General features: G+C 39.6%; 1 long non-coding RNA gene across 2 annotated transcripts; it reads left to right on the forward strand.

Moving 5' to 3' along the window:
* The first annotated feature begins 2,608 nt into the window (after positions 1–2,608).
* LOC138918240 (uncharacterized) lies at positions 2,609–57,825 on the forward strand. 2 transcript variants are annotated; one of them, XR_011427323.1, is made up of 4 exons: positions 2,622–2,785; positions 44,855–45,382; positions 49,190–49,287; positions 55,673–55,806. It is a non-coding gene; the product is annotated as an uncharacterized lncRNA (long non-coding RNA). The 2 variants fall into 2 exon arrangements; XR_011427324.1 differs by lacking the exon at positions 44,855–45,382 and having other exon boundaries at positions 2,609–2,785; positions 55,673–57,825.
* The last annotated feature ends 14,264 nt before the right edge of the window (positions 57,826–72,089 follow it).

Raw genomic sequence — 72,089 nt, forward strand, 5'->3', positions numbered from 1 at the left:
ATTTGCCCTTCAAGAAGTTCTCTGCTTTCTTTTTTCTGTTCCCGGCAGCTCCAACATACCCAAAGCATCCCAAATAGGTTGACCCAAAACGAAAGAGAGAAAGTAGAAACCAAAGTTGATCTCATGTTAACTGGATTGCTCTAAAATAGGACATGAGATATAAATCATTCACCCAATTGACAAGCACTTATTGAGCACCTACTATGTGCAGAGAATGATAAGTAGCTTTATGGGGAATTCAAAAGCAGTAGTAAGGCCCAGTCTATGACTTGGAGAGAGCAGATGCAAGATGGCACAGTTGAAAGACGAAGGACACTGGAACCAGACAGACTTGAGCTTAGGTCCTGCTTCTCCTACTAAGCTGTCTATAGGACCTTTGGCAAATAACTTCACCTCCCTGAGCCTCAGTTACCTGGTTTGTGAGATGAGAATAATCTATCGCACAGACTTGTGGAAAGAATTCAGAATAAAATAGTGTGTATAAAGTGCCTGGCATCTACTAGGGACTCTCTTTGCCTCAAGGAATTTAAAATTCTAATTAGAAAAACAAAATGTGGACATGAGAAGCAATTGAAATACATATAAGACAGACAATTAGCAAATAAGGTATGGCTTTAGTTATGGTATGCTAGATTACCGTCTTTCGTTTATCTAAAATTCCATCTCTTGTAAAAGGAGCTTCAATTTCAAAAATATAAAATGTGGAGAAAATATGGATATTAGAAAAAATTAAATTATGTAAGTGGTAACTTGTAAGAAACAACATTCTTGCAAATAAGTTCAAGAAAATGGAAGCTATTTGCAAGTTGTAGACTCATAAAGCTCTGTTTTTATTTTTCCTTCTCTTGCTTTTTTCACCTACTTCTCTTTTTTTATCTTGGTACAATCCGTGTATGTTTGTTGAGTCATTAAAACTATCTTGGAACAAGGTGGGAAATAGATTTCTAGATAGAAAGAGAGTCGAACTTATTGAACTCACTTCAGCCTTGCTCTTGGCAAAAGCAAACCGTCAGACTGGCTTCCTAAGCCCAAAATGGGCTATGATTTGTGGTTTTCCAAATTCTCAGGCAAAAGAAAACATGTAAATTTACTGCCAAAATCAGTTTCCACCTAGTAAACTTGTTGCTAGAGGGAAGCATAAAGCTTACAGAATTCTTTTAGATCCATCTTTTCTTCCTTTAGCTCGTATGTGTTGTTAGCATAGTCACACTACCAGACCTTTAATTTCACCTTGAGGCGACCATACTCGTTGCCCGCACGAAGTAGCGTGTCTATTATGTATTAAGGTAATGCCTCCATGCGCTCCATTGGATAATGTTCTACCATCTCATCACCCAAATCTTACTGAATGAACCAGAAATAATTCTTTCTCAGCCCAGAGACTATAAATGTGTTTGGGCATTTTGGACAAATGTCTTTACTAGGAATAAGGGGGCAGGGCCTGTAGTTTTGAGCGGGAGACTAGACTTGAAGCTCTAGGAGGAAAAGGACCAGGGTCTAGTCCAGCGCCTGATCCACGAAAGGTGCATAACAAGTATTTGTTGAATGAGTGAATGAGACAGAGGGTAGCTGGAGAAAAAGAAAAAGAATGTAAGCAGTGATTTAGGAGAGCTTTGGATTTCAAGTAATCCTAACAGAAAAACATAATCAAAATTTATCCCAAGCACTAAGAGCAGAATAGGACAAGGTTAACTGTAGAGAAATTTGTAAACTGTGTTTTCATAAATTTTTGCCTTCTGATAAATACTCTGAAACCCTTTGTCAGGAATATTATCTATCTTACAGGCCTTATCAAGATACGCCTTCAGGGGAAAATCTGCTAACCTTGCTTACACTGAGGATTTAGTGACTGAGAAGGCTTTAAGCCTGCTCTCAGGTATTTGCAACTTCAGATGATCTCACTACACTTTGGTCTTCTCAAATGATGGAGTTTCGAATGTGGATTCCCCCAGAGATGGCTGAGGCGAGTAGTAACACTGATGGGGTAATGGATGGGTAGATGGGTGGATGGATGAATGGATGGATGGATGAAAGGAAGGAAGTCAAGTCTCTGTTTAGGGTTTTAGAGCCATACACTGTGCTACTCCAGAGGTTACCACTCACATGATCTAGGGTGTGATCCCACTGCCCAGACCTGTGCACTATACAACCTGCATGACAGTACTTGGTGGCCGTGGCATGGAAAATAACTACAAAATTTTATATCATTCAAGTTACCAGACACAAGCCTAGCAGTGGAGCTGGGGACCAGGCGGGGCATATTTCTGGATAGCCCAGGAAGGGAAGACCAGCCTGCACCAAGAATAAAAGCAGATTGGAATTTTAGAAGATAATAGACATCTCCAGAAGAAAGAAGGGACCTGGGCCAGAAATAATTGAGGTAGGCGAATGGCAGTAAAGCACACACTAAGCCCTCAGCAGAGCTGCGGTTCCAGCCTTCGGGGTATTTGTAAATCGGATGAAGAGGTGTGATGCTTAATTGTATGTGTCAACTTGGTTAAGCTACAATACAGTTATTTAATCACATGCTAACCTAGGTGTTGATGTGAAGGTATTTTGTAGATGTGGTTAACATCTACAATCACTTGATTTTAGTGTAAAAGAGACTAACCCTCAATAATGTAGTGGGCTTCATCCAACGGGTTGAAGGCCTTACAAGCAAAATCTGAGGTTTCCCAGAGAAGAAGAAATTCTGCCTCAACACTACAGCATCAGCTCCCGCCTGAGAGTGTCAAGCCTGATGGCCTGCCTTACAAATTTCAAACTTGCCAGATACCGCAATCAGGTGAGTCAATTCCTTAAAAATCAATTTCTCTCGATAGGTAGATGATTGATTGATTGATAGATAGACAGATGGATAGCGAGATATAGATGGATAGATGATAGACAGATGATAGATAGATGTCTTTGTTTTCCTTCTTAAATTTAGAATCTTGTTAGCAATATATTAACATCATTAATAGAAAAAAAACCCCACCATTTATACAGTAACTGAAAAACCAGCCACCTAAGAAGATAATGTAGTAATCAGCCATTACCAGAGAAAATAGGTCCTCTCATTCAATTCTACTGGCAAGCCCAGGTGATACCATATATATATATATATATCCCAAATATATATATCCTAGATCAATATCCCTCCCTTCAGGAGGGCCCTGAAGATTTCCACATGCTGAGTGAGGCATCTTTGGCCCAGCCCTGGACCCTGGAAAAGCACAAGGGGCAGCTGCTGAGCACCAAGCCCATGCGAGCCAAGCTGGACTTACATTGCAAGGTCTTCCGGCCTTCACCCCTGGCCTCCTAATTCCGCCTGCCCCTGGAATTCTTCAGCCTCATGGTGGAGGAGGTCAAGCTGGAGCAGAGGCTCAGGTCTGGGGTGGTGGAGTGGCTGAGTGGGCTATGGATCAAGGCCGTGTGAGAAAAGGAGGAGCAGAGAGAGATGCACAGCAGCACATCCACTTCCCCAAAGGCTACCTCCTGCAGGGGACCTTCTACGTCCGGAGTGGATATTAGCTCATTCAGGAGGTCTTGCAGAGTGACTAGCTGCCTTTTGAGCTGCTGGCTATGGGAAAGCAGAAGTTGTCAGAGGACAAGAACCTGGCCTTCAACAAGTATGGCCTCTTATATATCTATGCCTGACTGATAGGGAAGACTACATAGAATTATACAGGCAGAATATATTAGCCCTCATTCAACAGTCAACATATCTTTCTTGAGTGCGTACTATGTGCCCTCTGAATGCAGCTGAGTATAAGTGATGCAGAGCAGAGAAGGAAGTCAATATGAGATGGCATTATAGGCTATGAGGAGGTGGAGTCAGTCCTGCTCTTGAAGGAATAGTGAGATCAAGATAGGCAGAAGATGGAGAGCTGCCTTTGCCTCAGCCCAGGAAGCAGCCATGCCAAGTTACCAAACTTGACTTGTAGGTGGAAAGAAGCTATACCAAGGAGTCTGCTGAATCATAGTCAAGACTAACCATGGTACCTTCTGCAAACTCCTTTCCTTTTCATCTATTCACCCATTATGCTAAACATCTGTGTGAAGAAAACAATTTCTTTCATGGTTGCTGAAATCTGGAGTTCGATTGGGTTTATTTCAGCAAGTTACTAACCACTTTCTTTTCTGAACCAAATTACTGAAGAAGCTGAGAATTGCTGGTTTCCTTTGATGCTTGCAAGAGAGAAGACTTACTGTCATGCATTCAAGAATCAGAGTCAAAGACTGGGTTTGGAGGATCCTATAAGAAACTCTGAAGCCTGTAGGAGCAAATGTCCTATTTCTTTCCTCTCTTTGTATTCACCTTCAGACATGGAGAAAGTGCCAAAATGACAATGGTTAGGGTTTATGTCATCCAGAATCTCACATGATTTGAGCTCTAAACCACCATCACCAATCCCAAACATTTCCCGCAGTGAGGAGAAGGCCATGGGAGAAATGTTGATGAGAAAGAGCACAAGGAAATTATCTTGTATTTGCATCCTGGTAGAGAATTTTGCTTTTGGAGTCATTTGGATCTTTTAAGCTTTTAATGAAAAGCAGATCTGGTTATTGAGATTGGAAATAAACATAGCAAAGTACCAAACTTTTCCCTTTTTTCTCCAGCTTTTTTGAGATATGATTGACATGTAGTATTGTGTACATTTAAGGTGTACAATGTTTTGATTTGATACACTTATATATTGCAAAATGATTACCACCATAGTGCTGGCTAACACCTCCATCAAAAGGGCTATAATTCTTGTTCAGAAGCTTAGTGATATTCAGTGGGTCTCTAGAGGAATGAGCACTTTCACAGTGGAGGACCTGTGATTGTAAAAGAGGAGGACCATCTCTACATGTTGATCTGGGGAGATCTCCAGGGTATATCGTTAACTGAAAAGACAAAGTGAAGATTAGTATACATAGCGTGCTAGAGTTGATGAAAAAAAAAGCTATATGAATAGATATTTGTATTTGCTTGTATTTCATAAATGTGTAACAGAAAAATCAGCAATAAATTCCTAAAGGGTTTACCTCTGAGTCAGGGTGGAGGAGGGGATTGGGTGGAGGGTGTATACACATGGATCAAGACACTTGTCTCACTGTGTCTTTTCATATTTGACTCTTTTTTAATAGTAAAATACACATAAAATTTACTCTTGTAACCATTTTAAAGTATGTAATTCGATGACGTTAAGTACAATATTGTACAGCCATTGTAACAATCTAGTTCCAGAACTTTTTCGTCACCCCAATAAGAAGCCCCATACCTACTATTAAGTAATCATTCTCCATTCTCCCTTCTCCCCAGCCCCTAGAAACCACAGTCTGTTTTCTGTCTCTATGCTTTACTTATTCTAGACATTTCGTATAAGTGGAATCATACAATATGTGGCCTTTTGTGTCTGGCTTCCATAACATGAGGTTCAACCACATTGTAGCATGCATCTGTACTTCATTTCCTTTTATGGCTAAATAATATTCAACTATATGGATACAACATGTTTTTTAATCCATTCATCTATTGATGGACATTTGCATTGTTTCCATCTTTTGCCTATTGTGAATAGTGCTGCTATGAACATTTGTATACAAGCTTTTGTTTGCATACCAATTTTCAATTCTTTGGGGTATATACCAAGGAGTAGAATTTCTGAGTCATGCCCTAATTCTATGTTTAACTTGTGAGGAACCATCAAACTTTTTTCCATAGAAGCTGTACCATATTGCGTTCCCACTGACAATATATGAGGGTTCCAATTCCTCCACATCTTTGCCAACACTTGTTAATTTCCTTTTTTGTCTGTTTGGTTTTTGGTAAGGAAGATTCACCCTAAGCTAACATCTGTTGCCAATCTTCCTCTTTTTTTTCTCTTGAGGAAGATTAGCCCTGAGCTAACTTTTGTGCCAGTCTTCCTCTAGTTTGTACTTTGTACATGGGATGCCTCCACAGCATGGCCGAGGTGTAGAGCAGATCCACACCTGGAATCTGAACCCACGAGCCTGGGCCACTGAAGTGAAGCATGTGCAACTTTAACTACTAGGCCACGGGGCCAGCCCCTCCTTTTTAAAGAAATTACAGCCATCATATAGAGTATGAAGTGATATCATTGTGGTTTTGATTTGAATTTCCCTAATGACTAATAATGTTGACTATCTCTTCATGTGCTTGCTGGCCATTTGTATATCTGCTTTGGAGAAATGTTATTCAAGTTCTTTGTGCATTTTTAATTTGATTGTCTTTTTATTGCTGAATTGTAGGTGTTCTTTATATATTCTGGATATTAGATTCTTATCGGATATGTGATTTGTGAATATTTTCTCCCATTTTGTGGGTTGTTTCTCCACTCTCTTGGTAGTATCCTTTGATGCACAAAATTTTTAATTTTGATGAATTCCAATATATCTATTTTTTCTTGTGTTGCTTGTGCTTTTGATGTCATATCTAAGAATGCATTGCCATATACAAGGTAATGAAGATTTACTCTTATGTTTTCTTCTAAGAGCTTTATAGTTTTGGCTCTTACATTTCGTTCTTTGATTTTGAGTTAGTTTTTGTATATAGTGTGAGGTAAATGTCCAATTTCATTTACTTGCATGTGGATATCCAGTTCTCAGCATTGTTTGTTGAAGAGGCTGTTCTTTCCTCCATTGAATGGTCCTAATCCCCTTGTCAAATATCAGTTAAGCATAGATGGATGGGTTTATTTATGGACTTTCAATTCTATTCCATTGATCTCTCTATATATCTTTATGCCAGTACCACACAGACTATAATAGCTTTATAGCAAGTTTTGAGATGAGGAAATGTTAGTCCCCCAACTTCGTTCTTTTTTCCAAGATTGTTTTGGCTATTTGGAGCCCCTTGCAATTCCATATATTTTAGAACCAGCTTTTCCATTTCTTCAAAAAAAGCCATTAGGATATTGACAGGGATCACATTGAATCTGTTCATCACTTTGGTGAATATCACCATCTTAACAATATTATGTCTTCCAATCCATGCACATGAAATGTCTTTCCACTTATTTAGGTCTTCTTAAATTTCTTTCAGCGATGTTTTATAGTTTTCAGTGTACAAGTCTTTTGCCTGCTTGGTTAAATTTACTCTTAAGTATTTTACTGTTGCCGATGCTTTATAAATAGAATTGTTTTAATTTCATTTTTGGATTGTTTATTGCTAGCATATAGAAATACAACTGATTTTTGTGTGCGGATCATGTATCCTGCAATTTTGCTGAATTTGTTTATTACCTTTAATAGTTTTTTGTGCATTCTTCAGGATTTTCTATACATAAGATCATATCATCTGTAAATAAAGATAGTCTCACTTTTTCCATTCTTATTTAGATGTCTTTTATATTTTTTTCTTAACTGATTGCTCTGACTAGAACTTCCATTACAATGTTGGATAGAAATGGTGAGAGTGAGCATCCTTGTCTTATTTCTGATCCAATGGGAAAATTTTTCCATCTTTTACCATTGAATATGATGTTAGCTGTGATCTTTACATATATGACTTTTATCATATTGAGGAAATTCTCTTCTATTTCTAGGTTGTCAAGTGTTTTTATTATGAGAGGGTTTTAATTTTGTCAAAGGCTTTTTCTGCATTAATTGAAGTGATCATAATGTCTATTTTTTTCCTTCATTGTATTACATTGATTGATTTTCATATGTGAAACCACCCTTGCATCACTAGGGTAAATCCCATTTGGTCATGGTACATAACCCTTTTAGTATACTACTGGATTCAGTTTGCAAGTATTTTGTTGAGGATTTTTTGCACCTATATTCAAAAGAAATATTGGTCTTTTCCCTTTTCTTGTGACGTCTTTATCTGGTTTTGGTATCAGGGTAATGCTGGCCTGTTAGAATGAATTAGGTAGTATTTCCACTTCTTCTATTTTTTACAAGGGTTTGAGAAGGATTGGTGTTTTGATAGAATTCACTAGTGAAGCCATCTGGTCCAGGGATTTTCTTTGTTGGAAGGTTTTTGACTATGGATTCAATCTCTTTACTTGTATAGGTCTATTAGATTTTCTATTTCTTCTTGAGTCAGTTTCAGTAGTTTGTGTGTTTTAAGGAATATGACCATTTCATCTATGTTATCTAATTTGTTGGTGTACACTGTCTATATTATTCTCTTTTAATTATTTTTATTTCTGTAAGATTGGTAGTATTGTTCCCACTTTCATTTCTGATTTTAGTAATTTGAGTCTTCTCTCTCTTTTACTTTTTCCTAAAGGTGTGTCAATTTCATTAATCTTTTCAAAGGATCAACTTCTGGTTCCATTGATCTTCTTCATTGTTTTTTATACTCTATTTCACTTATCTCCAATCTTATATTTAATATTTCCTTCTTTCTGCTAGCGTTGGGTGGTTTGCTCTTTTGTTCTAGTTCCTTAAGTTATAAAGTTAGGTTTTTGATTTGTGATCTTTCTTCTTTTTTAATGTAGTCATTTACAGTTATAAATTTCCCTCTGAGTACTGCTTTAGCTGCATCTCATAAGTTTTGGTATGTTGTGTGTTTATTTTCATCCATCTCAAAATATTTTCTCATTTCCCTTGTGATTTTTTCCTTGAGCCATTGGTTGCTCATGTATGTGTTATTTAATTTCCACATATTTGTGAATTTTTCAGTTTTCCTTCTGTTATTGATTTCCAGCATCATTCCATTGTGGTCAGAGAAAGTACTTTGATGATTTCAATCTTTTTAAATTTATTGAGACTTGTTTTGTGGCTATCCTGCATGTGTTCTATTCTGGAAGATGTTCCATGTGTACTTGAGAAGAATGTATATTCTGTTGTTGTTGGATAGATAGTTCAGTATATGTCTGTTGGATCTAATTGGTTTGTAGTGTTGCTCAAGTTTTCTATTTTTATATTGACCTTTTGTCTGGTTGTTCTATCCTTTATTGAAAGTAGAGTATTGAAGTCTAAAACTATTATTATACAACTATTTATTTCTCCCTTTATTTCCGTTAACTTTTGCTTCATATATTTTGGGGCTCTCTGTTGGGTGTATATATGTTTATAATTGTTCTATTTTCTTGATGGATTGACCCTTTTATCAAAATATAATGTCCCTTTTTCTCTTTTGTAAGAACTTTTGCTTTAAAGTCTATTTTATCTGATATTTGTAAAGCTAGCCATCCTACCTCTCTTTCGGTTGCTATTTGCACGTAATATCTTTTCCCATCCTTTTACTTTCAACCACATTGTGTCTTTGGCTCTGAAGTGAATCTCTGTAGACAGGAAATAGATGCATCATGTTAATTATTTTTAATCCATTCTGCCGATCTCTGCTATTAAATCAGAGATTTTAATCTATTTACATTTAAAGTAATTTATGATAAAGAAGGGTTTGTGCCATTTTGCTATTTGTCTTCAATGGGTAATATATTTTTCCTTCCTCAATTCCTCTATTACTGATTTCTTTTATGTTTAATTAATATTTTTGTGTAGTGTATCATTTTGATTTCTTTCTCATTACCTTTTCCATAGATTTTTAAATTATATTCTTAGTGGTTATCTTACGGATTACAATTAACATCTTATACTTATAACAATGCAGTTTGAATTAATAACAACTTTACTTCAATAGTATACAACCTTCTACTCCTATCCGTCTCCATCCTTCCTTTTTATGTTGTTATTGCTATATATGTGTGCCCATTACATATGTTTATAATTATTGTTTTATATCTTTGAATTTTAAGTCATATAACTAAAAAAGAGGATTACAAATGAAAATACAGTAATAATGGCTTTGTATTTACCTATGCAACTACCTTTACCATTATTCTTTATTTCTTCATATGGCTTTCAAGTACTGTCTAATGATCTTTCATTTCAGTCTGAAGGACAACCTTGAGCATTTCTTGTAGGGCAGGTCTACTAGTAATGAATTCCCTCATCTTGTGTTTATTTGGGAATGTCTTAATTTCTCCTTCATTTTTGAAGGATAGTTTTGAAAGATATAAAATTCTTGGTTGACAGTTTTTTCCTTTCAGCACTTTAAACATCCCACTGCCTTCATGGTTTCTGATGAGAAACTGGCTGTTAATCTTTAATTAAAGATCTGTTGTATATAATGAATCACATCTCTCTTGCTGCTTTCAAAGTTGTGTCTTTGTCTTTCAGCAGTTTGATTATTAGGTGTCTCCGTGTGGATCTCTTTGTGTTTATCCTGTGTATTTTGGAATTTATTGAGCTTCTTGGATGGGTTGACTCACATCTTTTATCAAATTTTGGAAGCTTTTGAGCATATTTTTTTTACAAATATTTTTTCTGCCCTTTTCTCTCTCTCCTCTCTCTGGGACCTTCTTTTTGCATATGTTGGTACACTTGATGGTGTCCCACAGGTCCCTTAGGCTCTATCTGGTTTCTTATCATTCTTCTCCTTATTTCTTTCTGCTCCACAGACTGGATGACGTCATTTCACCAATCTTCAAATTTGCTGATTTTTTTTTCTATCTGCTAAAAAACCTGTTTTTAAACCCCTCTAATGAATTTTTTATTTCAATTATTGTACTTTTCAGCTCCAAAATTTCTATTTAGATCTTCTTTATAATTTCCATCTCTTTGTTGATATTCTCTATTTGGTGAGACTTCATTGTGCTAGTTTCTTTTCATTATTTGTCTTTGGTTTTCTTTAACTCTTTAAGCATATTTAAGGCAGTTGATTTAAAATCTTTGTTTAGTAAGTCCAATGTCTGTGTTTCCTCTTGGGCAGTTTCTGTTAATTTATTGTTTTCCTATGAGTGGGCTGTGCTTTCTTTCATTTTTATTTTATTTTTTCTGCCTTATCTCCCCAAGTCCCCCCGGTACATAGTTGTATTTCTTAGCTGTAGGTCCTTCAAGTTGTGGCATGTGGGATGCTGCCTCAATGTGGCCTGATGAGTGGTGCCAAGTCTGCACCCAGGATTTGAACTGGCGGAACCCTGGGCCGCCACAGTGGAGCACATGAACTTAACCACTCAGCCATGGGGCCAGCCCCTGGGCTGTGCTTTCTTGTTTCTGTGTGTGCCTTGTGATTTTTTTATTGAAAACTGGTCAATTTGGGTATTGTGATGTGCTAACTCTGGAAATAAATTCTCTCCCTTCCCTAAATTTTCTTGTTATTGCTTGCTGTGGATTTCAGTTGGTTGTTTTTTCAGTGACTTTTTAAAACTATTTTTGTAAAGACTGTATTCCTTGTCATGAGAAGCCTCTGAAGTTTTCTATTCCTTTAACTTAGTGCTCAGCTAGTGGTTTCACAGAGATTTCCTAAATTCCTGAAGACAATAAAAAGAAAAACGGCTGGAAAAGTAAAGAAAAAATTCTCCAGGTCTTTGCAGACTGGCTGTGTGTTGGGTTACTCCTTCCTTAGGCCATTTCTAAACTCTGCTTTAGCCTTTACTTCCTGCTAGCACTGAATGTAGAGATCAGCCAGAGATAAAAGCATGTGGTTTTCTCAGATCTTGTCTAAGTGTGTGTCCTGCCTTGGACATACAAATGTCTGTCTAGATTCTCTAGTATACATAGAAACTTTTCAAAGACACTATTCCTCTCAAAAATCTCACTCCTCATCTTTTCCTCCCATGCTTTTGGTGTGTCTATTGTTTGTTCAAATTGTTACTGTTTGCCACAGACAGCAGTGGCTTGTTCTTTGTCTTTCAGTGTTTTGGAAGAATGTCCCCCATGTAGCCACTCAACCCTGATAGAGTCCCAAGTGAGGTGAAAAAAGAGGGAAGCCCCTTGCACCAGTTATTCCGAGAAACCCCAGTCAGGTTAAAACAGACAAACACAGTTCCTTGGGAACAAGATCTTTTCTGCTCCCTCTGAAGCCTGGTACCCACATTGGGAACATGGGCTTCTGTCTTTAAGACTGCTGATACATCAGGGAGAATGGTGGGGCTAGGATAAGTGAAAATGCCACAAAAATTTCCTACCATATTTCAGTGGCTTTTTCTTGGCTAAGCATTCACTTGGTTACTATAAAACTTTGATTATCTCCCAGAGCTCAGTAAGGTTAATTCTAACAGTTTTTGCCAGGTTTTTGTGCTTCTGATGAGGGACAGGTCCCAAGGGTTCCCTATTCCACCATTTTCAGTGATTTCCCATATTTGCCTTTTGAATCATGTGACTGTACTACTTATACAGAAGAGTAATTTATTTAAAAAAATTTTTAATGAGTTTTTTGGTAGTTAGGATCTTAACCTTCTAATATCCTGGCAGGCTGAAACTTTGCTTCCATCAAATAAATTTTGCCACCAAATTCTCGTTTACTTTCATTTTAGACAAATACAAGTACTCAAGTGAGAGGCAGGATGAATTTGTTAGTTGAGAGATTGCACTAGTCAAAACTTTGAAAGACAAAGCCAGCCTCCTCATAGACATCCTCTTTCCTATCCCTCTCCATCTTTGTTCTTTTTTATTCTCAGACATAAGCCTGATATTTCACCTTCTCTCCCACCACCCCCCACGATGAAACAATACTTACTGGTTAAAAATCTAACTGTTTAAGGGGATGAGCAAGTTTTCATTTCATAATTTGTCTTAAAATTCTGATATTCCAAGATGAAGTAGTGTACAAGCACCAATTCATTCACAAATATAAATGAAGTTATTTTTTTCATTCTAGAAAGCTGGTTCTGAGGATTAGAGAAGGTAAGGGGGATTAAAAGAGAAGTCGAGATGCCTTGGAGGAAGAAAAGGGTGGAAAATATGTTGCTGTTGGTTAAGCATCATTTGTCTAAGTCACTGCTACATAAAATGTAGTCTCCAGATACACTGACTCGAGATCTCGGCCCCGGAATCTACATGTAACCAGCTCTACAGAGGATTCTGATATGTGCTAAAGTTTGAGAACCACTGGTCAAAGTTATACTTACTGGGTTTTCCTTGCTTGTATAATAAAAATTATAATATTCCCTTGCATTTTATAGCACTTTGCTATTTCCAAAGTTTTTTTGCAGACAATAATCTTATCTGTTATCACAGAAGCCCGGGATCATTTCCTCTTTTAATAAATTATAAAACTGAGTTTCAGAGAGCTCATCTGACTTTTCCACAGTGGACATTCAAACACAAGTCTCTTGACTTCAAATCCATGGATTTTCTAATTTTGCCTATATGCAAAAAAATTAAAAATAAATATAGCAAAAAAGATGTACCTTTCCTGATGTAGTTACTCAGCTTTGTCATTCTTTTATTCATTGATTCATCCACCATTCAATCCCTTTACATATTCAGCAAATATTTATTGCAAACTCTAATAGGCCACGCTGTAAGGTATGTATAGTTTACAAATTGTGTTCATTGTAAAGTCTCAGTGAAAATTTAATAACATCTTCAAATTATTGTAGCTTAGATTAGTAGAACCAGTCAGACAGGGCTACCACTCTGATTTGGAATTAATCTGCCAAGTAATCTAAATGCTCACTGAAGTGCGAGTTCCAACTTACAAGGTAACTTCTTTCCCTTCTATGATTCTACGGCCCTCCATCTATTCATTTCTTATGACACTTCACTTTCTAAAATCTATAATATTTTATGTGTGCCTCTGAATGGCTGCTTAGGGGAGTGACTTCAGGGCCAGGAAAACATAGGTGTGAAAACCGGCTTTCTCAATTACTGGCAGTGGGACACTGAGCTTGTTACTGCATGTCTCTGAGCCTCAGTTTTCCTGTCTATAAAACAAGGGCAGTAATGCTTTGCAAGGTTGCTGTGAGTATCAGAGACAAAATATGCAAAGTACCCAAGGCCTGGCACATTGGCTCTCAACAAATGGAGTTATAGTGATGATGCTTCCTCTGTCCCACGGGTCTTAAGCTCTTTTATCCTTTTTCAAAGCATCTTCACCTTCGTTATCTCATGTAATCTTCCCCACAAAGGAGATAGACTAGAAGTTATCTCTGGGTCACAGAAGAGCAAGCTGAAGTGCCAGACAGTTAATGGGATGGATTCAAGAGACAATTATGCATTCTCTTCATAAAACATGCTTATAAAGGGAAAAATCCTAAGCAGAAATCTAATTGGGGAAAACAAAGAAACTACACACAAACACACACACACACACACACACACATACAGAGGGCTAAATGCAGTCATCCACTTTGGTAGATCTGAAAATGAATACCACTCTGAGCAAGGTCAAGGGGCGGAGTGGGGAGGGGCGTGATATATGCATTTAGCCTTTAAAACTTGCATTACCAAATGAAGGATGCTATTGTGTTTGAGCGGCAGGATGGTGAGTGATGGATCTTTCTTTTCTCTCTATATTTTAAATGTAATCTGCATTTCATAGGTCTGGGCTGAAGCCTAGAAATTAGTGGTGTTAACAATGATAATAGTTACCATTTATTGAATGTTTTCTAAATGCTAGGTACTGTTCTGGTAATTTCACAACCTAAATCCATTGAATCTTCACAGTGATCCTAGACAGTAAGGACTAGTCTCATCCCCAATTTACAGATGAGAAAACTGATAATGAAGTTAAGTAATTGACCAAGGTCAAGTTAGGAAATTACAGACGTGGCATTCGACTGTGAAGAAATTCAGCACAGTTAGATTTTGAGAGTCTTTCCTCAAAGATTTTCTGATTAGAAAAAGGAAAGAAAAGAAAAGGGGGGAAAAAAAGCAAGCAGTCACAAGGATAGTGGACAGTGGAGTCAGGATTCATAGCCTGAGAGGCTAGCTTCAGATCCCACGCTTTGATCCAGCTGGTTCTGTTGCAGGTGGCTCCCAGATCACACCTTAAGTTCCCATTTATAGATCTGTGGAGCCAGCAGACTACCTGCCTAGAACTTTCTGGGGAGCTTTTTAAAGTGCAGTCTCCTAAATCCCCGTCTCTCATATTTTGACTCCTTAGGTCCAGCATGAGGCTCAGGAATCTACATTTTAACAGGTATACTCCACCTCCAGCTGATTCTGATGCATAGCCAAGTTTGAGAACCAGTGAAAGAATAGGACTTTGAGGCTGGCAGCCTAGATTTGTATCCTAGCTCTGCCACTTAACATTTCTGTGTCCTCATTTGCTCATTGAACAATTAACGAATATTCAGGCACCTACTCTGTGCTGGTACTGGGTCCTGGAGATTCAATAGCAAACAGAACAGACAAAAGTCCCTTCCTTTGTGGAGTTTACATTCCAGTTTATCAGAACATGATAAATGCAATGGGGAAAAATCAATCAGCAGAGGGGGTCAAGAGGGTTGCAACTTTTAAATAGAGTGGCCAGAGAAGACCTCATTGGAAAGATGACATTTGAGGAAAGACTTAAAGAGGAACAGGGTTAAGCAGAGACTTGTGAGAACGGTGTTGGTGGCAGAAGGAACAGCTAGTGCAAAGGCTCTAAAATGGGAGTGTGCCTCACAAAGAACAGCAAGAAGGGCAGTATGGAGGGAACAGAGTGAGCGAGGGGGAGGGAAGGAAGGAAATGAAATCACAGAAGTAAGAGAGGACATGTCATCCAGAACTTTGTAGGCCACTGAAAGGACTTTGGCTTTTACTCTGAGTGAGATGGGGAGCCAATGGATGTTTTTTGAGTGGAGTCACATGAGCTGTCTTAAAGGATCCCCTGGTAGCTGGATTGATAACAGGCCATAGTAGGATGAGGGCAGAAGCATGAAGACAAGTTAGGAGACTATTGAAATTACCCACGTGAGAGATCATGCTGGCCTGGATCAGGCTGGTAGTAGTAAAGGCAGTGAGAAATGAATATAATCTGGATATCTTTGGAAAGCAGAGAAAGCAGGATTTGCTGAAAGTTTGGGTTTGGGTTATGAAAGAGAGAAGTTGAAGGTCTTCTTCAATAAAAATTATTGAATCACTAATTCATTTTAAAGAATATTTACTGGGCACTACTCTGTGCACAATTATATACTGACCACTGTGCAGATTCTTGGGGTTATATTGGTAAACTAAATATATGATACCTGCCCTCATGGAACTTAAATTCTAGTGACATGAGGACAACATATACCTAACTCTCTGGGTTGTTGTGCCAATCTAAGGTGCATAATACAAAATGTGGAACATAGTAGTGTTAAATACATGGTGGGTATTACTATTATACAGGTTACTTAGCAAAACAGTAATATCTTTAGATATAGACCAGGGTTGGTGCAAATGAGATACAGATGAAGGGAGTATTCAAGATGGAGTGGGATGAAAAATTAAGTTAGTTCATATCCCTGTGATTTCTCCAATAACCCAACATTTATAGTCTTTGATTTTCATTTTAATATGGTGAATGGTCCAGAAGACTAGTACCAAGAAGATCAGAAGGCCATAATCATGGGACTTGGGCCCAACTCTGGAAAAGCTTTTGGGTGCCTTTTGGGATTAGAATAACATAGCTTTTGGGTGACTTGCTTCCTGGGACTAGATTTCAACTAGAGACATTTGGCAATGTCTGCAGACATTTTCAATTGTCATGAATGGGGAAATGGGGGAGGAGCGTATTACTGGCGTCTAGTGGATAGAAGCCAAGGATTCTGCTAAACGTCCTTTAATACATAGGACAGCCTCCCCTACAACTAGTCACCAAAGACGTATCCAGTCCAAAACGTCAATAGTGTCCAAGATTGAGAAACCATGAGATGAAGGGAAAAAAGTGTAAAGTTGTCATCCAAAACCATAACCTTATGCTTATGCCACATGGTCATAAGCAAAATCAGCGTTTTGAGAGGAAAAGTGTCCACACCCTAATAAATGCGATGGACCCTGGAAGGACATCATCATGTCACTTACAAAAAAGGGTACTCAGAAGAACAAGTGTGTGCTGTTTTAGCTTTATTTCCATAAATGGCCTTCCTTGGAGGCAATTATCCATTCCTCCTGCTAGCTTCACCAAAGGGTATGAGAGTATCTTTTCTTACCTTTTAAAGGTCCTGTTTGCCTGGACTGGGATGTGGGGCATTCTAGGAGCAGGGAAAGTCTGTTTGAAGATGTTTTATTCTGGGAAAATTAATGGGGCAGACAATGCAAAAGAAAAGAGACAAATTGTTCTTTTGGTTCCAAATAAATGCTTGTTTTCTGACACTGCCTGAATTTAAATGGTCCTCACTTTGACTGTGAAATTAACACTTCTTTGAGGTTAATTGTGGGGGTGGAGTGCCATTCACACCACTGCCGGAGCTATTGTCTGTCTGGAATGCAGAGGGAGCAGCACCGGCAGGCACGTGGTGTACTTGCTTAACCAATGCTTGTTTCTGCGTCTCTTCAGCCTTCGTCCAAATGTCCCAACCCAAAGAATCAGGCACGGTTCACACTGCTGACCCATTTGCCACACTTGCCTCTCTCATCCATGAAGCAAGTAAGGAAAATCCATTGACCTTGAACCAGATCACTGCATCTCTCTGCGCCTCTTTTTCTTCCTCTTTGAAATGGGGAAATTGAACAAGCCCATGAAGATGCTCTCGGCCTGACTCGGCCTTGACCAACAACTTGCTTCCGGCCCTGGAGTCTTTCCTTGGGAGCTGCCTCGTTACTGAGTGCATGGGTACTGTGTAAAAGATGAAGAACGTAGTTACAGAGCCATCAACCGCAAACCCAGCTTCTCAGATATTACCTGAGGGACCTTTGGAAAATCTTTTCAACTCTTTAAGGCTGTCTGGTGACATTTTAAAATTTCCCTCCATCTCTAAAATTCTGTGATTTTATGAATCCTAGAATCAGTGACTCAAAATTAGAAGGAATCTTAAACTATTTCCTGATACAGTTGCTCTGAAATTGCATTGTGAAAGGATAGTCAACAAGTGGTCTTTTGCATGTTTTTGTACATATCACTTTTCTTTCTTTGGAAAGTGAAAACTTTTCGATCATTTTTACATATTATTAGGTTTCTTTGGTAATAAATAAATACGTTTTTCCATAGTCCATAAACCAAATAGCATTAGATTTTATCATTTTTAATAATTTTGGTTAGTTTGCTATAGTAGTAACTTTAGATTATTTAACTTGGGTATCTTCAGCCATAAAGGTGCTCACCTACATGCAACCATATTCACTTTATGTGCACTGTAATTTGGACATTTTGGAGCTGATAAGAAGCTCAGAGTAAATAGAGCTTCTTGCCTTTATCAAGTGACTTGTTTCCCCACACTGAAGATTCAGGGAAAGACTATTGAAGCTACAAACAGAATGTTATTCTAGAGGAGATTTTGGTCTCCTCTAAATTAAATAAATAAATAAAAACTAAAGGAAGCATGAGATATCTTTCTTAAATTTATTATTGAGGAAAGCTGTCAAATCTACTTCTCTCCAGTTCTTTACTGGGAGCATAATTTCTCTACCTACAGTGAAGGAGTAAGTGTAGAAGTCTTTTAAAAACAAAAGGAAAACTGGATTATTCACTGCAAGACACCAGTCATCTCTGGATATTTGTACTTAGAGTCCTTTAAAGAGTTTGGAAAACAAAGGTAAAGAAAATGCACAGGAAGAATTCAAAATTGTTCCCAGACAATGTGTTTTATTAAACTTATCCCCGCATCTCATCTTGCCCCTAAATTCTCTCACCAACCTACCCATCTCCCCATGTTCATTCTCAACATAAAACCATGACCCAAGCAAACAAGATTCTGGCACTTTTTTTTATTATTTTCGTTGCAAAAATAATATATGTTCGTTGTATAAAAGAAAGATAGATGATGAAAAGAAAATAGAATCCATCCATAATTCCATATCCCAGAGACAGCCATTGTTAATGCCTTCGTTATATCCTTCCAGATATTTTTCCATGAATGTGTTTTTTAAAAGAAGTCATACTGTTCAAGTTACCTTTTATCCCATTTTCTTCATTTAACAATATGCTATGTACACTTTTTGGGACAATTATTTTTTTCATGGAAACCCACCCTAATTTATTTACAAATCAGGAGATTACTTCTATTGTAGAATCCTAACAATATTTCTTACTTTCTACTGTTATAAATTTGCCTGCAGTTAATACCTTGTCATTTCATTTTTGTGCACATTTTAATTGCTTCCTTACAGTAAATTGTGGAAGTGACACTATTGGACCAAAGGAGGATACCCACTCCTAGGCCCTTGACACAAATTGCTATAACTTTAAATTCACAGTTATTTCATCTCTCCAATTCCAGATGATTGACATATGAGCCTGAGAGTGCCTTGTATGGTCTTTCAAGCACAGAAAGTCTTTGGAAATACAGTGATGATTTAGGAAGTGTAGGTGGTTCGGTTGACCGATGGCCCACAAACCATCACAGAAGTTTCAAAGGTGACATTTATGGAGAGTAACTTTATCACTGTACTATTATGATTTCTGGTAAGGAAGTGGGTGAAAGGCAAAACAGAAAGGGCTTTCCTTTGAGGAAAAAAAACCAGACCTCACACAATAATAAATCCAGATTTCACCCATAAGGCTAAAAACGCTTCTAAATGTGGGCTTAATTAAATCAAAGATTCATTGAAAATTCAAAATGTATATACCTTGCAACTTGGAAATTCCATTCCTAAATGTGAATTATTAAATTAAATTCTAAATATTCTAGAATTCTTGCTTATAATAATGTAAAACTGGAAAAATGAATTGGAAGCAACCTAAATGTCCATCAATAGGGAAATAGATAAATTAATTATGGTATATTCATACAGTGGAATATTATAGAGGGGATAGAATAAATACCTCTACATAAATCACAGATAGATTTAAAAACATAATTGTAAGTGAAAAAAAAAGAAAAGATAGGTGCAAATTATATATGTAGAACAATAACACAGAGAACAATATTATATATTAAGAATATATATACATGTATAATCACAACCTGAAAGACACACAGCAATTTGTGGTAGTCTTTGCCTCCAGGGAGTGAAGAAAAATGAGAGCAGTGGGAGTGAGAAGGAGGAGTAGAGGAGAAGAAAGATCTCCCAATTTTATCTATAAAGTTATTTTAAAAGTAAAAATCATACTGTTTTATTAAATCTAAGATATCATCGAATATAAAACCCAATATTATGTATCACTCAGGAAGAAAGTTGCCATAATATGCCATTAATTTTAAAATGCACCCAATTTTAGAGATGCTAAGATAAGGGAAAAAAGTGTGAAATTCTCTCTATATAAGGCAAAAATGCCAAAGGTTAAGATCTGCTAATTCGCAAAGTGGTTGGGGTACACGGTTATTGGTCATATAAATCTGTGAACTTTTAAACACTTTTCCAAAGGAAGAAAAGCACATCAAATATTACAGGGAATGGAATTCCTCCATAATCGATAATATTTTAAATGCACACCGCTCCTGTAACAAACACACTGCTCTAAAGCCTGGCTGCCTTTTCGTGTGTGCTCCCCAAATGAATTAGACCGTGGTGAAGGTGGGAGACTTATCTCTGAAGCTTTGTAACTCGAGAAACATCTGGCTTATGACTTACATACTTAACATTTACTCAACAAATATTTGATTGCAGAATTGAAGTTCTCCCAGCTTAAAAGAACGATCTCAATATCCGAATCCTCTGTCTTGAACGTAACCCATGTGCTAGGAATTTGACGCTTAGGTATCCAGCTTCACAGCTCATCACAGCTGTGCAGAAAGCTATCAATATTCATTATAAGGTTATTCCCTGGGAGAAGAAGCAAACTGAAAACAACTCTATTCACCCAACCATTAGTCAGCAAACTGAAACCATCCTAGCTCTTTGGTTCAATATGAATTCATCGCCGTAGGTCATAGCATGAGAACTAACTTGCCTGTAATCGTGTATTCCTCCTCTTGCCTTAAAGAAAGGCTTTCTCTAGAAGGTGTTCAGAAGAGGAGAGGAGAAAAGGTCTCGAGTTAGCTTTGTCGGGTAAAATACAGATTCCTGGTTAAACGTGAATTTCAGATAAGCAATAATTTTTAGTACAAGTCTGTCCCAGTGAATTTCAGATAAACAACAAATAACGTTTGTGCTGTAAACATGTGCAGGTATTACACGGGACATATTTATACTAAAAATGTTTTCATTGGTTATCTGAGATTCAAACTTAATTGTGTTTTATTTTCTAAATATGGCTAACGTATTAGAACTAATCTGATGAGAAGAAGGGAAAAAAAGGACTGGAGGCTAAATGGGAAACAAACAAGAGAGAATGGGTTAGAAGTGGCTGCTAGAAAAAAAAGAAACCCGGAAACTACCCTGAAGGGGCATATATTTGATTTGAAAGCCATGTACATATTTTCTATTTGCATGGAGGGTTCTATTCTAAATGTGTACATATTTGGACCACTGAGCAATGAATCTGGTCTCAGCATCCTCAGTCCTCAGTTTGTCACTGTCTAATCAACGTGTCCCCATGGATCTGCCAGCAGCAGGGGTCTCTCCCAGGAGACACGACTTGGTTTGGCAGACTGGCTCAGGGGCCGCCTTCTCAAACTGAGCTCTGCAGCTACCTTGCCTTTCACTGATAAGTCAAAGAATCTTGGAGTCGTTTTTTTTAACTTTGGGTTTGAATACCATATGCAGTGTGAACTGGAGCTGCCTGTGCCTGCCTGAGAGGAGATGGCAGACATTCCCCGAGCTGGTTAGTCAGCTCCTCCTCTGACAAGTTGGAGAACCTGAAGCCCTCGCCCCAGGTCAGAATGGTTTTCTGTGGCAAGCTCACAACCTCATCAACTTCTAGAACACAGGCAGACTCTGAATGCTGAAAAACATTTAAAAAAATATACCCCTTCCTGTTCCTCTTGAAGTTATAAAAATAGAAGGAAGTGGGGTGGGGGGAGGGAAAGAGAGGTGTCAAGCAGACATTCCCTGGGTCTGAAAGCAGCAGCAGACTCCACCATGTCTCACACCTTCCCTGGGCTTGTGTAGAGTTGTTGCTGCTTGCTTACCCTGTTGCCTGCACGCAGGTCTAGAGAGGTTAATATCTTCTCTTTCCTCTTTGGTTTTACTTGCGATGATTGTTGAGGTGAGAATTTAGTTACTGGGTTTTTTTCACCTTGTGTTTTGATCTCAAGGGGTTTAAAGTTACTTTCACTTTTGTGAACACTCTAGGCCTGCTGGGACAAAGTGCAAACTCTCACGGTGGGCCCCCTGGTAAAGGAGGCCTTGGCAGGAGGTGTCTTCAGTGTGCTTACTGTTTTCAGAGCTGTCAGAGGCAGAGCCGGCGTGAAGTGGCAGGCTCTGACCATTGACCTTCCTATTGACCTCATTTAACTTCCTGCTCACAGTGGTGCTGTGGGAGAGGCAGTATTATCCCCCTTTTACAGACGAGGAGACTGAGGCAGACAAAAGAGACTGGGTTATCTGGCCATCTACGTTTAAAAGACACTAAGATCGCTGGAAATGTAATGAGATGGAGAAACTGCTCTCAGGGGAAGACTTGCAAGTGCTTGAGAGGGTTGCTTTGATAAACTGCTTAGGGAAGGAAGGAAAAGGGGAAAGAGTGATACCCCCGGGGGCTTGCGATAGATGGGGCCTATGCTGTCTTCTAAGGAGAGCTGGGAAGTTTGAGCACAGGGCTTTTCTTGTGCGGAGTGGGATTTGTAAGTTTGGTATCAGAACAGAATTTTTCTGGACCATTGAGCAAGAATAGTCCTCCTTTCCTGTTCCCCTACCATACAGCTGCTTGGCCTCTGCTCTAAATTGCATATACCAGCAAGGAGAGGAGTGAAAAATCATCCCTCTTCTCATTGACACAATTCTCTTTTTGAAGACTCTGCCCTTTTTTGATAGGGATAAAATTTTGGAAGCTACCAAGCAGAAAGACGAGTATTGACTGACTTAATAAACCCAAGAAAGCTGAATTCTTAAAATTGAGCACCATATTTAGTGACTCAAGGATCATGAGACATCTAAGGAACGCCACAACAGGAAAGTCAGAAGTCAAAACAGGGAGATGACAACTTAAAAAAACCAAAAATTGTCATTAATATTCTCTGGGAGAAAAGATAATGCATACATGAAATGCAAATAGGATACTATTTTTTAAAACATGCAGATAACAGACTGAGTTTGGGAAAATAAAATCTAAAAGCAGAAATGTACGTCCCAATAAAAGTGCTAGAAGATAATTTTGAGAAGATTTCTTAAGATGTAGAGCAAAAAGACCGAGAGAGAAAATAAGGGAGAAAAGATTTGCAAATTCGAGATTAGAGTGTCCAGAAAGGTAAATATCCAAACAAAAGGATTTATGGAAAGATAGAACACAGAAAATAGTCAATGAAATAGCAAATGAAAATTTTCCAGAATTAAAAACGTCTTATCAAGGTTCACCACAATAAATTAAAATAGATCTTCACCAAAGCTACAGAAATACAGTCAAAGAGAAAAATCCCCAAAGCTTCCAGAAACAAAAAAAATAAAGTTTACTTACCAAGGACCAAGATTCAAAATGGCTTCAGATTTCTCAATAAAACAGTAGAAACTAAAACACAATGGAGAAATTCTGAGGGAAAATGGTTTCCAGTTTAGAATGCTATGCCCAAGACAAAGGATTAAATTTTGGTGTAGATTAGAGACATTGTTAGATATACAACTTCTTAAAATTTTATCTCCTATGTACTTTTTTCTCAGGAAGTAATTCTAAGAGGTGCCATCAAAAATAAGGATCAAACCAAGAGAAGGACAGATAAGGGGACCCAAATCACAGGAGATGTAAACACATGCCTGAGCTGTGCAACTAAGCCAGGCCAAAATCCAAGACCACTGGCTCAGATTTGGGGCTCCTTTCATTTTATTGTTATTTTTATCAAATTATTGTGTACATAATTTAATAACAATTCAACAAGATGTATTGTGAAAATTATTGGCCCCCTGGCCCATCTTCTTTTTCCCACTGCTACCTACTTCTCAGAGGCAGCCACCTTCAACTCTTTCCCCTGTTTCTTTTGGCATTTGCCTTCAAATCATTGAATAAAATACTTATAGTCCTATTTCTTGAGTTTCCCCCCTTTCATCATTTCCTATATATTCTCTACTCTGGAAGTGAATGATGTATTTCTCTTTCATCATCACCACCCCCAACATTCACATTCCCCTCACTTTTTAGATGGGTCTGCTTATTCTTCGAAAGTTTTTTCTCACCTTCGTTTCCACACTGTGCTAAAGCTTTGGCTTTTGTTTCCTATCACTCAGCATAGTGCTTTGTATGGTGCGTGCGTGAGTGTGTGTAATTTGATGATTGATTCAATGGGTTTGAAGTAAAGCAAAGACAAGGAATCAGTAAAAATAAAAATTTCTATCATCAAGACAAGCAAACAAACGTGTGAATAAGATTTTCAACAGAAATATAACAGAGAACATGCAGGATATAGGGCAAAATAGAGAAAGTGATAATAAGTAGATTTATCGGGGCAGCACATGTGAGAAATAAAAGTAAGTTCAAGATCAAAGAAAACACTCAGCCTTCTTACTGTAGATACAAATTGGCAATTAGCCTAGATCACCTTGTTTGGTGACCACAGAAGGGCTACAGGATCCTAACAGGAAGCATCAGCCTTGGAAATCTTAAAAGCCCCTAACTCGAACTTCTACTCTCTGACTGCCAGGGGCAATCTCTCGTGGGGACAGACCCTCTTGTTTTGGAGAACTGCTCCTCTCTCCAGGTTAACAGTATGGTTCTTGCAGAAACTTCTTGATCTAAACATCTTATCCTCCGGCCATGTTGATTGATCCAGAGGTGGACATGTGATCCAAGCCAAGCAAATTCAAATTCTTCCCTGGGATGTTTAAAGAGCCTTACAGAGGGAAGACATTCTTTCTTCACAGTGCCACATGGCACCTGAAAATCAGGACCTCTAAAACATGTAAGAAAAGGGAAAATGGAGATTGGGGAATGACTAGTAGCTTCTGCACAATTACCGACTAAGATAATGTAGCAAGGTATTGTAACAGGAGCTTCTCCTGCCTCCCCCCCCTTTTTTGTGTGTGTGAGGAAGATTAGCCCTGAGCTAACATACATGCCAAGCTTCCTCCACTTTGCATGTGGGATGCCTCCACAGCATGGCTGATGAGTGGAGCAGGTCCGCACCCGGGACCAGAACTCATGAACCCAGGCCGCCAAAGTGGAGCACGTGGAACTCTAATCACTTGGCCACGAGGCCGGCCCTCCTGCCCTATTTTTGACTGAGGCACTGTCAAGGAATAATTCAGAGACTTTTCGTGATTATGTTGTTTGTTGCTATTTGTTATTATACCTGCAAATTGTTAATTCCAATGTGAGGGAATTGGATAAAGGTTGAGTCAAAGAATAGCCAAAAACAGAATTTTAGAGAGAAGTGAGAGCGGGGAGGAAAACCTGCAGAGTGCAGAAACGGGGAATCTTGTTTGCACATGTTGGGTAAACAGATTAGCTGACAGCTAGCTAAGAGATTAGAATGAACATTTTGTACTAGAATAAGCCCACTAGAGGTATGGAAGGAAACAATTTTAATTCTTTATGGATTCTCTAGAAAAACTTGAGACTTTAGCTGTAGCGTGTGTGAAACAGAGGTCTCTGGGTAAGGTCTGCCTGTCCTTCCCACATGCCTCAGCCTTAGTTAGGGCAGGTCTGCATCATTTTTAACTTTAGGCTGTCTCAGCACCGATGCGACAGATTTCAGATTATGCAGATTTACAAAGGAAATGGATTTGAAAACTCATTCCATGACATTTGAATCCCTGAGGTGGCTCAGGAAGTGACAAGAGGATTAGAGAGAGGAGAAGGAGGGAGGATTTGGGGAGGTGGCTGCCACTGGAGAAAGCTCTGCTGTGAGTTCTGTGGGCCCTCCCCACCTGGGTCATGCATCACGGGGCCCGGGCTGTAACTGCCTCTTCACCTCAAGTCCAGTGGGGAGGCTTCCATGGAACGTTAGGGACAGAACACTGGTTAAGAGATTTGTTAGGATAGAGCTGTTGTCATTCTGAGGGTCCCGCTCCACCGTCCTGCCTCTGGGTAGAGCTGCAGGAGGGTTGATCCTGTTTAACCAAAGGATCAAGATGGAGTCTTCAAAAGCACCCCTTGGAGAGCCTTGAGTTGGGAGGTGGAGGGAACTGGTGCTTGACTTACACTAGACAAAGTTAAAGCAGCCTGTGGACTGGGGTCTGACTCCCTTTTAGAAAATCTAGAGTGAGAAGGGTTGAACTAAGGCTTTGGTGGTGACACCTAGGAGCAACTGCTGGGTTGGGATGGAGTAGCCTTCTGTCCGAGCAGGGAATGTGGGATGGGGACTGTGGGGGAGGACAATCTGCATGATGTCGACCTGGGCTTTCCGAAAGGCCTCCTTAAGAGGCAAAGAGAACTCAGCAGAAAAAAGGCTAGCGATGTGTGTCTGCTGACATAGAAGGCAAGTCACATCCCTCCTATGTTTAAAACCCTGCAAGCCTGAATCATTACAATGTCCTTGGAAGGTCCTCTTTTTCCTGCTTTTCCTGAAAACAACCAGGTGAAACCCACCTCAGGCCCTCTGCCTGGAATATTCTTCACTCAGGTATCTGCAAAGCATGCTCCTTTACCTCCTTAGTGTTGTCTTAGGTTGGGTTCCTTAAGCAGAGGCTGCAACAATGAGTTTTGTGCAGGAACTTATGGAGGGAGTACTCTCAGGAGAAATCTATAAGAAACAAGGGAAGGAGAATAAGGCAGGGGAAGTGACTAAGCAAAGATGTGATTTCAGTGGAAGTCTACTTCCTCCACCTAATCCCAAGGGAACTCTGGAGTGTGAATGGCACTACAGAATTGTCCCACCTTGATGCAAGGGGCCGGGTTATACACTGCCCTAGCAGCCGGTCACTGGTTGCAGGCTTCCATCGGTGGAGTGTATAACCTCCCAGTCATCTCCTGGCAAAATGGCTCCTGTCAGCTGAGGACAAGTCTCAGCAAAAGGATGCAGCTGTGAGCCGTTAGCAGCCAGCGTTCACAGCAGGTGGGACATGGGTGCACACTCCCAATAAAGGGGAGCTGGGAGGGGCACCAACAGTGTCTACTACAGGTGTCTGAGACCTACCTATCCTACTTCCTTGCGTTGTTTTTCTCCACTGCAGTTATCATTTTCTCACATTAATATCTTTTACTTTTTTGATGATTTCTCACAACCGGAATGTAAGTACCATAAGGGAAGGGATTGTCTCTGTTTAGTTCACTTTTATAACTATATGTACTACCTAGATTATTACTCAGTTCAATAAGTATTTACTTGTAGGTACTAACTAGATACTTGTTGAATGAAAGACTATATGAATGAATGAACAATACCCTCGAATGGGTAAAGAAACTTCCACGCAGTTCAAGAGAACTGCAGAAAGAGGTGCCCAGCACTGAGAACTTTCTAGAAGCCCAGGGAAAATCCCAACAGAGAGTAAAGTTTCATTACTTGCCATGTGCTGAGGGTATAAAGATAGCTGACTATGACACTGATTCAAGTGAGAGCCCCGCAGTCCCTTTTCTGTCCTCCCATCCTCTCATCTGCAGTGATCCCACAAGGATGAAAGACAACTGGTTAGGGAGGAGGGGAGCAGAGAGAGAATAGAAACCAAAAGGGTCCCAATCATTTCTCAACTGCAGATTTTCAGTTTAAAACAGGTCCAACCTGGAGAAGGGCGGATTGTTGATATTAAATCAGGCTCTGAGGGACTGAGATTATTAGTTGAGACTTCTGTTCAGGTTTTGATATTCACAAAGTCATGATGAGCCTGTTGGAATTTTCATTCAGGGGCAGAAGAGATAGACCCCATTGAAGGGGAAAAAAGCTTAAAGGGATATAGAAGACAAAAATGCTGCTCTTTGGACATTATCCATGCTTTGTGCTCATTTGACATACTAATTATTTAAGTTACTAGTAATAACTCGGAAGAAAGTTTGCACCTGGAAAGCAATGATCTTGAATGCAGAGGGAAATGTGAGGTGCTTATCTCATTCTTAGGCATTACACAGTGTATTAATTTAGTATAGGGAGCACTCTATGAGAACCCAGTGACCTGGTATACCAGAAGGCCTGAGGAGAAGTCTGGGAAGCCCAGAACTAGCCATGTAGGTATCCATTAATACATTCTACTCTTGCTACATCTATCCCAGTGGGCCTAGTTGTGTTAGCTTCGGCACTACTCTACCAGCCAGAAGCAAGCTAATGGTTGCTGGGCCCTGGAGGAAATGGCTCTGCTCAATAGCAGTGTTCTACATTGATGGTGTCAAAAGAGGCTAATCAAATCTCCCCTTTGAAAAATGAATATAGAATCCTTAACCCTGGGAACTTTAAAAAATGCTCAGACCCAATCCAAGACCACGGAATATCTTTCCATTTCTTTGTGTCTTCTTCGATTTCTTTCAACAATGTTTTATAGATTTCGGTGTACAGATCTTTCACCTCTTTGGTTAAGTTTATTCCTAGGTATTTTATTCTTTTTGTTGCAATTGTAAATGGGATTGTATTCTTAATTTCTCTTTCTGCTACATCGTTGTTAGTTTACAGAAATGCAACCGATTTTTGTACATTGATTTTGTATCCCACAACTTGACTGTATTCCTTTATTATTTCTAAAAGTTTTTTAGTGGACTCTTTAGGGTTTTCTAGATATAAAATCATGTCGTCTGCAAAGAGTGACAGTTTCACTTCTTATTTTTCAATGTGGATCCCTTTTATTTATTTTTCTTGCCTGATTGCTCTGGCTAGGACTTCCAATACTATGTTAAATAAGAGTGGTGACAGTGGGCATCCCTGTCTGGTTCCTGTTCTTAGAGGGATAGCTTTCAGTTTTTCTCCATTGAGAATGATATTTGCTGTGAGTTTGTCATATATGGCCTTTATTATGTTGAGGTATTTTCCTTCTATACCCATTTTATTTAGAGTTTTTATCATAAATGGATGCTGTATCTTGTCAAATGCTTTCTCTGCATCTATTGAGATGATCATGTGATTTTTATTCTTCATTTTGTTAATGTGGTGTATCACATTGATAGATTTGCAGATGTTGAACCATCCCTGCATCCCTGGAATGAAACCCACTTGATCATGATGTATGATCTTTTAATGTATTGTTGTATTTGATTTGCTAGAATTTTGTTGAGGATTTTTGCATCGATGTTCATCAGTGATATTGGCCTGTAATTTTCTTTTATTGTGTTGTCCTTGTCTGGTTTTCGTATCAGGATAATGTTTGCTTCATAGAAGGAGTTAGGAAGTCTCCCCTCCTCTTCAATTTTTTGAGCCATAATAACCAAAACAGCATGGTACTGGCACAAAAACAGACACACAGATCAATGGAACAAAATTGAGAGCCCAGAAGTAAACCCACACATTTATGGACAGCTAATATTCAACAAGGGAGCCAAGAGCATATGATGGAGAAAGGAAAGTCTCTTCAATAAATGGTGTTGGGAAAACTGGACAGCCACATGCAAAAGAATGAAAGTAGACCATTCCCTTATACCACGCACAAAAATCAACTCAAAATGGATTAAAGACTTGAATGTAAGACCCAAAACCATGAGACTTCTAGAAGAAAACATAGGCAGTACGCTCTATGACATTGGTCTGAGCAGCATATTTTCAAGTCCCATGTCTGACCGGGCAAGGGAAACAAAAGAAAAAATGAACAAATGGGACTACATCAAACTGAAAAGTTTCTGCACAGCAAAGGAAACCATCAACAAAACGAAATGACAACCTAACAAGTGGGAGAAGATATTTGCAAACCACGTATCAGATAAGGGATTGATATCCAAAATACACAAAGAACTCATACAGCTCAACAAAAAAAACCCAACAATCCGATTAGAAAATTTGCAAAAGATCTGAACAGAGATTTCTCCACAGAAGATATACAGATGGCCAACAGGCATATGAAAAGATGCTCAACATCATTAGCTATCAGGGAAATGCAAATCAAAACTACAATGAGGTATCACCTCACTCCGGTCAGAATGGCTATAATTAACAAGACAGGAAACAACAAATGTTGGAGAGGGTGTGGAGAGAAGGGAACCCTTGTTCACTGCTGGTGGCAGTGCAAACTGGTGCAGCCACTATGGAAAGCAGTATGGAGTATCCTCAGAAAATTAAGGATAGATCTACCATATGATCCAGCTATTTCACTGCTGGGTATTTATCCAAAGAACTTCAAAACACAAAGGCATAAAGATACTCTCACCCCTATGTTCATTGCGGCATTATACACAATAGCCAAGATGTGGAAGCAACCTAAGTGCCCATCAAGGGATGAATGGATAAAGAAGATGTGGTATTTATACACAATGGACTACTACTCAGCCATAAGAAATGACGAAATCCGGCCATTTGTGACAAAATGGATGGACCTTGAGGGTATTATGCTGAGTGAAATAAGTCGAGGGAGAAAGTCAAATACCATATGATCTCACTCATAAGTAGAAGATAAAAACGACAAAAAAAAACCACATCGCATTGGAGATTGGACTGGCGGTTACCATTGGGGAAGGGGGGAGGGCAAAAGGGGTGATTAGGGTCACATGTGAGGGGATGCACTATAATTAGTGTTTGGATGGTGAACATGATGTAATGTATACAGAATTCAAAATATGATGTACATCCAAAAAAAATAAAAATTAAAAAAAAAATGCTCAGGCCCAAACCTAGACCAATTAAGCACGAATCTGTGCAACTGGGGCCCAGGCATTGATATATTAAAAAGGCCCTCAAGTGATTCTAGGTTCGTTCTAGGTGGTAAAGCCACTAGCAACAAAGCAGTAGGAAAGACATCGCTCAACTCATTTGATCGACAGTGAACATTGTTTACTGGATGCTTATGGAATCTGCATGGTAGGGAGGCTGCTTTTGCAGTCTTTTCAAGAAACATTGGCCCCCAAGAAAATTTTAAGCAGCTCTTCATTGAGATTCAGGTTATGTTTCAAAACCATACACGGTCAGAGGGGCTGCAGTCTCATTATGGGTAGCATTTCACCTTCCTGGTCCGTTGGATAGAATAGGAGACTTAATGACAGTCCCTGGGCCCACAGAGGTGCCCTATGGACCTCCTCCATTCCCTAATATTCACTTTTCTCTTTTCACTTTCTGCTGTCTTTAATGTTTATGCAACCCACGTATCTGCCCAACCACTCCCTGACACTCACATCCTTCTATCTTTGTGTCCTTATACCTAAGTCCTAAACCACTCAGACTTGGTGTCCACTTGAAGCTGATGGCTTTTCTCCTCCACCCAGTTTCTGTTGACCTGCAGCAGGTAGGGACCATCTGTGATCATAGGGCCTGCAGATGCTAGAGAGTTGGGGTGGGGAAACAGGTTAGGGAGAAAGAAGGAAGGAGGGTCTTTCCTTGTGGCTTACGAAGAAACGATATGCCTGAAAGTAAATCTCACTGTGAGAATCATTCTTCCGATAACACTTGTAAGTGTACATTTGCTTTTGGTTGCCTAGGATCTATGTACCCTTCTTAATAGCAACCCTACTTCCTTTATTGTAACTACTTCTTCCCATTTGAATATTCGCTAGAGGTACTGTGTTCAGGGATCACATCCTCTTCTAGCCAAAAGGGAGGCACATGGCTTGAGCCAGGCCAATCAGACGTTCCCTCTTGAAATATACATCTTGAGCAAGGAGACAGAGACTGACCCTGTTGCAATTATAGTTAGCCCAGCAGAAAAGTCCTGTCCAGATTGTATCTAGTGAGAGAACATTGTGGTAGTTCCTGCTTCCCGGCCTACATAGCCAGCTTATCCCTGTGCCCCCCCACACCCAGTTCTCCAACCTCCTTCTTGTTGCTTCTCTGAATGGCCAATAGCCTAATAATTTTCTCTTTTGTTGTTGTTTGTTTTGTCAGTGGTTTGGTTGGTTGAAGGTTTTTCATTTGTTTGTTGTTGGTTGCTGTGTTTTTGTTTTATTCTATTTTATTTTGTTTTTGCCCAAATTAACCAAAGTATGTTTCTCCAGTTCTTAATCGATCCTCCATTTAATGTACTTAAGAAATCCAAATTCCTTCTTCGCTCTCTGTTTCTTATGAACCAACACTCAGGTCTTATCAGGCTAAAACTAAATCTATCCCTGCACATCACCCACCTACTTCCCATCCTACATACATTTCAAAGTTCTCCTACATCAGTTGATCATGAAGGATAGTCATGACCAAACTCTTCAGCCTAACATATAGGGACGGGTTAGGGGTAAGCAAAGGCACTTAAGTTAGTCGTGTACTCATAGAAAGCCTACCATGTGCCAGAAATGGGGTTCAGGGTGATATCTCTTTCCACTTCCCATGTCATCTAACAATACATTTCCATGGCTATAAGGAATCTGTGCACATTGATCTTGGTCCCTTGAGTAACCCCAGCAGTCCGGTCTTGTGTACCTGGGTTCTAGTCCTGGTGAGGTCCCTATCATGTGACCTTGAGCAAGTCACTTCACCTTTCAGACCTCAGTTTCCTTATCTATAAAACGAAAGACCTAGAGAACATGATGCCCAAGTGTAATATCTAGTGATCACAGCAAACATATATCATATAATTTGGTATCATAATCACCCAAAAGCCTGGGATTCCAGCTGGGTCCAAGGCCTGAAGACTGGCTCATCCTCTTCAGTATCTCTTCAGTCTATCTGTTTCTCTCCTTCTCTGCTACCACCCTAATAATATTGTCAGGACTACTGTAATAGCTTCCTCAAGTGTCAACTCCGCTCTCAACCAAACTCTTCTCTGCAGAGCAATTAGAGGTCTTTGTAGAAGACAAATCTGAATATGTCAGTCACATTCCTTTTAGGAAAAAGAACAAAACCATTAATCTGATCTGACCCCTTCCCATTTCTTCAGTCTCACCTCCTACCACTTTTGTTCTTGCCCTGAGTTCCAGCCTCGCTAGCCAGCTTTCAGTTCCTCCAAATACCAAAGTTTCTCCTTGCTCCAGAATTTTTGCACAAGATCTTTGCCTCTAACACTAAGTGCTCCTTGCCTAGCTACTTTACAATCCTTCAGATCTTGGTTCAAACTTTCCATCCTCAGAGAATCGTTTCCCAAATTCTTGGACAAGCCAGATAGCCCTGTGAAATGTCCCTGTATTCCCTGCAGGGTCTTTATCACAATGATTCATTATAAATTTAATTATATGTTTATTTGAAAGACATTATTTCCCCCGCTGTGTTGCTCATCACTACAACCCCAACACCTAGCACGGTACTCAGCCCACAGTCGATCCACAATAAATGCATTGAATAAATGGGTAAAGAAGTGAAATTAGAATGTGTCCAACTGTCTTATATCCTTCTCCTGCTCTGTGCACTCTGGGTAGGATTCATATCACCACCCAAACCAATGTCCACTTACCTTGAACAACTTTCTCATCCTTACAAAACACACTCTTGGGAAAAGCTATGGTAACTTAAAATGAAACTCACCATCAGTAATGCCTGGGCTATTACAAATCTACTAGCATTTTATTAATAATGAATAATGCATAAGTTTAGCTTGAGTCCAAGGAGTATAACTATCTTAGCAAAATTTCAGAAGTTCAAAAGTCAGCCCCTCTTTGTGACATACTGTGTTTTTCTGACCCCTTAGGCCCCCAAGTATTCCCCAATAGAGGGTCTCCTTATCTGCTGGGCCCATCACAAGAAAGTTGTACAAGATATCCCCCCATCCTATCCTGTCCTACTACACTAATATGGAATTCCTTCCAGAAACACTGAAGCCACTTTTCTGTACAGCTTGAGCGCTTCCTTCCCAATAGTTCCTGCCAGCTCAGTATAAATAATGACACGGCTTTCCTCCTTTTTCTGGATGGCTTTAATTAGAATCACAGAATCACACAATATTTGAGCCAGAGACTTCTGTGAGCTCATCCCATGTGGCAACAGACAATCTCCTTGAATGCCCTGCCTGATCAGCCACAGGCAGAGGCATCAGAAGATAAACCAGCTCTGGGTTAAATGGGAAATGAGACAACAAATGTGATGATTACTTCGTGAAGCTCAATGGAACCCAAGGTTTTCTCCTAGCTGTGGGATGTAGACACACTAGTGATCGAAGAACCCAGGCTTGGGAGCCAGACAGACATGGGGTTAATTCCTGGCTCGGTCCTCGTAAATTTCGGCAAGCGATCCCCCTCTATGCCTCAGACTCATAACCATAAAATAAAAACAGTCGTGCCTACCTCACGTAGTAAGACGCAAAGCAGAGTCCCGGAAGCAAGAGGGGAGGTCAAAATGTAGTAGCTTAAAAATCGTAGGGTTCCCAAGTTTTCTGGCTCTGAGGACATGAAACCTCAATATCAAGAAGGAAACTTTTGCCCTCAGTCTGCCAAGGCCCTGTAACAATATATCCACCTGCTAAAAGAGAGAAGCAAGTTTAGCTTAGTCTCTACGGTTAATTTACTGGGTATCTCTACACAGCTTGCTTTACTAGTCTGTGCTTTGATTGGCTCCTCTCTCTGACTTTTTCTTTCCTAAAATGTATATAATACTGATAAATAAGGTGTTTTTAAAAAGTAAAATCCCCCCTATTATTTCATCTAATTGCTACTGGGATAGTTTTTCTAGCTAAGTTCATCTGTCATCCCTTTACGTTTCTTTTCTGTCTGAATTTAAAAGTCTATAACGATCTCACTCTCATTTATTTGTTTAGAGCATTGGTTCTCAATCTGGGTGATTTTGTGCACAAGGGACATTTGGCAATATCTGTAGACATTTTTCTTATCACAACTGGGGAAGGGGTACTACTCGCATCTGATGAATGGAGACTAGAATGCTGCTACATATCCTATAACACACAGGATAGCCCCCACCCCCCAAAGAATTTTCTGGCCCCACATGTCAATAGTACCAAAGTTGAGAAACCCTGATTTAGAGTGAGGCTGTTCAGCTTGTCAGAATCAAGAGAAACTTCGCTTGAATTTGGTAGCTCAGCAGCTTTAATTCTTGAGACAAGCACCTCCCTTTAAACTTCTTTGATTCCCTCCCTCCTCTTCAGCTCTGACAAACAGCTACTTCAAAATAGTAACATGCAAAGTCTATCTTAAACACATGGAGTCAAGAAATTCAGAGTTAAGGTTTAAAAATTCGAGGCTGGCACTCTGCTGTTAAAAAAAGACAAAGCCTGAAGGTGCCAGGGTGTGAGTTGGAGACAAAGTGTCAAGCCAAGTTTTCGACTCCAACCCTGCTACTTTTGGCTTTTGTGAGCTTAGGTCAGACTCTCTCTGCTATCCTGGGGTGGTGGTTCTGTGGTTTCCTTCTGAATTCTATAGAACCTAAAGAAACAAACATTGGCAATATTCACAGCAGGTCCCAAGAGAGGGAGGCATGAGCTATTTGAGGTTTGTAATCTGAATTTGTAAATAATCTTTCTTTGATAAAATCACGAAGATATGGCACTTTATGTTCTAGATTCTTCACACTTAAAACACACTATTGTTCATGTTACTTGCCTGTTCAATTAATCAATTACTTATTAATTTTGTGAGGTGTGAACGATAAGATGGTATAGCCAAAAAGCATGGTACTGAGAGACAGAATAAAACTGGATTTCAGCCCCACCTCTACTGTTTATATTTTGAACAGGGTATATAACTTCTCCAAGTGTCATCTTCCCCTTCTATAACATGGAGAAAATGCTCGCTACCTCATAGATGGACACTACCTATAAAATACCAATCAGAGTTCTAAACATAGAGCCTCTTAGTAAAAATTAACCCCTTAGCAAAAGGCAAGGTCCATCTCTCTGGTTATGGAATCAAACTATACATATATGAAAAGGTAAACTAAAAAATTCAAGACCATGAATGACATGGCAGCCTACCTTGAGATTCGAGAGGATTACAAACAGGTCATCCATGATTATTTAGCCCAGTGCCAATGAAGACAGAAAGAAGGACCAGGATACCAAAGATAGAAAAGCCAAGGGCATTTCAAAGACCATCGTTATCATAATTAGCTGGACTGTAGCACATTCACAAGACTAGTCAGATGTAAAGCTGGAAAAGTACTTGGTTTGTGCTAGTCAGATATCACCACAATAATGATGTAGTGTAAACCACCCCAAAATTCAGTGGTACACATCAACAAGCATCTATTCTCACGCTCATGATTCTGCGAGTCAGCTGAAGTTTGGCTGATCTAAACTGGGCCTAGCAGGACCGGCCTGGTGGTGCAGCGGTTAAATTCACACGTTCTGCTTCTCGGCGGCCAGGGGTTTGCCCGTTCAGATCCTGGGTGCGGACATGGCACCGCTTGGCAAGCCATGCTGTGGTAGGCGTCCCATGTATAAAGTAGAGGAAGATGGGCATGGATGTTAGGTCAGGGCCAGGCTTCCTCAGCAAAAAAAAGAGGAGGACTGGCAGGAGTTAGCTCAGGGCTAATCTTCCTAAATAAATAAATAAATAAATAAATAAATAAACTGGGCCTAGCTAGGTCACTCTGATTACTATGCATCAGGTGGCTTGGATCCAGGCTATGTGTCGAGCTCAGGTCTTCATGTGTGTTCATTCTGGGGCCAAGGTTACAGGGGCAGCAGGAGGCCAGGACATGTCTTCTCATATCAGATCCAGAACATAAGAGCCAAACTATGAAAAATATATGTAAGACCTTTGCTCCAAGTCGCATGGGATAGGGAAGTATACTCCACCTGCAGTGGAAGGGCATAGCGAAGGCATAAGGCTAATGTATGGATGTATGACCCTATTACAGGGAAGTGAAGAATTGGGACCAACAACCAAATCTATCACAAGGTCATACAAGAGCAGATCTTAAACACGGAAATAATGAGGAGATTAAAAAATTGATCACAAATCTTTTGAAGGAATGATGTGTTCAGAGGTGTAGCTGGCAGTAATGTATGGAGTAGGTGAGACAAAGGAGAAAGGATACCAGAAGCAATTAGAAAATACTTCTGTAGCCTAGGAGGAGGGACATGATGAGCGGCATTTCAGAGGAGACATTCAAAAAGGAGATGAAGTGTGATGGGGAGGATTGGGAACATGGCATTTAAACTATTTAACTATGATTGGCTGTTGAGTGGGGACTGTAGCAAAAGAAAAGAAGTGATAAAAGATAAGTTTGGAATTTGGAGATTTGGGCCTTATAGTCTAGGAGAATGGTAGAGCTACTCATAATAATAGCATATATATTTTATTGAGCACATATTGTTTACCAGACACTGTGCTAAGAATTTTATAGACATTCTTTTATTTAATCTTCACAATAACCCAATGAGATAGGTATAGTTCTTATCTCCACTTGTAAGATGTGGTAACTGGAGGAAACTGCCCAAGATCACATAGCTGGAAAGTGGTGGAATCAGGATTGAGAGTCCAGTGGTCACCTCTAATAGCTATACTATGTTACCGTTCATTCATTTCCTTGTTTCTTATCCTGCTATCTTACTAAAATGTTCATATTTTATGTCATATTTAATTATACACCAAACTATTTCTCAGTAACCAATAAGAGTCTGAGTGGCAGGTGGGATTCTTTGAAGTGCTACGGATTTTTAGGATTGAAAAATGTTGGGGAATGGGGATGGCAGTAATAACTGGTGTTCTGGTCAATCAAAATGGTCATGACTGACCTAAGAGTCATATCTGCAATTATTTTGTGGAAAAATCTTTTATTTGATCATTTCAGTTAAGTGGTCCTATTTATTACTCCCCTGTAGCCTAACTACTTCCCAAGTACAAATAAAAAGAAGAGATGCCATTAGAAATAAATACCACCTAACTTTAAAATGTCCCTCTGTGTATTCTCAACACTCGAAAGCCACTCCTTGAAGGGGCAGGTGCTACATACCTTGAGGCTCTTCTTGAAACTGAAAGGAGGATAGTGGCTCGATGAGTGTGCAAAGAGCTTTCACATCTTAATTATCATCTCCAGGTTACTTCTATCCTCTCCATATTCCCATTTCACTATTTGGAGGATTAAGCCTCCACACGTTTAAAGGCTCTCTGAGCCTATGGCCAAGTCATCAGCACAATAATGGTTTTAACTTCTCCCATTTCTTCGCAGAGTTTTAGCTAATCTTTGAATCACATTGAGTTTCTGCGTGGAGAGGTAAACATAGAAAAGTGGAAAAAATGTTTAAAATATCCCCTTTAATTACTTTACAAAATACTTCTCTTCAATCAAGAGTTTGTTAGTTAATTATTCCCTTTTGGAAAAGCCTCTTTCGGTGATTGAGATCCAAGAAGAGCACTCTGATTTTTGATACTAAAGGGGAAAGGACACAGGGTTCTAGGAGGATGCACCACAGACACAGTGTTGGAGGCAGTTTCTCCCAGTTGACTTCAAAACAATTTAAATGGCAGCTCTTCCTGCCTACTATAGGAAGGAAGAAAAGAAGGCCATTTTTCTCTTTATTCCCAGGATCAGTAAACGTCTCATTGTGTCTCTTTGATGAAGGTACAAGCCCAGTGGCTGTCTTGAGGAGGCCAGCAGATACCAAGAGTCAATCTCAGGCAGATCGTTAACACCTGTGCCTGTAGCACAGCAGGCAACAACTCTGACATCCACACACCTCAATTATTTTCAAAGTATTTCTTCTTTTTGTTTTTCTAATACACTGCCAATTTAAAAGGTGGCAATTTTGACAACCTTCTTGCTCTTTTTAAAAGAAGGCTGAGATTGGGAGGGAGGTAAAGAGGGGAATCTACCTGTGGTTTGTAGAGATGATCTCATTTTGGTTCTATGAAAGTCAATGAACTATTCAATTACAGACGAAGCAACTTTGGTTCAGGGTTGACCACAAATACCTTAGAAAGAGAACACAGGACAGTATGTGAACATGTGAAGGGAGAAAAATGATGAGTTAAAAATGTAACAATAAATGTATAAGTGTGGCCACAACTATGTTTATAATGATGACATGTAATGGTGGGAAGAGTTTTAAGAAGCACTCTGCTCTAGTGATGAACTTACAGGGAACCAGAAGATTTTAGGCCTATCATTTGACTTCCTTGTCCTTCAGTTTCCTTTTATGTCCGGTACAGGTAGTAATAACTTCCCTGTTAATTTCTTAAGGTTATTTAAAATTTGAAAGTGCTTTGCAAATTGGGTAGTGCATTACTACAAAGTGTCATCATTCAGACTACAGATTACAGAAGATTACAGAAATTAGTTTAGCCTAGTGTTACATTTCATCTACTTTTATAAAAATTAATGCAAGCTGTTTTGTTATGAAAAACTGTTATAATGAGCATGATTGGGTAGAAAGAGCAGTGATATCAGAGTTAGAAGACTTGGGTTTAAGTGTTAGTCCCTTTAGTTTTCAGTTGTACCACTCTTGGAAATACTTCCATGTCCTCTGAGGCTCCATTTGCTCATGTCAAAAAGGAAATAATGCATGCTCTGTCAACCTTGTTGGAATGTTGTGAGTGAGAAGCATATATGGGGAAGACTTTGAAAAAGTAAGCGTTCCACAGGAGTGTAAAATTCTTTCATTGTTATCTTTATGTTGAGAATATGAATTATCCATAAGTTGGGTGACAAAATTTTTACTATAAAGATAACCACCAATATCTCTACACACTATTCCATCAACTTTCCCCTTACATCACTACATTTTCACTAACAGTAGAGATAGGTATATTAAATGTGTTATCTTATAAAATGATATTCTCAGAAGATATGGTAACAAATGTTTGCTGGTTCTTTCTCCCCGTTTCCCTTCCTAAGAGCTCTGCTAATACATATTGCAGGTCCCTATGAAATCCCTTCCCTGTGTTAATGTAAACCTAAGAGAATTCTCACATGAGCTCAGTTACTATATGACATCTACAGTCTGCCTTTTTCCCAACTCCTCTCCTGCTTAGCACCATCATGCCCACAAGGGACCGCTGCCTCTTCTGTTGGGTTCCATGGCCCCCATTGGCCACAGTTCTGGGCAGCACTGCCCAACCTGGGCTACCATCTGTCTGCCGAATATGAATTTTCTGCTGCCGTTCATATTCTGGCCCCCGAGCACTCAACGTTTCAGGATGCTCTGTGTGAACTGGGAGTAGGAGTGGTAGGATTCTGTCTCCCATTTTAGATGTTACACAGTGTACAACTTGGAGAAAACTCAGTCCTAGAGAGTTTTGATGACATGAATCTTCATGAAGTTCACACTAAGACGTAGATAAATTAAAGGTACCACACTGGACTTTGGATGATCTGTCCCCAGAGAGTCAAGATAAGGTAGATCCTTCTCACGGACACAGCATTGGTTCCTGCAGAGATCCCTACCCTAACAAAAAAATACTGACTCATCAAAGAGGTCTAGACAGTCTAAGAGAAACCAGTTTCAAATTTCAAGTTCTTCTCTATGTCTAAGACTTCATTCCAACTCCCTCGTTTCTCTCAAGCAAAGCCTTGTATTTTACCCTCTCCATTTTACATGCTTTGGAAAGACAGAACTAAATCTCCATCTATTCTAATAAACAGAACATGACAGATGACCAAAAGTGTGAAAGCCAAAACCATGTGAAAAACTGCCTCAAAAGATGAGAAGCCCATTTGGAGGGAAAATACGTGGGTTGCTAGTAGGAGTTTCTCACAATTTAGTTTTTTACATAGGCATTTGCAAAGTGGAAAAGGTTAAGAGGAGGTGAAGTGTGGAGATCTAGCTAAGATTTCTTTAAAACTTTTTAAAAGTCAGATTGCTATTAATCTATGGAAATATCACTTGCAAATATTAAAAATCCCCTCAAAAATAACCTCCAATTCAATCTTGTTGGAAAACCTGATATGCAAAAGAAAATTAGTCACATGTAATGAAAGATGGTAGACCCCTTTGGCCTGGAGGGTGACAAGGAATAAAACGATGAAGATGGTGCCCAGGAGGAAAACGCGGGAATGTTGTTTGGGATCTTGATTCTCATCACTACAGCAATAATAACAACTGCATTGGAAACTTCTAAGTACGTAACTAAAGCTTTGAAATCTTCATCCCTGGTGACAGTCTTAACAGATCATTTCTCATACAAAATGCTGAAAGTTCATTGTCGTCATAAATACAATCTTAATTATCTTTGATGATTGCTATTGAAAAACAGAAATGGAATTAGTTTTAAGGTTTTCGATGGTGAACAAGTTCTTACATGGTATTTTTAATTGGTTTTATTTGCCGATTTTTGTCAGATTTATCAATGAGTGCCATTTGTTCACCACAGGTAGTAATAAACCCGAACAATGCAGAATTGGATACAAAACCATCTGAATTTATTTAACTCACCATTGTAAGTTTTAAACAATGATTTACAACATTTAAAACTGCTCTTAGTTCATTCTTCAGGAACTCTGGAATAGAACCCCAGTTTTTGCTTTGTTGGTATTCCAAAATGGATCTATAATTGAGACTGATGGCCCATGTACGATGCTGCTAAAGGTGACATTTTTAGACAAGGACAAGACATCCCAGAGGAAAATCTTTGCTAATAATGTTTCTTTAATCAAGAACAAAAGTTAACAACTTCTAAGATATAATGGTAGAGGAAAGCCAGATCATACACCAAAAATCTAATCTAATAAACTGAACAAAGGCAAAAGAAAAGACAAGGTATGTGTATATACATGATGGTATATATGTACCATGTATACCTTTTACTTGTTTTTCCTTCTCCATTGGCACTTGGACAAGGTACAACTTCATATCATGCTTTGAAAACATGATTTACACTTCTCAGTGATTTACACATCTCCTAAACTCTAAGAAAACCCATTGAGAACCAAAACAACATCGTTGGAAGCATCAATGAAAGAAACTGATTTAGTCAAAAACCAAGTGCCAGTCATGGAGGAGAGCATTTAAATCATCAAGGATAAGGCAGAAAAAATGACGGAGGTTAAAAACTATTAAGAAGATTGGAGACAATAGGTGTGGAAGATAGAACACAATGATTAAACATACATATAATTTGCTATATAAAAACAAGAACATAAGTTGAAATAATGGAATTGAAAAGAATATTTATAGAAGTTATTCCCAAAATAATGGAAGACGTAAATCTGTACATCAATCAGAGGCAAGAAGTTTAACATGAAAAGAAAAAAAATGAATCAGTAGGTGGGGGAGAGAGAGAAACACAGACTACTTGTCATTTATACATATTTTTAATGGTCATGAATGCATGCATTAACTCAAGTGATGGGATATAAAAGAAAAATTGAGCTGCCTTCAGAATTCTCCGTAACAATGTTGTCATTCAAAATTAAAGCAAGATACAGAACTTTTCAAATGTGCAAAATCTATTTGATGACAAAATTCAGCTAAAAAAGAGATGAATCAAATTAACAAAGTTAGGAAGGGAAAAATTTGCTTTAAAGAATTTGTCATAATTTTGAACCTAGTGAAACAAGGGTAAACCTCACTATGGGAATAAATATTATAGAACAGATTGAACATAATTATGGTGCACCCATATGCGACCATCAAACCAAATGAGGAAAAATTTTCATGAACTGAAATGGAAAAATGTGCATAATATATTAAGTTGAAAAAGACAAGTAAAAATAATTTTACAGTAGGACTAATTTAGAGAGAGACAGGGGTTCAGTAAAGAGTGCTTGATGTATAATAAGCAATAAATAATTAATGAATGATTAAATCTTAAATAAGTCTAAAAATTTCAGAAAGAATACACAAAGACATTCTTCATTTTCTACTCTTCTGTTTAATTTATTACCAAGTGCATATGTTGCTCTTTTTTTTAAGTTGAAAGTTTAAAGACGATCAAATACCATCTTAGTTATCATAAATGATGCCAACTGACTATCAGAAACATTATTTCCAGGATCTGCTGGATAATTCCGGAAAAATTAAAAGCTTTATGTTCTTTAGGAATTGTAAAGCCATCATTCATTGTATTGACAGAAAGACATCACCAAGAGCTTAGACTATACTTAATTTAACTCAGTGTCTGAAAGCCCTTCTGACTGGAAGTGGTAACGGATGCCATATTGATAGCTTTCTCAATTCTGTGGGTGGCTGGTGGGGATGGTTCCTCTCAGTTGGTGGAATGATCTGCCTGGATGATGAAAGAGGCCCTGCCTTAGATTGAGTTTCCCAAAAGCAGACCCTGAGATGAGAATTTTGTTTTGGATGAAGGGCTTCCAGGGAAAACCTGAAAGGGAGTGAGGGAGCAGTACAGGGAAGGGGAGGAGGCCTGGCAGAGTGTAAAGTCCTGAGGAAAGGACCTTCCAGCTGATCAGATTGGGGGTCTGTGGTGTGTAAGTTAAGCCTCACAGTCATCTCTATGCCTTCTGCAAGGCAAGAGAAGTGGGTTTTCATATACACACAGTTGTCAGTCATTGGTTAACTGCAAGGGAAGGAGCAGCCCTGGATTTCCCTTGGTGAAGACAAAGGGAGCTGAAGGCAACTCTCCCAAAAAGAGCTGAAGGTGCAGGATGAAGAAAGCTGAAACTCACAAACCCCTCTCTCCAAAATTCTCTGGAACAAACAGTAAAAATGGATCCAAGGGGATCTGGGAGGAGCACTGACATTATCTGCTACAAACTCCACCGTAAAAAAATCAGTATTTAAAATGCTGCATTGATGCAAGAATAGATAACCAGGGGAATGGAACAGAGGAGAGAACTCTTTAATAGACTCATGCTTTTATGAGAATTTAGCATAAAATAAAAGTGACATTTAAATCAGCGGGGAATCCAATAGCCAAGAAATAGTGGGTCAATTTGGGGGGAAAAATAGTTACATTCCATGACTCACACCATTTGCCAAAATAAATTTCAGGTGCATTAAAGATTTCGATGTTTAAAGTAAATCAGAAAACTAATAGAAAAATTCCACAGGAGAATATTTATATAATCTTTGAGTGGGATAGATCTTTCTTTAACATGATCCTATGAACAAAAATTTTAAAAGAGAATGAAAATGACTGTGCAGCTAAAGGATCATAAGAAAAGTTAATTGACAAATAATTTCATTGCTCACTTACCACAGGTACTACAATTAGAATCATTCAGAAAGAGACGACACAAAACTTTTCAAAACCTCCCTCTTGCAAGGAGCAAAAGGCGTAACTACATAATCTCCCATAGTCTCTTACACCTAATTAGTGTCTTAACCAGACATTCAGAACCACAGAATAGCCGACTGAGATGAGGCCTCAAAAATCGTCTCATCTAAGCGCCTCATTTCACAGAGGAAGATGCTGAAGCTCAGGGAAGCCGTGATGCTCCCAGCCCACACCTCTCCTTAGTTGATGAATGTGAGGTGAACATCACTGGTTTTAGTTTCTGTTTATGCCCATGAACTTTTGTAGGGGTCAAGGCAGTGTGGGAACCACTTTTTTCCCCTTGCCACCAGTTCAGATGGGACACCAAACAGGAGACAGAAGCTTTCGGTTAAATTTCATAAGGAAATTAGTCATGCCAAGAATCAACGGATAACTGATAACCCTTTGTAACTTTTTTAACACATGGGTGTCTGCACTTTCACCAACAGTATCTCACTGAGAAAATAAGAGACTACTTTATGAGCTCCAGTCACCCCTAAGATACACTTGGAATCCCAGGGACCAAGGTGAATGGGAGGCTGTCTCTTCCTAGGAATCGGAATGACTCCAAACTCTCAGTCGGGCTTTCCAGCTGCCCCTAGCTGCTTGTCCTCCATCTGTCAGTGCTTTATGATTTGATCAATTTGATCATTGGCCTCCTTTCCATACTGGCAAGAATATCAGCATTTTCCTTTCCCATCCTACCTCATATCCTCCCTACAAATGTACAATCACATCTTTCATAAAAAGCAGATGAGAAAACAGCCTGCACTGGGTCAGGGTAAGCTGTAAATCATAATAGTGGTTTAGCAAGAAACCACATCAGTGAGGACCTCTGGTCTGTTTTTGTCCCAGCCAGTAGGGTGGAGGAGAAAGTGGCCGTGCTGGTGCCCCTGGCCCCCACACAGCCAACCCAGGCAGCATCATTTATGGAGGATTCACTAATTTGTTCTTTCCTCTCCCTTCCTACCTTCACGTCACTGGTTTTGTTTTTCTTTTCCCTCTTTCCAGATATGTTCATTGACCAGTCTGTGCCAGACACAACAAGAGGCACTGGGACTCCGAAAGTGAACAGGCCACTGTTTGTGCCTTGAAGGAGCTTCCAGTCTTGACCCTGCTACAGGATCAGATACTGTTGGGCACAAGCCCTACTCCTGAAAAATCACAAGCACCATTTACCTTTGTTGATATCATGGTGCAATCCCGATGGTCTGCCACTGCTTACAGTAAATGCCAAAATCCCCCGTGGGATCTGACCTCTTTCAGAGACAGTTAACACAAGTGCCACTCACATAGCGTTTAACAGACTGTGTCAAACAAAGCAAAGATTTAAATGCTGCTCCTGCGGGTGCAGAACTCTCCCAAGTTTAATTTTTCTTGCTTCTCTGATCTCCAGGATTCTAGCTCCGCCTACTCCTTTTGCTTTTCACTTCTCTGCCCACACTCTCCAGAGACTGGACCACTTGGCTTCTCCCGAACTTTGACCTACAGAATCTGCCTGTCTTCAAAGGGAGCCAAATTTCAAGCCTTTCCCTTCAGGTTTGTCCCAATAGGACCTTTGCCATCAGATTATAAATATCCTTATTCTGGCTGCCTATGAGGCCTACATCAATTCTCTTGAAAATGTGGGAAGCTGTATTCATTAGCCCCAAGATGAAGTCTTGCTTCCTATACAGTTGGTACCACACAGGTTAACACCTCGGATGTTTCCTATGCAATTGGTACCACACAGGTTAACACCATTTTCACTGGCTTTATCGTTGATCTTTGCCCCTGTTCTTCCTCATATATCACCACCGTTATTGTTGTTGTCGTGGCTGCCCTTTGGTCTCTGCCTCGATTCCTCCTCAAAATTCCACCTCAAAGATTAACAATGTACAAGAATTTTATGAGTACCCTCAACACTGACAACAACAATAATGGCTAACAGAGCTGAACCTTTAGAGCAGGCCAGGCACTGTGCTAGATGCCTTACTTGCATTGTCTCATGCGGTCTTCTCAGGAATCCCATATGCATGGTTTTTCTAAGCACTGTAGGTAATTGTCTTAGTCAGAGTTCCCCCAAAAGCAGCCCCTGAAATAACGATGTCGATGTAGGTAGTTTATTTAGGATTTAGGAGGTGGTCCCAGGAAATAGAGGTAGAAATTGATGACCTGGGAGAGGGAAGGTAGGAAAGCTGTAAAGGATAAAGGGGTGGATAAGCACTGTGAGCAACTGGGCTCAATCCCCTGGAGGCTTCTGAGAAACTGTAGCATGCACCTCAGAATAATTTCAGCAAGAAACAAGGAATCTGGACTTATCTACTGGTTCCCATCCATCATTGCTAGAGGATCACCCAGGCTGATTTAACTCTTTGGAGACCTTCCAGACCCCGGGGACGGAGCACTCTCCTATGGCAGAGAGCCGCCAGAAGCACTGCTGTGGACAGGAACTGTCTGTCGCAGACCTCCGAGTGGGCCAAGGTCATACGGGCAAGCCGCTGACGGTGTCTGCTCCAGAAATATGGAAGAGAAAAAGGGAAAGGACAAAAATGAGAGGAAATAAGATCTGATCTTATCCTCACTAAGATTAGGAGAATGTATAAAAGAATTTAAAATTCATCTACTTAATAACTGTTAATTGAGTGCCTACTGTGTTCCACACACAATTTCCCACACTGCGAGTGTAGGAGTGAGCCAAACGGTCATTGGCCTCATGAAGATTACATTCAAAACAATTAAGTGCTAAATAAATAGTGCTATTCAGAGGTCCACAAAGGACAGAGAGGGAAATGAGCTTGAGCTGAGATGGTCAGGAGGGTTTCCTGGAAAAGGTGGGCCTTATTCAAGATGCCTGGACAGTGAAGGGAGATTCTACTGAATGTTCTCCCTAAATGAGAGCCTGGGACAATGACCACCATGTCACCCGTGGGAAATCTAGCCCCTCATGAATCCCTGTATCTTTGGTATCTCTGTGAAGTTCTTCTGGGATGCTCTTCAAGTGGGGTCACTGGGTTAGGCCCTGAAGGCAGTTGGTGCTGCCCCTGTGGTCCTCTTTCCTCCTAGCCCTTCCTGCCTGATAGCTCATTGATCTGGTTTGTGAGAAGATGGCTGCACTTGGGACTTTGAACCCACTTTGCTTAGTGTTTGTATCCAAAAGTGGCATTTCAGATATGAGAAAAGCTTCCAACTAGTTTGTAACTGGCAAGTGAAACATACAGCAGCCTGTCAAGCTGCTTCTTGCTGTCATTTATAGATTTCCAGGTACCTCATGTGGAGATTAAATATGGAGTGATTTGGTACACATGACGCATTTGTGTCTGCCACTCCTGTTTTAGGCATTTTACTGAGGTTTCTGGTGCCTCTACTTTGCTTTTTCTCTAGAGTTACCAGCATGTTCTTCTCGACCCCATAAGTGCTAGACCAAAGGTTGTCAAATTGACATCTGAGGGTGACACCCACTGATCCTGCCTTGTCACTCTTAGATATTTTGATTGCCTGTCACAGATTCTTTAGCACCCAAGAAACCTCATAACACACTCCCCCCACCTCTACCCCCGATCTGGCCTCAGAAGTGGAGGGATTGGCTGCTACTGGAGAAGGGCAAAGGCCTCATGTTGGCAGAGCAGAACATGGGCTATCTGGGGGGAATGGCTCATATCTACATATGCTCTGCTGGACCATTGCAAGAGTTTCCTACTGATCTCTCTGCCTCCTCTCTCAGCTCCTTCTGAATGAATCTGAAGTCCTTCCTGGCCAGGGCCTACAAACCTCTACATGACCCTGCCCCTCCACCTCTCTGATCTTACTTTGTACCACAGGCCCCATCTGTCATTCTGCTCCAGCCAGTCCTCCATCAAGACACACACACTCCTGCCTCAGACACTTTGCACTTTCTGGTCCCTCTATCTGGAACACTTTTCCACAGACATCTGCGTGGCTCACTCACTCCTTGCTTCATCTAGGTCTCTACTCAAATATTATCACATCAAGGTGGTCTTCCCTGATCCCCCTATAATATAAAGCACCTCCCCTTCCCCTCCATCATTCTGTAACCCCCATACTCTGTTCTGGGTTCTGCCTGACATTCTCACACATTGTTCTCTTTCTCCCCACTAGAAGGTATGCACCAGAGACCTTGCCAATTTTGCCCTTGTATCACCAGCCCCAGAACAGGGCTGAGCATACAGTAGACCATCAATAAATATTTGTTAATGACCAAAGAAGAGGGATTTAGTGAGTATCCATGTGCTAAAGGAACTGATCCTAGAGATATTGTGGTTTGAATATTAAATATTTACATATGAACACTTCTTACACCCATGCAGATGCCACTTCCACTGCTTTACTGCTACAGAATTTTAAAATGATCCTGGCAAAGGCAATTGTCCCGTGAATCTTTTACGGGGAAAATGATCAACCCTATTGGTAATTAGAGAACTGTCAATTAAAGTAGTAACGCGATTCCACTACTGACCAAGATTTTCTAACTATTATCATCACCAATGTTGGGAAAGCCAGCACTGGAGTGGGGAGGACACTGGGCACTGGTACACTTCTGGCCAGAGAGGGGATGCATTCTACTGACTAACTAATATGCATGAGAAACCTCAGGATAAGCAGTTTTTGAAATGTTATGTCTGAAGAACATTTATTCATATGGAATTTTTAAATTTTTTTTACAAGCAGAAGAACAGGATAAATAAGATATGTAGAGTACAATCCCACTTTTAGTTAAGGAATTCTATATACTGGAAGTTTGCATCCCAAAATGTTACCAGTGCTTACCTCTGGGTAGCAGTATTACAAGTCATTTTAGTCTTCTCCCTTTCATTTGCCTGTATTTTCTAAATGTTTTAAAAGTAACTTGTTTTAATTTTTCACTTTTCTATTATGCAAACATTACATGGAAAATTGAAAAATATAAGCAAAAATAAAGGGTAAATAAAAATCACCTGTAACAGAGATAAATACTGGTAATAATACAATAATAATAAGTAATAGTTTATATTAATAAAAATAAATATTTTGATAACAAAAGATAATATATATTTTTGATGCTGGAACACCCCCAGCTTCCACTGTCTTATTAATATGAGGCCACACAGTATGGACAGACTACTGAATGTGCCGTGGATCTCCATGATCTTGATAATTTGTGGGGGGTGGGGGGAAGCTTCTGTCCTGAATTCCAACTAGTGTCATTCTAGAAGAAGCAAATCTTGTTCTGATCCTCTTAGCTGAGGGTTGTCTCAAGTTAGTGGCTTTGTAAGGAAATGCCTCCCTCAGACCATGCTGGGGCTGGTCCACAGAAAATCTTTCCATCAGGTTTGACCCCCTTGGCACAGACTCTGGTATACATTACAGGTCTGGAACCTTGACTATTTAAACTGAGCCCTATGGACGGATACTTCACAGCAGAGGAAGGAGACTCCGAAGGGATTACCTTATTCCATTTATCTTGGGTAAGTAAATGTCCCATCCTGCTCCCACCAGGTTGAAAATGGCCGCCCACATGGGAGGCTGAATGAACTAGACCAGGTCCTGGGAGGTGTTCTCCTAACCAATTTGTTGATAATTAATAAATAATATTATCAAACATATATGGGGCTTTATAATTTAGAGAGTGCCTTTTCGTGTATTATCCTATTTGGTTTTTGCAATCCTATGACATAGGTATTAGAGCTCAATTTGGGGTGGCAGAGAATGGGAGAGTCACAGATACCTTAAAAATCTTATAATCAAAGCTATTTCAGTAACTGGACTTGTGGCCAGAAATATATCTGTGGATGGGATGCCATGAATCCTGTATTAATAATAATGGAGAAGGTGAGTATGTCATTTATTCAAGATATGTGTTTTCAGTAGTCTTACCCAAAATCAGGGGAAATATGTAGTTTAATTAATTTTATTTTACCAAAGTGTGCAGTCGTAGATCTTGTACTTCTAACTCATATCTTCTGATATAATTAGTAAAATACTGGTTTTTAACAAATTTGATAACACAATAGTTTTCTACTTTGTTTAGTTTTCTTTTTTTTCCTTCTACGAGTAATTCATCTTTATTGTTGAAATTTTTTTAAATACACAAAAGAAAAAAGAAGTATAAAAAAATCACTTTTAATCTTACCATCCAGAGATACACTGTCAGTGTTGGTGTATTTCTTTTCTTTGTTGTTTGTGCGTGTGTGTGTGTTTTCTTGCAGTAACATTGGTTTATAACATTACATAAAGTTTGGGCGTACATCATTATATTTCGATTTCTGTGTAGATTATATCATGTCCACCACCCAAAGTCTTCACCACACACATGTGTCTAATCACCCCTTTTGCCCTCCTACCTCCCCGCTTCCCCTCTGGTAATCCCCAATACAAACTCTGCCTCTGTGTGTTTGTTTGTTGTTGTTTTTATCTTCTATTTATGAGTGAGATCATATGGTATTTGACTTTCTCCCTCTGACTTATTTCACTTAGCATAACACCCTCAAGGTCTATCCATGTTGTCACAAATGGCCAGATTTCATCATTTTTTATGGCTTAGTAGTATTCCATTGTGTATATATACTACATCTTCTTTATCCATTCATCTCTTGATGGGCACCTAGGTTGCTTCCAAGTCTTGGCTTTGTGAATAATGCTGCAATGAACATAGGAGTGCATGTCTCTTTACACATTTGTATTTTCATGGTCTTTGGATAAGTAGCCAGCAGTGGAATAGCTGGATCACATGGGAGTTCTATTCTTCATTTTTCGAGGAATCGCCATACTGTTTTCCATAGTGGCTGCACCAGTTTGCACTCCCACCCGCAGTGTATGAGAGTTCCCTTTGCTCCACATCCTCTCTCACACTTATTGTTTCCTTTCTTATTAATTATAGCCATTCTGATGGGCGTGAGATGATATCTCATTGTAGTTTTGATTTGCATTTTCCTGATAATTAGTGATGTTGAACATCTTTCCATGTGCCTGTTTTTCATGTACCATCCAGAGATACAATGTCAATGTTGGTCTATTTCTTGCCAGTCTTTTTTTTTCCAACAAGAGGCCTCAATTCTAAATCAAGGTTTATACAACTAATAGTGACTCAGCTTCAATTCATTTTGTGAAAGAAAATGTTCCTTCACAGAATCTAGTAGAATTAAAAGTTTAAGATTCACATGCTCAAATCCAAAGAACCACAGATAATGTGCCCTTTTGTGTATACTTCACTCTCAGTTCAGTTAGCTCTTCTTGATACTAAATTTCACATTGGTTTATTCAATTATTCATTCAATAAATATATATATATTGAGCCCCTCCTAGACACTGGGTATTTTCTAGGTACTAGAGAAATGGCATTTAAAAAATCAGATGAAAATCGCCATAATCATTGAGCCAATATTTTTCAATGGGAGCCAGTAATAAACACGATAAGTAAGTAATGCATATATAGCAAGTTAGTCATAAGTGCTAACCACAGAACCAAAGCATGTTCAGAAACATCCTGAAGCTTGCACTCCAAAGGCAGCCATAATTGTATTTGTTGATACATTTTAAAAATAAGGGAATCTCTTTTGAAATTGTGATTTTTATTTTCAATAAGTAGCTCCGTAGTCCTTCAATATGTGTAATTTCATTGACCTCAGAGTTCTTTAATAGCATAGAATAAGAATTGCCATTTGCTTTGTTTGCTCATTTAGAATCTGTCACCCTTCCTTCTTTGTAGATTGAGTAGTGCTATCATTTCAGGTTGACTTTGTTCAGTAAACTACAGTTTTTTGAACTAACATAGTTCTGCAAGTTGAGTCCCAAACTGTCCTCTAATTCTGAAAAGGTCTTCATCCATGGAAATTGCTCAAATAGAGCTTCAGCAACATTCTACAATCTAGTCTTACAACTGCATTAAAATAAGTCAGGCAGCTTCAAATTCTGCTATACATTTTGTAAAACAGAGAACTTGAACAGCACAAGCACAAAGAAAAGTTCGTAAGCTGAATGACTTCTTCTGTCACAACACAGAAGATATTTTTACAAGGAGGATTTACAAAGTTTGAATCACAGATTGTTTTGGTGAATGATATGATGAAAGAAAGATGCTTCATTTCTATCATCTTTTGGGCTTGACTAGAATGTTGAAACTTCATCATGTGACAATCAAAATTGATGACAAACAAATTATGACCTGGTAATTGAGGGGTGTTTTAAATTAATACTTCCCCGGGACATTTACTAATGTGAATGGCTACAAAATTAACACACAAATATCACAGCTTTTCTGTACAAACAATAACTACTCAGGAAATATAATTGAAGGAAAAGTTCCAATTACCACAGCATCAAATGAGACAACGTATTAGAATCATCTATTTAAAAGGTGCCCAGTCTCTACAAATAAAATCTAAAAATCTACAGAGAGATACACCAGAAGATTTGCATAAATAGAAAAATCACCCTATTTTTGGATAGTATGGCAAATTGCATTTTCCAAAATACCATAACAATATTTCCCATCTTCTATGATCTTCTTTCAGTGATGCTTTAAAACTCCTTCCATTGAGAGGTGAGGTCTTTGTTCCTTTGCCTTGAATCTGGGTACACTTCTGACTATGGCAGAAATGATACTTCTGCAATGAGGTCATAAAAAGAAATGCAGCTTCTACTTGGGTGTCTTAGAATGCTTGTTCTTGGAACTCAGCCACCATCTTGTGAGGAAGCCCAACCACATAGAGGAGCCAAAGCCCTTGCCCTCAGTCCCAGTTGAGCTCCCAGCTGACAGTCAATACTTTGCCAGATGTATGGAGGAGCAATTTTGGATGTGGACTGTGTTTTAATTTGGCTTTTATCCCCCTTCCAACTTTCTAACTCTCTACTTCGTTGACTCATTTTCCCAAAAAAGTCCTGTATACAAGATCAGCTCATGTCTACCTCCCTCCAAACATTGCTGTTACTATTTCTGCACTTTGTAAACAAGGCGTTGGCTTGCCCCAAAGAATACAGGGGGGAAAATCTACATAATATCTTGTCTGAGTTCTTTCCCTCACTTATCCCTCAAATCAGAAAAAAATGAAAATTTACTAATGCAACTCTTACCTGACATAACAACCCTTCAGAGAATTAGCACAATTTAAAATCTTTGAATCATTCTTTTCACTGAAGCTCTGACATATAGGTTGAGGTTGTGCTCAAAATAACAGTAACAGCCTGAAGATTAATGTAATAAGAACCGCTGAAGGAGAATGAAAGCAGCAAAAAGAAGAGGAAAAGGAGGAAGGAAAAAAGAGAAGGAGAAGGAAGAGAACAAAGAGACAAGAAGAAAAGCAAGGACTATTACAGCTGCTATTATGTGGGCAGTAATTTCTATACTATCTTTAGGGTTTTTTTCTCCTTTTGGGATAGATTAATGTATGGTCTTTGCTACACTGATTCTTTTAGTTTATATCTTTTATTTAGCCTGGCCTCCCCCAAGTTTCACCTGCATTTTCCTACCAACCATTCTCTAGGCATGCATGCATTTCTAAAAATGCTAGAAATCTACTGTTGGATGTTTCAGAGGCATCTCAAACCTACTATGTCCAACACTGACATTGATATTTCCTCAAAGATGCTCTACCCATCTTACCCATTTCACTAAGTAGTATGAACCTCCCCTCCAGCTGTTCAGATGAGAAACTTACGAGTCATGTTTGCATTCTTTTCCCCTTTTCCATTACTTCTGCTTCAACCAACCCAACATCTAGTCCAGTCAGCTTTGCCTCCAAAATGTAATTCCTAATATTCCGCTTCTATCACCTCCACTGACAACATCAGCATGTAAATTACTGTCTCCTCACTAAGCCTATTGCACTAGCCCCATTTCTACTCCTGCCAGCTCTGAACACTTTCTGCACATCTGCTAGAGGAACCTTTGTAAATACAAAGCAGATTGATTTCTTCCCCTATTTAAATGGTCCAATGGCTTCCATTGCAGTTAGAGTAAAATCCTAAATCTTTAATGTGATCAAGAACGTCTTACATGCCCAGCACTTTACAACCTCTCCAGCCATGTACCGCTCCCCTTCTAATTCATTCTCATCCCCAACATTGCCACCCAGCTCCTCCAACACACCAAGGGCCTTCCTAGCATTAGGCCTTCTCTCATGTTATTCCTTCTATGTGGAACATTTCTCACTTCTTCGACTGCCTTCCTCTTGCTCATTTTTCATGTCTCAGCTGAAATGTTGCTTCCTCAAAGAAACTTTCTCCAGGCTCCAAACTAAATCAGTATCTTGTGCTGGACACTATAGATTGACTCACTCAATGACTATTCTATTTTCCTTGTACTTGGAGAAGATAGAATGGTGCTAAGTGCATTGCCAATTCCCTTGCAGCTAAGGTTCTGGATACTGATTGGCTTCCACCTGACAGTTTCTACTGGCAAGCACCGTCATGAAAACATGAGGTTTCTCTGGATTGTCTCAGGTTTCAGATTCCTGACAATGAAGAAGTAGAGGGTACAGTGGCATTAGTGGTCACGGGAGCATCTTGATCTGGCTTCCTAAATCATGAATCACTGCCTTGGGTATCCAGTCAATAGCTTCCTGAGTGTTCAGAGGCAGTTTCAATAGGGGATCTATGTGGGTGGCAGTGAACTCTACATTCTGACAAAGCTCCATTGTGGTGGCTTCCCTGGTGGGATAGCTCTGCACTGTTCTGAGAGATACTCCTGAAGACCCAGGATTAAACTGCTCTTTCAGCCCTTCCAATGATTTTTACAAACACACCATTCCTTGTATTAATCTATGTCCTTCTTTAAATACCTACCATGCAAGCGGAGTTGTTTCTATTTCGTACATTGGAGCCTGACTGATATAGTCTGCCTGTTAAGCTCTCTTAGAATTCTTATCACAATTTGTAATTGTATATTTATTTGTGGGGTAGTTTGTCTCTGTCTGGGTCACTGCTGTGTCCCCTAGCATAAAGCCTGACATTTAAGAGTAGATTAATAAATATTTGCCAAACCAATGAGAGAATTTAGCCCTTTCAACTGTGTGGGTAACTCATTTGTCAAGCGATGATGGAGATAATTAGATTCACACCCCAATTACCTCTTACATCTTTAAACAATAACAGAATTGCAAAATGTTTAAAGTAATACAAATATAGATCTGCAGCCTACAACTCCGGTAAGAGAGATGGTCATTGAGAGCTAATGAAGAAATTCCATAAATTAATTTTGCTGTCATCAAATCTGATCTGATCTAATGCCTACTCAATCAAGAGACTTCATTAGGCTAACTGGAAAAGGACACCCACCATAGCGACCCACGTAACTCCAGTTATGCATCATTAAATAAAAAGGCTTTTATAGGTCAATTGGTTCCAGGCGTAAGGTTTGCAAGTTCTTGGGTCAGAAGGAAACTTTGATATGGGCCAAAAAGTCTCCAATCTCAAGTGTGAAATTCGAAGGAAAAGAGTTAATCTGCCCCTGAATTCAGTCAGTGTCTTTTTGAGTCTGAATGTTGCAAAGGAACATGAGGGCATGGGAGCACTGGGACAGGTCCATCCAAAGCAATGTTCCCGAAGCATCAGTAGGTCAAGCAGGCACCGCAGCATGGTGGCCAAGCCCATTCCAGGGCTTTGAATGACACCAGCCCAGATGCAAATGTTGTCTCTGCTTCTTACAAGCTGAAAAACCTTGAGAAAGTCATTCAATTTTCTCATTTGTAAAATGAAAATACTAGTCATACTTATGACTAGTCATAGGGTTTTTCTCTGGAATCACGTATGTAAAATACTTAGCTTGGAATTCAGAACATACCTTACGTGTGCTTGATAAATAACTATTATTTTTACTGTTTAATGAATACATTCTTTTTCTTTACTCCATTACAGAAGTTGACATCTGAGCCATCTGTTCTGAATCTGGAAAAGAATTCACTGATCCTATTGTTATGTTGGTTCCAAGTGCTTCCATTGGGGTAAAAATTTCCAAAAATCTGTGGTATCATCAAGAAAGAACACAGAAACACCAAAAAGCCTTTTCTAGTTTGTGGGATGCTTGGTGCTGCCCACATCCCTTTAAAGTCAAAACCACTCCTCCCCATTCCTATAGTCCTACTGGAGTTGTCTCCTTCCTGGGGTGACCACCCAGAATACTTCAACCACCTGGATATAATGAGATCAGCATGCATCCCAAACACTGTCAATATGAGACCTTTTCTGTAATTGATATGGATGTGGACAAAAGTTTTTACTTTCTCAAACACTGCATCCTACAAAGGCAGTGTAAGCTGAGAGTAGCCTCACAGCCACCACCTTTTCTGTCTGAAAATTGGCTAATACACAAAGGGAAACAGTGGTGGGAAAGAACAAGTCAATGAGTTCAGTGGATCCAGTCATCCTTAAATAGGATTCGGCACCTTCAGACATTGCGTTATATGAGTCAATGAACTAAGTTTTTTCCTTTATTTTGGTCTAGGTTAGATTGTGTTAAATTGAATATTGTCCCTTCCATCCGAAACAATTGTGATTCATACAAACACTAGCTTAGTTTGGGGTACCCTCAGAAACAAACCCTGAGAGAAGAATTCAAGTAGAAGTAGTTCATTTGGGAGGTAATCCCATGAAATACCAATTAGAGAGTGGAGAAGTGAGTCACGAAAGGGAAGGAAGCCAAAAGATGCTGTATAATTGAGCTGGTTATCACCGTGGGCACCTGTAGCTTAATACCACTGGGGAAACTCTGGGATCCAGTGTAAACTATAAGCCTCCCAGAGATCCCACCCAAGAGGCAGGGAAAACAGGGTATTATAGATCAACTCCCATCAGTCATGGGTTGTGGCCTGATCTGGAGGTGTTCATTCTCTGGTACTAACCCATCTGTGTGTATATACCAGGAACTGGCTGCCAGATTAAGCTCTTGGGCAGAAGAGATGCAAATGCTGGCTGGAGATGGCCTGTGGGCACTACCATGGCAGTAAGGCTCCAGGGGATATAGGTGGGACCAACAGCATCTGCTGCAAACATAATGTTCAGAAAAAATCCAGAGAAAGATCAGTAACAATATTAACTTATGTTTATGTAAGAGTTAGGGGTTGGAAAGGGTTTTGCCATATCTTGCATGATCCAATACATTCCTACTAAGTCAATAACAGGAATCACCATCCCTATTTTATAAGGAGAAAACTGGACTCAGAGAGGTTGAGTAAGCTGCAGGAGCACACACAGCTATTAGGCAACAGAGCCTCAAGCCTGAGTTTTCTAATTCCAAATCCAGGAATATGCAGGATGGGCATAAGTGTGATTTCAGAGCACCTCTGGAAGAATAAGGCTTTAATAGACAGAAAATTCACCTCAAATGCAAACATGTAAGATGGCTGGAATGTAACATTTTTTCCCTAGTTTCTCTCTTTTCAAAATTCTTTGTATTGTCAATATATTAACTTTATATTGAGAAATACATTTATGATTATAAAAAAGATCAGGCTAGTGTGAAAAGGTTTAAGCCAAAAAGTCTGCATGACTGAAGTCTACAACAACCATGTTATGCAGAGTAGAGTTGAAACAGACACTCATAGAAGTGACCTGTGTCAGAAATGCCTGAGCCTGCTTTTCTATTGTATGAGTTTGTAGGGTAAATGTTAAAGAAAACAGTTCTTCAATATTTCATACCTTTGCCACATCAAGATGAAAAGTCTTCGCAAAAAGATTTACAGGCTTTAAGGAAGTCACAGGACGTCACCCATGGCTTTGGTTTTAAAGAAGGAGTTTACAAGTCAAACAAGAGGATAAAATGACGGATATCACCTCTATGAGGTTTCCAGACATTGGGACAGGCATCTGAGAAAGCTTATGGACTCCCCATTCCTAGAAAACATCAGAACTGTCTTTGGATCTGAACCTCTCCTGAGGAAAGTTAGACACCACCTCAGCAATAAATATAAGGAGGAGCTCTGAGTGGCTATGGATCTCTGACCATCCTTTTTGGTTATTTGGAAATGATCTAAGCCGTGTGGTAAGCCTAAAACAATAACAATTGACATCCACCATGATACAACGATCTTTTTTTGTGAATATCTCATATAGTTGGGTAACTAAGAGAACAGGAATTAATATTGAATGAGATAAATACCAAGCATCTATCATACACATTTAACTCGCACCTTCAACAAATGTAAATTGAGCTCCTGCTGTAGATAGGCAGTGTGCTCATTTCTGGGAAGTTAGTGGTGACCCATGCCCTCCTGCAGTTACAGCCTTGTGGAGCAGACAGGAGAAAGCCAAGAGGTGATTGCTAACTGTTGCCAGTATTCTAAGGGATATTTTGAAAGCTTGGAACTAGGAAACCTAATTTTGATTCTGCAGAGACTTTAAGATTGATAGGAGTAGGCAAGCCAACAGTGGACACAGTTGGCCCAGAGCTTTGGCTTGCTCTGGGGGTCACAAGATGACCCAGAGCTTTCTATAGAAAACATGTATCTGGACAGACAGTGGAGTGACTGCTGTTGATGTGTGTATGCTGTGGTAAGAGGGAGAGGGCACCTTTGGCTAAATACTGTAAGTTGGTTCCTGTAACCAGTGTGGGAGGAGAGCGCCCTCAATTAGGAGCCGGAGGAAACTGAGTTTGAAACCTGGCTCTGCTGTGTGGCTTTGGAAAGATGCTTTGCCTCTCAGTGCCCCAGTTTCCAGTCTGTGAACATGGCAGGTTCATAGTCTTGCAGATTAGGTTCTCTAGAGACCCTGAAACCACGTTTATTAGGAATCTGTGATCTGTAATGGAAAGGGAGGGGAGCAGGATTAGACTAAGGGAGAATTCAAACTGCAGTGAAAGCCCAACAACACCTTGGCCAACCCTGGAGGGAGCTCTGGAGCAAATAAAACCCAATAGAGTTGTTCCCTGTTCGGCCAGAATGACTTGACCTTTAGACCCCTACTGCCCTCATCACTGGATGTGGGCTTTGCCTGAAAAGGGTGTGAATATGGGCCAGGAGGCTCTCTGCAGCTGAGGCCAACTCAGAAGGAGCTGACAGCCGAACAGAGACTGTGTTCTGACCACACTCTCCACAGCTGGGAAGCAGGTCCTCTTTGAAGGGAGAGCTGGGTTGCACATTTGTGTCTACCACAAATACCGCAATTCTGGAGGGTAAATGAGATTATGTCCTTACAAACTTCTGGCACAACGGAGATGCATAATATATGTAAGTTAAATCTTGATCATTATCACATGCTCATTATTTTATTCGACAACATTCAGTGGGCTCCTACCATCATCTTTTCAAGCATTTTTTTATTAAGCATCTGTCCTTTGGGGCTGGCCCGGTGGCACAGCGGTTAAGTTCTCACATTCCGCTTCTCAGGTGGCCTGGGGTTTGCCGGTTTGGATTCCGGGTGCAGACATGGCACCGCTTGGCAAACACCATGCTGTGGTAGGCGTCCCACGTATAAAATAGAGGAAGATGGGAATGAATGTTAGCTCAGGGCCAGTCTTCCTCAGCAAAAAGAGGAGGATTGGCAGTAGTTAGCTCGGGGCTGATCTTCCTCAAAAAAAAAGCATCTGTCCTTTGCATATTCTACAGCCTCAGAAAGGAATGTTTCCCTCTCCTAAAACTTAAAAGATATCCACCTCATATGCGTTCTCCTCCATGACTTCCTTCCTGGTCCTACTTACTACCCTAAAGGATCTTAATTACTCATTTGACAAATATTTGTTGAGCTGATGGTCTCCTAAGCCTTGGAATACAATGGTGAAAAGATCCAAGTGTACCTTCAAGCTTATCTTCTCTCTTGTGGAACAGTCCTCTGCCCACTCTCACCCCACCCTGGCCACAAGTACTGTGGTGCCCAGCATATGCCACCTGGAACCTGAGATTATAGTTTGGAATTATAGCTGCCCCTAGCCCTGCCCTCAAGTCATTCTGTGTTCCCAGAAAGCAGAGAGAGTGCCTTACTGTTACCTGAATTACAATATCCCTCCCTAAACCCATCATGCAATTTACATCCAAAGTAATATGAACGGAACTGAGCTGAGTTGAATTGAATTGAACGAAACAGAGAGTATCCTGTGTCTGACTCTGGTTCTTCTAATAAAAATTAATACCTTAGTTTAAAAAGCAATTATCTCAACTGAACTACTGAGCTGATTAAATGTGCCATAAAATTTTTGCAGTTTATAATCCTTTGTACAGATGGAAAGAAAGACTCTCTGCAAGTTTGAAGACAGATTTTCAAATTTGTCCCTTCAGTGATTGCTGTATAAGCCAGTGTAGCTTAGTGGTTCCGAATGCTAGGCTATGGAATAAGTCTACATAGTTTCAAATCTTATCTTGGCTGCTGTGTGACCTTAGGTAAATGACTAACTTCTCTGTGGCTCAGTTTCTTTATCTGTAAGGACATTAACTTGGAAACAATAACACCTACTTTCTAGGATGTTATAAGCATTCAAAAACATAATGTAAGTAAAATGCTCAGAACATAGTATGAGTTTAATAGATGTTAGTTACCATTTTCATTGTTATGAACCCAGAGAGCCATGCCTATCCGTAGCTGGACTCTCTCCCCATTCACCCACAACTGACTTCCTGTGGAAGATGAGCTAAGCCAGACCTGTAGAGTTTTTGTTTCAGATATTCTACTAAATTTGACTGTGGAAGTATATACATGTCCTAAACATAAACAGACTTCTCTCATATTTACTCCATAAATTCTGGTGTTTTAATCCTATTTTAAGGGAAGAATGACAGCAGTCGTTCATCTCTTCCCTAGAAAAGCCTAAAAGCCCAGAACTTTTTAAACTATGCCTTCATTACTTTTGTAAAATATACTGTGAAGCATTATCGTAAATAATTTAAATGAACTCCACCAATTTGTCAAAATTAATTAGCAACCATACATTTCTCAAATGGCAGTTGGGATTTCGAACTGGTCTCTGGGGGTGTGTGTGTGTGTGTGTGTTCAATAAATGATAGATCTGGGCTTTGTCTAAATTAACCAGTGTCCAGTGAATTTAGGTAATTGAGGACTTCACTCGTGTATATTTAGCAAACATTTTGTATTTGGCTATACGGAAAGCTCTTTTTCTGAGTCATTTCTTTAACAGACTGAACAGTGTCGTCAGACATATGCAGATCTCCTTTGTGGCAGAAGAAGGGGGCCTCGTCTCTCCTCCAAACTGGCTGTTGGGCAAGGCTTGTTGCCAGGAGCCAGTCACACTTGGGTCAGGATCCTTGGGTTGGATCCAGTGGGGTGTCCTGGAACTGGGAATTACAAGTGAGTTGCTGAGGGACGAGAAGCACAGGTGTATTGAGATTGCAAATCAAGCAGTCTTCTTAGAGAAAAAGGTGTTCAAGCTGGAACTGGAATAGAGAAAGCTGGAGGGAGAGCTCACAGGAGTGAGGCCAAGGCAGCGGGAGTGTGCGGGTGAAGACCTGGAAGGACTGGGTATAACCCGGGGCTTTGCCCTAAGGACCTACAAGAAGCTGTTGAAAGTTTCTAAGCAAGAGAGAGACACAATCAACTTTTCATTGGTTTGCTTCCATCAAACGTTATAAGCATCTTTATCCAGCTCCCTGGATGACCACAACAGATATATAATTAAGGTTGAATTAGAAATATAATCATCAGATTTACTAGTTTGGAATGACATCATACCCTTCTCTCCTTTGAAGGAAAAAGTATACTTTAATCCTTCCTATGTTATGATTTGTTTAAGGCAACTGCCCATGTCATAAGGAGCATACACTAGCATAATTCCTGATACATAAAACAGGAAGTTTCTACACTTTTCTGGAAAGAGATCTTTTGTAAATGGATTCCAGAGTATTATCATCTCACCACAGCTTAAGATGGGAAAAATAAAAAGTGATAAAAAGCATAGCAACTTAAAAATGCTATAACTAGCTTGTGTATATACGAGTATTACTTCACAAACTTTTAGAGTTATAGAAGATCGTAGAAATTATCCAGCTCAACAGTTCTCAAACTTTTTGGTCTTACTCTTAAAAATCATGAATGACCCAAAAGAGCTTTGGTTTATGTGAGTTACATCTATTAATATTTATTAAAATTAATATAAGAAATTTTCAAACCATAGGAAAGTATAAGCACATGTTTTATCAGCCGTCAGAACCATGATGTCATCCCATGTTGTGTAGTTTCTAGAAAACTCCTCTACACACTCTTGAGAGAATGAGAGTTGAAAAGCTAATAATATCGGGTATTGTTATAAAAATACTTTTGTCCTCATGGGCACCCTGAAAGATCTTAAGGAATCCCATGGATCCTCTTTCCATACTTTGAGAACCACTAATCTACACCAACTAGAAGATTAAGCCCAAAACATGCTTCAGATGACAGAGCTAAGGAGGATGAGAGACAAGCTTCCTCCTTTCTGATATCTTCTCATTGGAGTGCACCTATCCCAACAAGGTCACTCAGTAGTAATTTCCAGGTTTATTAGTTAGGGTGATTCTAGTGGGTGGCTATAAATTAACTCCAAAGTTTTAGTGGCTTATTTCTCACTCATGTAACAGTCCAATGAAGGTGTTCCTGGTCTACGGGTACCTCTTAGCATGACTGACACATCCCATTTTGCCCAGGACAGTCCCAATTTTAAAAACAACAGTCCCACATTCCAAGAACCCCCTCAGTCCTGAGCAAACCACAACAGTTCGTCACCTTAACTCGTCTCTTCTCCGTGGTGATTCAGAGAGCAACATTCCTTTCATCTGGGGTTTCTACCTTCTTCTAGGGCTTTGGTGCCTCTGCTTCTGACCAGTGGAAGAGAAAGAAGGCAGAAGACACAGCCACTTCTTAAAAACTTTAGCCCAGAAGTGACTCCCATCCCTTCCAACCAGGCTTCCTGGTGGGAAGTAGTTACATGCATGTAGGGGGACCCAGGATAGGTAATGTAGCTGGGCCTTTAGAAGGGAAAACACATGTGTTAGGTGGATCATTAGCCACCTTTGCCAAAAATGATATTGTCCAACTTTATCTCCATAATGCTGCTAAGAAGAAGGTAAGGTGGGCATTACAAATGCTACCCCTTGTTCTCAGAGTTATAATAAAGATGAGAAAATTGAGCCCAAGAAAGTGCAAATGTCCTAAGCAAGTAGTGGCGTTGATCTCATTTCCAACTTAATTCCTGCATAGAGGATTTGGTTTAAAACCAAGCATTGATTGTTGAAGGAGACTATTAATTCTTACAACAATCATTCTTTAAAAATATTGACCAAACAAGTCATAAGTCGTATTTTATTTTATTTATTTTTTTTTTTTAAAGATTTTATTATTTCCTTTTTCTCCCCAAAGCCCCCGGTACATAGTTGTACATTCTTCGTTGTGGGTTCTTCTAGTTGTGGCATGTGGGACGCTGCCTCAGCGTGGTCTGATGAGCAGTGCCATGTCCGCGCCTAGGATTCGAACCAACGAAACACTGGGCCGCCTGCATCGGAGCGCGCGAACTTAACCACTCGGCCACGGGGCCAGCCCCCATAAGTCGTATTTTAAATGCATTAAGAAAACTCCATAAAGACATCCTCTCGATGCAAAAAAAATCTATTTGAAAATCAAAGAAAACCAAAACAATATTTTCCCCATTTGACCTATGTGTGTGTGTGTGTGTGGTGTTTTCTTAAAGTGGTGTGACTCTTGCATTTTCCGCTTATTTCTAAGTCTGAACTCTAACTTCTACTATCATTGCTTTGAATTTTCAATGTCTGGTACCGCAGGCCTCCCCAAAAAAGCAGTGGCAGAGTTGAGTCTACCATCCTTGCCGAAGGTCTGCCCAATGCGTTTGCATTGATCTAAATGCAAATTCTAAAAAGTGATCCGTGAATTCTGACATAAAAGAACATCGCTTCACTGGCAACAGAGGAAGTCGTCCTGAAGAAATCCCAGCAGTCACCTTTCAACAACCAAAGAAAAATTTAATTTCATAATTTAAAATTAATAAAAAGGAAAATAAACAAATGAAGCGAAACTGAATGGGGAGACACTTCCCCTGTCTTTCAAATCTTGCATTTAACAAGTTGAAGACATTGTCATTCATTCAAAAAGAGAGGAGAAAAGCTGCTCGAAAACTGCAAATCACTGTATACACAGAAGACACTGGTATTTGGAGATATAGTGACATTAAAAAAGACAGAAGTTAGAAATCTCTTAGAATGAACAAAGAAAATGTATTAGAATAAATTAGCATAAATTTAAATTCTTTTACAAAGTTTCCAAATTATAAATAACTACATCAATACATCCCAGACTATGTAATCCAAGTTATTTGCATTTGTAGCTCACATTTTCTGTTATCTTCACAGCTTAGCAAGGAAAGTTTTCTTTATTTTTAGAATAATTGTTCTTCCCTGACCTCATATTTTCCCTCCTGGAGTAAATTATAATTTGCCTCCCAAACAAAAGCAAACTCTACCAGAGTCTGAATATTGTAAAAGTGTGTGTATCTAAAGCTAAGTGAATTTCCCCAGTACAGGATCTCACCCTTTCTTTTAATTTATGAGTAGCTGCCATAGTATTCTGCTGCAAGTAGGTGTAAACACTGAGATGTGGAGGCTTCATCTGAGTCATATCATTTTATTTTGACTAAAGATTGATCTTCTGGTTCACGTAAATATTTATGTACTACCGAGAAAATTACAAAATGTGTTTTGTATTTACATGGTATTTTCCCTGAGAATCGATGGATAGAAGCATAGCATTTAGCATTACAAATACTTAAGATGTCCATTCCTCTTACATTACCATATAAAATTCCAGGTGGTGTTTTGCTTTCCATGGTACATCTTGTCTGAAGGAATTAATTGCTTACGAAGGACTTTTTAAAAAATTCTTCTTTGGTTCTGAGATGAAGCTCTTTACTTGAAATATACCTTGCCCAGAGCATGTAAATAGAAACAGTGGCAGTTCTTCCCATGTCATTTGCCAAAGGGGTGTTAAGAAATTTCTGTTCTTTTCTATATGTGTGATTTGAAACGAAGTGCTAAATTGCTAAAGGAAATTAAAATGGAGGGAAAAAATGGAATTCTACACTGTGTAGTCTTTGAGCCATTTCTGAGCCCTCCATACCCAGTTAAGCTGAAAATCCAAAGGTTGATAAAGGAAAGATTTGTTGGGAATAGGGAAATAAGGAGAAGAAACAACAACTAAATTGAAACAATTGAATTTGATGTCTTTAGCTGAAACAGAAATGTTTGCCATACACTGAAGGGAGCTCCCTCAGAGCAGAAAAACTAAAGGGTGGAATAGTACTTGTTTGAGGGGCTTTTCCTTCAGGGGAGTGGCTTTGAATTTTCTTTTCTTTTGTTCTTATAAAATAGTCATAACAGAATAATATTCAGAAAGTATAGAAAACCAGAAAGAAAGAAAACCTTGTCCACGGGCCCAGTTCTCAAGCAACGCCCACTATCATAATTTTGGTGTATTTCCTTCCAGTTACAAAACACTCCTAATGAGATGACTTCTTTCAAAAACAAAAACAAAAACTGTTTCCTAAAGCTGGTTGACGGTTCTGAGAAGTGGAGAGAGCTTTCGGTCTGGAAGAGCAATTGGTATTCATTTATTTTGTTTTTCAAAATGCAGGGATGAATCGTTCCTTTGATATGCAATCAGAGCAACAGGTGAAAAAGGGGAGCATTAGACTGCTCCATTGAAGCCTGGTAGACCCTTGTCAGCATTTAAAAGCCCCCCAGGCCAGCCCAGCTTCTAAAATGGAGATTGCCCAGCTCCAATATTGAATCTGGCTTCCTTCTTCCTAATCCTCACCGAAGATCTTCTTCCGAGATCACATGTTCATTCCACTTACCCTTTCAAATTGGTTTTCCGATGTGGCCATACCTACTTACTCCCTAATCCCCAAGAGGAAGGAAACCACAGCCCAATCTGAATTCGTCGCTCGGATCCCCGTGATACAATCTGTAGATATGTGCCGAGTGTCTCCAGGGGACCCCAATATTCTGGACCTTGTATTTGAGAGTTACTGTCCTCATGTCTTGAGGAGTCCAACTGCCAGGGTTTATCTTAGCATTGAAAAGGGGACAGAGACAAATATAACTGAGTGTGTTGTAAGCTTCAATCACAACTCCATGAGAAAGTGTGGGAAATTAGGAAATAAAATTAACCTCTTAAAATCTTCTTTTAAAGGAATTCAGAACATCATTTCATCATGCATCATATATCATTGACTCACAACAGCCTTATATGGTTTTTGAGAATGAGAATTGATATCTTCCATAAATGAGAAAATTGAGGTTTGTTGAGCCCTAAACATTAGACTAGAATTTGAGGCGTCTGACCCCTACAGCAATTAAATGATGTGTATTTCTTTTGGTCAACAGGCTTTCAACTAGGCAATGCCTGTGTAGGATACACATTCTCTTTCCTCAAATAATGTATAACCTGACTAAAAAGAAAAGATATTCGACAAATAAAATGTTACTAAAGTTTGAGGTGTGTGTGTAATCGCCAAATGGATATTGCTAAAAATTTACAGAGCTGGGTGAGCACTGATTACCAGGTAGACTTTAGAACATAGTAGGGTTTTGTGAAACTAGGCTTTTGATTTGAGGATGCAAGAATGTGCAATCTCCATATGTTAATAAGAATAGGAAAAACATCTCAAAGTAGCTCAATCCAATGTTAACTGACAGACTGAAAAAGACAAGAGAGGAAAAAATATTCTAAAGGGGCAGCTTACAACAGTCTCAAAGTATTTGAAAATCTGTCCTCTGAAAGAGGGATGAAGTTGATGGTGTAAGACTTCCAACCAAAAGGAGGATATTCCACTGAAAGAAATTGTAGTTCACCTTTAAGTACTCCACAATGGAGACTGGTCATCTCTTAGAGATATTTCACACAGCGTGCCCACACTGAGAGGTAGCTCAAAGGAGATGACCCTTTCTTTGCAAAGTTCACTGAGCCCATAGTACATTTTGTGATGGTGTTTCAAATATCTACAGAAGTATAATTATAATACATGATGCTGACCCTCTACTAGGGAGGAAAAGGAAATGCTACGTGTTTGTGCCATTGGGCACCCCGAACCTGGACTCTTCTGCCTTTGTCCTAGGATTCAAAGAGTGATTTGCCATTTGGTGGTTGAAACCTTTCTCCTTGTGGAGCAAAACAGGCAAAACTCTACTTGGCCAACAGAAGGAAAGTAGGTGTGAAGGCAGCTGCTGGAAGACCCCGTTCTACTTCACGATGCAAGATATAGCGATTGTGTCTAAGGAATTCAAGAAATTTGCCTAGAATTCAAGAGATTCAATGCTTGAATTGGAGATGCTTTTTCATGAAGTTTTCTGGTCCAGGAGCCCCTTCTCCAAGACAATGAAATTCTCCAGCTGTCACTCAATGGTCCTTCTCTCTGTTTAACTCCTTAACAGAGAATTTTGTTTAATGTCTGGTCTCTGTAGGTCTTTATCAATTGATACAATTAACAATATTTATAGGATAGCTACTTCATTCCAGACTCTGCGCTATCACTGGGGATAGAAGGGTGAGTAAAAAAGATTGGGCCTCGTAAAAATTATAAAGTCAGAGAGGGCTACAGTCACTAATAAAATAATCATACAAATGAATATATTAGTAAGGATGTGTTAAAATGTTATTAGGGAAAACCACAGGATACCATGAACAGATATTTGACAAACCTGACCAAACCTAGGATAATCAAGGAAGACTTCCCAGAGGAAGTGATACACTGGCCGAAAGCTGAAGGGAAGGTACTGGGAGAAGGGGACATGGGCACGGAAGAAAGATCAGCATACTGCAAGACGTGGAACACAAAGGAGCAAGATGCATAATGCATTGTTGGGACTAAGAAGAGGGCCAGTGGCTGGAGGAAGGATATGAAGGGGCAGCCTTTAAGAGGCAAGGTGTCAGAGTTTGATGAGGGGCCAATCAGCAGGCTTTGCACCTGAGCAAGAGAAGAAGCTGCTAAGGAGATGATGGTAGGTTGAGCTGGTGAGTATGTGGTAGTTGACAAGAAGAGTCTGGACTAGAGAATTATTTAGATTGTAGACTCAACAGTCTTTGGTGATGATTGAAACTTGGGTGTAGAGGAAGACAGGTATGAAGAATGACTCCCCACTTTCTGGTTATACAATTGGATGGATGGTCTGTTGTGCCCTGGGATGGGGAGCTCTGAAGACCATACTGGCGGGATGGGTTTGATTGGGGCTTGCTGGTTTGAGGTTGCTTTGACGCATCCAAATGGAGATACGCGCTCATTGTTGGATACTTGTGTGATTAGAATTCTTAGCCAATGCATGAATTTAATATTGCTATCATAAGCTCTTCAAAATAGCTCAAATGATTTGGTAAAAAGGACCTCAATGCAATCTCTTTCCCTGAAAAAAGAATCAAATAGCCTGTAATTATAGTTTGAAAGGCATTGGGAAATCAGGCCTCTTTCTGCAATTACATTCATTCATTTACTCTTCTACATTCATTCAAATATCATATACTAAATAAATAAATATTATAATTTTAGCCTAATAAATATTACACAGTTGACCTGCAAAAGCTATTTGGACGTTTGGATGATTTATGTGAGAGTGTGTGTGTGTGTGTGTGTGTGTGTGTGTAGGTATATGTGTGTGTGTAATTCTACTCACTTAAAATATGCATTCATGAAGCATCCTGAAATAAAGTATATTTAACACACACATATTGAATAAATATCAGTGAAAGTCATAAGCCCTTGTTCAGAAATCAATGTATTTTACTTAAAAGGGAGAATCAATTCCAGAGCTTCAAACACATCTGCTTTAATTGTATTCTTTAACTCAGAAGTGAACATATAATTTAGTTAAGGCTGAGTTGCTCAGAGCTGCCCTCTTCAAGATACAGTACCAAAACAGCCCCACTCAACCAGGCTCTTGTACACCCATTCGTATCAGACCACTATTTGCTAACAAATCCCGGGTGGTTTTCATGGGTAACGGGTTGACGTATCATCCTTGACACATGGCACATAGGGAACATGCTTGACTCGATCTTGCAGCCCTTCAGGCGGTACAGGATTACAGACGTCCACGGCCGTGCCCGCTAAGCTGCACAGGTGCCCTCTGGAACCAGTGGCGATATTATTTGTAGATTTGAATTCCAGGGGCTCATAAAGTGGGGGAAATATGAGCGCTGTCCAAAAGTCTGTAAACTTGTAAATGTACGTATTGTTCACAGGTGCAGATGGATGAGCTAGTCGTGGTCTTTAATGTAGCATTTATGGAGGCGGGTGGGGAAAACACGCAGAAACGATAAACTGTGCCTGGGTCCTGTAAAGGAGACCATGTGTTCTGAGACTGAGAAGTAGGTTCACAATTGTCTGGGGCCTTTCATCTTAACACCAAAACACACGGAAAAGTGAGGAGGTAGATAGAGCAAAGATTATTTTGGCATGATCACTCCAAATATTAGGATTTTTTGTTTTGTTAAATTTGATGATTTATGTATACATGGTTTTCAACCTTTAACCCTAGGATACAAGTGACACAATTGTCACAATCCATTGGAATCATCCAGATTTGGAGTGAAAAAATGCCCATATTACACAAACAAACGTTTTAAGTATAACTATTCACAGCCTTTTGCCCAGAGCAGCCTTCTGTGCAGCCTGGGCCCGTGTTCACCAGCTGTCACCAGCTGTGGGACTTGGTGCACCTGCACTAGGTGGGGCAGGGCTACAGCACTGAGGATGCCGGGAAAAGCTGGAAGGATGATTTTCATAAAAAAGACCATGGAGCCATTTCCTAGGAGAAAGGTCTGGAAGAGCCAGGCGGGATTTTGAGGGACAGAGAGACAGAGAAGAGAGGAGTTCCCCCAAGGCTGGAGGACCTTCAAGGAGAGAAACATTACAAGATAAATTTTTTAAAAAAATTTTGCTATGAGGGGCCGGCACCGTGGCCAAGTAGGTTAAGTTCGTGCGCTCCTCTTCAGTGGCCCAGGATTTCACCGGTTCGGATCCTGGGTGTGGACATGGCACCACTCATCAGGCCATGCTGAGGCGGGGTCCCATGTGCCACAACTAGAAGGATCCACAGCTAAAATATGCAACTATGTACTGGGGGATTTGGGGAGAAGCAGCAGAAAAAGAAATTTGCTATAAGTTGCAGGGCAGTTTCTCACTTTGTTGCCTCTTATGGAGAATTCAAGAAGCATGTTTTATTTAAGACTCTAAGGATTGGTATTCATGTTTCCTTTTTTTTTGGTGAGGAAGATTGGCCCTGAGCTAACATCTGTTGCCAATCTTCCTCTTTTTGCTGAGGATGATTAGCCCTGAGCTAACATCTGTGCCCATCTTCTTCTATTTTGTATATGGCCACTGCATGTCTTGATGAGTGGTATGTAGGTCCCTGCACAGGATCTGAACCTGTGAAGCCTAGGCCACTGAAGCAGAATGCATGAACTCAACCACTACGCCACTAGGCTGCCCCATGTTTCTTTTGATGAAACAGATTACAGAGGGAATAGAAGTCCTAAGATCATCCCCTTCTTAGGGGTTAAGTGCCGTACTACAAAATATTAAATTGCCACATTTAATAATGTGTCAATAGCTGTTGCTAATTAGAACGCCTAGAAGACAGATATGCACAGATTCCATACTCCAAAGGTAACTTCACCTTTTTTGTCCCACTCAAGAAAGCAAATAAAAGTGTATGTTACAGGGGCCGGCCCATGGCGCAGTGGTTAAGTTCGCGTGCTCTACTTTGGTGGCCCCGGGGGTTCACTGGCTCAGATCCTGGGGGTGGACCTACACATCACTCATCAAGCCATGCTGTGACGACATCCCACGTGCAGGAACTAGAGGGATTTGTAACTAGGATATACAACAATGTACTGGGCCTTTGGGGATTAAAAAAACCCCCAAACTTGTATGTGACTGCGAAAGACAAAAATCTAGGAAAAACCTTGATTCTGCTCTCATTTATAAAAATAGCATCTTATTTACACACCAGTATTTTAACCTCTTTGAGCAATATGTAAAGTAATGTAGCATCATGGTTTAGAATTGGGTTTGGAGCCAGATTGAGCTTGAGTCCCACTTCAGTCCTCTTTAGTCAGATGACTTTGGGTAATTACTTAACCTCTCAAAGCCTATACTTCTGCATCTCTAAAATGGTTCTTGTGAGGTTTAGATAAAATCAAGTATATAATTGAACCTCAGCACTATATATGTGGCACAGCAAATGTTTGCTATAATTATTTTTAGCAATAAATTATTTGGGAAACATCTCATAACTGATGATAATAAACCAGGAAGTCATTATATGCTACTGTAGGCAGTCCTGGGGGGGGGGTCCCTAATTTTTTTTATCAGGACTTAATTTTATTATTTTACTCAACATCTAATTTTAACTTTATTATTTTGTCATCAAGTGGACTTTATTACTCATCCATATCACTTTATCCAGTGGTTAGCACTTTATAGTGTAAGTTGAAGAGATTATGTCCTTGCCTGCAGAAACCACAGTATGAAATGAGCAGCATGACCAAGATTAACATTTAACATATATATATAATTTATGCAGCCTTAAGGAGAACTTTTTAGCAAGAGCCAAAAAAAAAAAAAAAAAAGAAGAAATTTGACAGTTAATTTTCAACAGCAAAAACGGTAAATCCTTTCTTGATCTTGGCTCCTGATCATTCCTTCCTTTAAGCACCACACATCTATGAGAGCCTACTCCATGCTGAGTGCTGGTCTAGGCACCTGAGATACAGCAGCGAACAAAGCAGAGGAAGAATCCAGCCCTCATGGAGCTTAGATTCTATTGAAGGTTGGACATCAACCATTTCTTTTTAATGAATCAAAAACGGTACCACCAAGGAAGGTGGGTCTGGTGCTTGTCATCACTCAGGTTCTTTTTTAAGGCTGGTGCTCTAGAGGTTGTTTATTTCTTCCTAGAATCATGCAGTTAAGTAGGTAGCTACCACCAGGAACAGGAAAAGTATAGGCAATCCTCATTTCTTAAAACACTTAGGCTTCCCTTAGGCATGGGAAGCCACATTAAAATTGCATTATATGTCCTTTTTATTGAAAATACAACTTCCTAATAAAACCATCATTTAAATCAATTGCTGATCTCTAAAACAAAATATAAAGCAAGTGCAATCAGAATAAAAACTCCTATGTACTGTCATGTGCTTTTCCACAAATCTTCAACAATTATCACTTACCTCTTAATTTAACGCTGGTTTTCTGCCTAACTGGCATAAGGAAACATACTCACCTTGAACTCTTTATCTAACTAAAAAGCCTTACAAAACACATCTAGGATGGAAGCACTGGTTCCTCTCACCAGCAATC

The sequence above is a fragment of the Equus caballus genome, chromosome 16 (genome assembly GCF_041296265.1).
Source record: "Equus caballus isolate H_3958 breed thoroughbred chromosome 16, TB-T2T, whole genome shotgun sequence".
In the NCBI taxonomy this organism is placed as follows: Eukaryota; Metazoa; Chordata; class Mammalia; order Perissodactyla; family Equidae; genus Equus; species Equus caballus.